The sequence below is a fragment of the Lethenteron reissneri genome, chromosome 60 (assembly GCF_015708825.2).
Source record: "Lethenteron reissneri isolate LAM-NWPU_2019-01 chromosome 60, ASM1570882v1, whole genome shotgun sequence".
NCBI lineage: Eukaryota > Metazoa > Chordata > Hyperoartia > Petromyzontiformes > Petromyzontidae > Lethenteron > Lethenteron reissneri.
The window spans coordinates 2,499,140-2,564,667 of record NC_083838.1 but is presented as its reverse complement, the minus strand read 5'-3'; the positions used below and the strand labels follow the sequence as shown (position 1 = coordinate 2,564,667).

Sequence of the window (65,528 nt, the reverse complement as noted above, 5' to 3'; positions counted from 1 at the left end):
CCTTAAATTGCAAATGCCTTTCTTTAAAATGCCTCCCTTTCACTCCTGCAGGTGTACATCCACGCTGCATTGATAGCTTGCAAGGCTTCTTTGACTGCCTCTCGCTGCCATAAAGGATGTCTGGCCAGGAAAAGGAGGAGCAGCTTGGAAACCGTGGATACCCCGGTCTACTTCTTCACCAGAGGACCCTTTGTCTACAGCGAGGATGCCGCCCTGTCCCGCTGTACGTTTGTCTTTTCATTTCGTGTGGTGCTGGTTTCCAAAGGAACATGATGATGATGATGATTTACACTTTAGTCCAGGTCTCGATTTTAAAACTCTAGGCCCTCTAACAGAAGTGTCAATCCAGCAAGCTAGAATTCTTCTTGCACTTCAATGATTTTGCAATTTTAAACGCATCCTGGTGTTCTAAATGCAAAATATATTTCTGACCTTGCCTTACATGCTGCCTCATCTATTGCCTCCTTTACAGCAGAGATCCTGAACTTCCCTGGTGTGGTGGCCATTGCAGTGGTTGCTTTCATCATCCTCGTGGGTTTGGGCTTTGCTTCGAAGAGGATGCTGGCTATGAAGTGATGCAGATGTTTAACATGTATGCACAGCATGGAATAAAGCAAGGATTCAAACGAATATTTTTTTGCTTGACTGGTGCTTGTCGCACAACGGCTCCACCTGGTCGCCTTGCATATATAATGCGAGGATATATCCGAGTTGCTGACGGATCACAACTCGTCACAATGATTGGCTCTGCCGGTCCTGGTCCATAGCCAATGGGGGGAAGCCTAGGGGCGTGGCCCTGGCGTAACGGGAAGGTGACATCTGTAAGTAGAAGATTGGTTCTGCTGGCTTTAGCCACAGCCAATGGGGAGACGAGTCTGCGTGGTCCCGGGAGCCTAGGATAGAGGCTAACCAGGATTGGTGGAAAGGTACCAAGTGACCCGGGTATTAAATAGGGGTGGAGACGAACAACACGTGGTCAGAACTGGAATGGAGGGAGAGGCCACGCGAGCGGGGGTCCAGGCAGCCACGTGGCTGCATGCGTCTCTATCCCTCTCACGCTGTCTGTCAGCAGTGTGAAGGAGTGTTGTGAAGAAAGACAAAGACCGAATTCCAGAAGTTGCTTCCACGACCTTTATTACACATCCTTGTCTCCTGGTAAATAAAACAAAAATAAACATTGCCTTGAAAGGTCCATTTTGGGTTGATCTTAATGCAAGCAGTTCCACTACCCATCGATATACTAATTTAATTTCCATCGTATTCCACGCCTTTGCCACAACCACATTTTACATTCCCATCCACTCTTCTCGTTTCGTGCGTACTCGTCTTATACCATATAGCACCTTAAGGTGATTCATAAGTGTTGGATAAGATATGATCAAAAGTGCACCACTACGATGAATCTTTCTAGAGCCAAACTCTCCATTATCTGCGCTAAGGACAGTTGATAACTGTTGTACGTCGGATCTTGAAAAATTATTAAAAATAATGTAAATTAAATGAAAATGGAAAAATGTGTAATTATGCACAATTCATGCTAATTAGGGAGGTGTCATTTTGTTAAGGTATGCAAATGTATGTGATTATGCTAATGCATGCAGTTATGATAATTAGGGTCGTATCAATCTGGATAATACAATGAAGTGTATCGAGTTATGGAAGTGTGATGTAAGTGTAACGGGCGTATGTGACGCAGGAGAAGTTGATGGAGGCAACACGTATTTATTACAATTAAATTCAGTACAGCAGAGTAACGACTCTAACACTCGAAGAGGTATTGGCCTCTTCACCCGGTCTATTAGAGGAAGTGTACCCCAGCTAACGCTCCCCGTTAACTCCTTACTTCCCTCTATCCCAGACCTTCCCCAAAAGTAGGCTCGCTAACCTGGCCCAGCTTTGGCGCAGGTTCCGACCCTCAGCCACACGAGTCTGGCCCTTACAAGGACATCGGACCTCACTGCTTTGAGGTCGCCACTGGCTTGCCCTGCTCGGCTCTTACAAGAACAGCGAGTCAGGGTAGTTCCAGGTTTAGCTAGCTGGCCTTCAGTCTTCACTGGCTCTTCATCTTCATATGTACCCAACAACTGCCTCCAGCTCTCTCACTCCCCGCCTTATATACCAACATGCCCTCGAGGGGCGGGGCTGTGTGGGATCCCAGCCTCTCCCCCACACAGCCCCCCAGGGTGGTAACCGTTTGCGGATGTGGATGTAGACACCCCAGTGTAACTGCCCGTTTCTCCCCGTTATGTAACACCTCTACATCACCCCCCCCCCCCCCAGCATAGCATGCAGTCGGCCCAGCTACAACAACATTTTCCAATAAAGAATACAACAAAAACCAGAACCGTGTGTGTGCCTCATAACAACAACAATAACACGACAACAAGAACCGAACGCCCCAATAAATAACCCAACCCACCAACATACTCAACATCATGAACATACAAGATTGATGAAATAGGAAAAAAAACTACATTACCCCCTCCACGTGACCCGTGCCTGCGACCTGACACGCCCGACGCGGGGAGAAGCGGGACATCCAGACAGTGAAGGGGGCCTCCCTGACACGGGCAACCTGGTGGATCCGGTCGTATGGGACAGGGCATGGCTGGTAGCCCTTGAAGGCCCGAACCGGGTCCCCCGGTTCCGCACGTGTCCTGGGGATCCGGCTGCTGACGTTCGGAGGCCGTCAATTCTGGGGCACCTGGAAGCGGAACAGTCAGTGGCATGTGAGGATCAGGCGGCGGCACCCCATTCCCCGAGTCGACGGACACATCATACGCTCGGCCATTTTGACATGTAGGGAAGGTATGTGGTGCAGTGAAAGGTTTCAGTCGGGAGGGGTGAACATATCAACAACGCTTCCCCCACTTAATCCGAACACATTGTGGGCGCGCAACCTGTATAACCTCGATCGGTCCTCGCCATGGCCTCAGCAGTTTTGGGGACGTTGCCAATGGCGCCTGCGGGTAGTGCAACCAAGGCCTTATTGCACGGCTTCCACTCGTGCGTGTGTATCTGATGTGCACGTAACCGCTCGTTCGCCTTCTGGCGAGCGTTCGAATTCTGAATTCTGTGCCGCCGCTTCCCGTGCCTCGGCCAATTTTGAAATGTTAAATTTGATGTGATCAGCCAATTTGGATTTAGCACGGGGTTCGGGAATCCCCAACTGGGCATCCACAGGCGGATCAACGTCCCGGCCAAACATAAGAAAGAAGGGGGAAAACCCCGTCGCCGCGTGGGGAGCCATTCTGTAGGCGGCGAGGACACCTGGAATTTGTAAGTCCCAATCCACCTGAGCCTCGCACACCTGATAGCACAACATGGACGTAATTGTCCTGTGGAGCCGCTCCACCATTCCATCAAGTCTGCTGGTAGTACGGGGAGGTATGCACCTTTTTAGTGCATAAGAGGTCGCACACCTCCCGTAGCAAGGTGCTCGAAAGAATTCTCCCCTGAATGGTCAGCAACCGCTCCCGTGTCCAGGACATAGCCCTGGAGAAAGGCCTCGGTAACGGCTGCTGCCGACTGGTTGGCAAGTGGCCAGGCCATCGGCCATCGAGTGAAATATTCCACGCCAACCAGCAGGTACTTGTTACCCCTAGGTGTCGACGGAAAGGGCCCCAGAATATCAAGCGCAACAAGTTCATTGATGTGCGAGACCTGAATGGATTGCAATGGCGGGTTAGCCGCATTGGAAGGCGGTTTCCGTTGGGCGCACTGCACACACCCCTTGAGAATGATAGACACATCCCTTGCCATGCCCGGCCAATAGTAATCACGCTGGAGAATGGCAAGGGTTTTGTGAAACCCCAAATGTAACAGCCGTTCATGAGCGGCAAGAACAACCCTACCCTGCACGGCAGACGGCACAACGAGTCTATGGCGAAGGGACCTACCGTCCCAAATCATAAGGAGCCCCTGTTTCAATATCCATGAATCGACGCTAACCACGCCTTCTGCGGAACCATTTGCCTTGCGACGCAGCGCGAGCAGGGACGCGTCTCCCATTTGGAGCTGGCCCCAGTCAACGAGGGTTAATTGAAGCAATGAATCTCCACTCGTGGGAGAGAAGGGAATCTCGGGTCGCGGTGCATAAGCCGCGGCGGCCAGAGCCGCAGGAGGGACGACAGTCTGGGGTTTGCAACGTCCCAATCCCAAAAAACATGCACATTCCGTGCCCGGTGACAACCGTGACAGGGCATCCGCGTTCGTATGGCGAACACCCTTACAGTAAGTGGTTGTGAATTGGTAGTCCTGAAGGACCTCCAACCATCGGGACAACTGCCCCGATGGCTGGTCAACACGAAGCGCGGATTGAAGCGCCGCGTGGTCCGTACGGACAGTGAAGTGTCGGCTGTAGAGATACGGTCGATACTGTTGGATAAAAAAAACAATAGCCAATTACGCGCAATGGGTTACGCAGTACCTCTCTTCCGCCGGCGACAAAACCCTGCTACCGTAAGCGACGACGCGTTCGACACCCCCGATCACCTGTGAGAGTACTCCGCCAATACCAGTGTTACTGGCATCTGTTTCAAGCAAAAACGGCTCGGTGAACTCAGGATAACACAAGGGCGGAGCACTCACCAAGGCGTCACGAAAGGAGCGAAAAGCGGCCTCCTCCTCCGGCCCCAGTGAAATTTCACCCCTTTTGCTGTCAGAGCGGATATGCGTCAGCCACAGAGATCTTATTAAGGTGACGAAAATCAACGCAAAACCTCAGGGACCCATCGTGCTTTTTCACGAGAGAGAGACTTAAAAACTCACCTCTACAATCATGCTTTCGGGCGACTCTGAGCTTGGCTCCGCGCCTCTGAGTTGCGGCCGTTACGTCCGCAAATATGCGCGCGTTATAAATTGCATTATTATTATTCCCTGTTATGTGTTTTGCCTCATTTTCACCTGATGACGAGCGTTTGTGTTGCTTTCGAAACGTCGTGATTTATTACGATTTAATTTTATTTGAGACTTTACCGAAATAACCAATGAGTATTGACAGGTGATTTATTTCGTATGGTATTGTGATTCATAATTGTTTCTTGGTTCAGATCGTGTAAATACAATGCACCTCATACAGCCCTCCTCCACTGAACGCATCCATATCAGTAAATCTGTCGCGTCTTGAATGCTGTGGATTGCTCTCCAACGCACCAGCGTGCTGAAGTTAGCATAGCTTTGATAATTGTATCGCATACGTGTCAACTCCTTATCAGTGTCTACCTATTAGAGACCAATTAAAACTTTATTGGTGACCCCGTGCCCTTATCAATCTCAACGTTCGTCCTACAAAGTCCCATCACAAGGGAGAAACACAACCAAAATATATATTTTTGTGCCCGCATTGAAACGGCTGTACGCCGTATGGACCTCAAAACTAAATCTCCATGTACAAGAATACGGGGTAAACCGTATGGGTTGACGTGTATGGTACTATCTTTATTTGAAGCTTTCGTGACTGCAAGGATCCATACTCTTTGGTTCTTTCAGTAAAGCCACGTCCGTCGCTTGTGTTGCGCCCGAAACGTCGTGATTTATTTTATACCTACGTGGCTTTTCCCCGAAAGGAACAAAGAGTATGTGTATGCTACTATACACTACTATACAATACACTATGCACTACACTATACACTACTAATCACTACACTATTACATACCTGTCCACCCCTTATCAGTGCCTACCTTATTATAGACCAATTCAGACCTTATTGGTCACCCCGTGCCCTTATGAATCTCAACGTTGGGCAAACAGGACGAATGATCAGCACGAGACTAAAAGTACATCAGAGAAATATTAAATACTCCCAAATACAACTATCAGCAGTAGCAGAACATGCGTGCCAACAATGACACTCAATTGATTTCGATCATGTTGGAAGTTCTGTACAAAACTAGCTACTACTGGCCAAGACTAATTAGAGAATCTACCGAAATTGAAAGAAAATAAATACTCTTTGGTTCTTTCGGTAAAGTCAGGTAGGTATGAAATAAAATAAAATAAATCACGACGTTTTGATCGCAACACAAGCGGTCGTCCTCAGGCGGAAAAAAATATAATCCAGCAGTGGAACTGCTGAACCAGCGAGAGAGCAGTTACAACAAGGTTATATATGTGACTTTACCGAAAGAACCAAAGAGTATGGATTCCTGCAGTCACGAAAGCTTCAAATCAAGATTAAATAAAAAAAAAAGTTTAACCGTTCGGATGGCTACCGACTCAGTGCTGCGTGGAAGTGAATCATCAAAAAATACATTGTTTAAATGCATGCTCATACAGGGCACCATTCTTCCAAAAGGGATTACCATTGGTACGGCTATTTTAATACACACAATGGACAGGAAGGACAAGTTCAGAGGGCTCACATAATGCACATGTATAATGTGCGGTGACTCAGTAACACCCCCCCCCGCCCCCCACTTTGCGCAAGAGCGCAGAAGCGTGGTCACCACATTTACGCCTCTATATAAGGAACAAAACAGGTGGACTTCTCGGCAAATCTTGCCGTCACCTGATGAAGCTAGTTGTAATTACTGGCGTAAAAGTCGTACTCAGATTGTAAATGTTGTGGCTTGGCTCTCCAACACACCGGTGTGCCGTACTAGTGACGAATTGGCCACGTTTTGTTTACGTGACAACCCTTACTAGATGGCTGTGTCGGGTGGTGGCGGGTTTAACAACGCATTTATATATTTAGGCGATCTAACCCCCCAAAAAACACCTCTATTACGGATGAAAAATTTGCGACCACAACATTGAATGCCGAAGATGAAAAAAAAGCAGTAAAGGGTGGTATGAAGTATGTGAAACCGCTTCTCTTCCTCAAACCGTCACGTGCTTAACACCTATACAGCACAATACAGGTGAACAGTGTACTCCAGAGCTCCGCCGACAGCACACCTCAGGTGCAAACGACTCCACAGGTAAAGCCCACACCTTGCTACACGTGAGTGACCAGAGCAGCGATGCTACCTCCCTGTGAGTGACTACTGCGGTAGTGCTGTCTCTCACAGGATGATTTACGAGTGGACGTCCTGCCTCTCACAGTGTGGCTAAATCGGCAGTGCTCTTTATGAGTAACTGTAGCGGCAGCGCTATCTCCGTAAATGACTAAGGTAGCATTGCTATCTGTACTAAAACTATATATTTTTTTCGATTTAAAGCTTTCGTGACTGCAGGGATTCATCTTCTTGGTTCTTTCGGTAAAGTCACGTAGAAGGGAAATAATAAAATAATAGAAATACACATAATAAAATATTATAATTATATATTAATATATTAATAATATATTACTTTATTATGTTTTAAGTCACGTAGAAGGGAAATAATAAAATAAAAAATTTCAGCATATAAAATAATATAATAATATATCAATAATACATTATTTTATTATGCTTTATTTTTTTTATTTTATAATTTCCCTTATACGTGACTTTACCGAAAGAACCAAGAAGATATATATGTTTTACTATTTTTATTTGACCAGGTAAGGCCTACTGAGCTCCATAGCTGTTTTTCAGATGCAACCTGGCCACGAACGATAGCTCAATGAAGCGGCTCATCATGTGGACATTTATAGCAGCCAAATATTCTAAACGCACGTTTATTAATGTGGAGGGAAAAACCGGAGCACCACGTGACCACGGGGAGAGAGAGAGAGAGGCATGCAATCTCCAAATATACAGGCGTCACGGTTGGAATTTAATCCACGACTCCTGCATACTAGGCGAGGGAGCTAACATCTCGCTCGCCACATGCCCCCTTACTAACGTTGTGCCCTACTCAGATCGACCCGATATCATGTGTCCAGTATACGCATAACAGTTTTAGATTGAGCAGTTTGTGTGTGTGTATTTTGTATTGACATGTGTTCGTGATTTAGGCCAAAGCGAGTGTGCGTGTGTGTAACCACACTTAGCTACCGCTCTGTTTATTAGTGTGCCTTTGTCGTGCTCGGCAACCTGTGTGCCAATGCAAAATGCCGAGGGCGATGCGATATTTTCGAATTGATCAACAGAAGCCATGGACAATGAAATACAATACCAGGAACACGTACATCAAAGTTATTTGTCTTTGAAACAATGTGCTAAATGAAACAATACAGACACACAGATGTGTATGTGCTGACAGGTGTGGCGAACATTCAAATCGTGAAATCTCCCGTAACGAGTGCCACGATGGGGATGGGACAAACCATCTCTTGGGTCTTCACTTTAACTACATGGCTGGCTGTAAGTGATTTTACGCGATACATTTCAACAGAAACATCCACGTTGCGGTTATATTAAGTATCGATTATTTCATCTTCGGTAACATGCTCAAATGAATCTTGCGAAGTAAAACATTGTATATTTATTGGTGACCCCGTGCCCTTATCAATCTCAACGTTCATCCTACAAAGTCCCAGCACAAGGGAGAAACACAACCAAAATATATATATTTTTGTGCCCGAATTGAAATGGCTGTACGCCGTATGGACCTCATAACTAAATTTCCAAGACCAAGAATACAGGGTAAACCGTATGGGTTGACGTGTATGGTACTATCTTGATTTGAAGCTTTCGTGACTGCAAGGATCCATACTCTTAGTTTTTTTCGGTAAAGCCACGTCCGTCGCTTGTGTTGCACCCGATACGTCGTGATTTATTTTATACCTACGTGGCTTTTCCCCGAAAGGAACAAAGAGTATGTGTATGCTTCTATACACTACTATACACTACACTTCTACATACCTGTCCACCCCTTATCAGTGCCTACCTTATTATAGACCAATTCAGACCTTATTGGTCACCCCGTGCCCTTATGAATCTCAACGTTGGGCAAACAGGACGAATGATCAGCACGAGACTAAAAGTACATCAGAGAAATATTAAACACTCCCAAATACAACTATCAGCAGTAGCAGAACATGCGTGCCAACAATGACACTCAATTGATTTCGATCATGTTCGAAGTTCTGTACAAAACTAGCTACTACTGGCCAAGACTAATTAGAGAATCTACCGAAATTGAAAGAAAATAAATACTCTTTGGTTCTTTCGGTAAAGTCAGGTAGGTATGAAATAAAATAAAATAAATCACGACGTTTTGATCGCAACACAAGCGGTCGTCCTCAGGCGGAAAAATATAATCCAGCAGTGGAACTGCTGAACCAGAGAGAGAGCAGTTACAACAAGGTTATATATGTCACTTTACCGAAAGAACCAAAGAGTATGGATTCCTGCAGTCACGTAAGCTTCAAATCAAGATTAAATAACAAGTAAACCCGTAAAAACAAAGTTTTTCACTCTAAATCCTTTATATGCGTGGCGGCTAGAGTTCTCTCGTCCTCTGGCTTGAGATGGCTGCAATCTATGGGTCAGATGATTGACTGCCAGTATTAAGCAATTGGTAATAAAATATTTAATTAGTTTTCCCTAAACAGTGTAAAATTTTGGAAAAAAAATTTCACGAAAATGTATTGTCACACACAACGAGTCTGTGTGGAAAATGTCAGCTCGATTGGATCACGGGAAGTGGGTTAAAAAACGAGCGAAAGATTTGCACGGTCCTAAGCAAGCAAGCGAACTTAATATAAAGGATTTAAAAATATATTCGCTTGTGGAGGACGCGGGGATCGATCCCGCGACCTTTGGCATGGGAAGCGAGGGCGCTACTAACTGCGCTACTCCACCACGGCCTGTGGATGGGTTACGCTCTGGGCTCTTGCACTGAGATGTTCAGCCAAAGCCATGAATGCGTTCTATTTGAATATATGTAAAATACATTTTTTTTGCCTAAAAAGTGTTAAATTTTGGGAATTTTTTTTCACGAACAATAATTGTCTGGCACAACGAGTCTGTGTGGAAAATGTCAGCTCGATTGGATCACGGGAAGTGGGTTAAAAAACGACCGAAAGATTTGCACGGTCCTAAGCAAGCAAGCAAGCAAGCACGCGAACTTAATATAAAGGATTTAAAAAAAAAAGTTTAACCGTTCGGATGGCTACCGACTCAGTGCTGCGTGGAAGTGAATCATCAAATAATACATTGTTTAAATGCGGGCTCATACAGGGCACCATTCTTCCAATAGGGATTACCATTGGTACGGCTATTTTAATACACACAATTTACAGGAAGGACAAGTTGAGAGGGCTCGCATAATGCCAATGTATAATGTACGGTGACTCAGTAACACCCCCCCCCCGCCCCCCACTTTGCGCAAGAGCGCAGAAGCGTGGTCACCACATTTACACTTCTATATAAGGAACAAAACAGGTGGACTTCTCTGCAAATCTGGCCGTCACCTGTTGAAGCTAGTTGTAAGTACTGGCGTAAAAGTCGTACTCAGATTGTAAATGTTGTGGCTTGGCTCTCCAACACAAAACCGGTGTGCCGTACTAGTGACGAATTGGCCACGTTATGTTTACGTGACAACCCTTACTAGTTGGCTGTGTCGAGTGGTGTCGGGTTTAACGACGCATTTATATATTTACGCGATCTATCCCCGAAAAAAACACCTTTATTACGGATGAAGAATTTGCGACCACAACATTGAATGCCGAAGATGAAAAAAAAGCAGTAAAGGGTGGTATGAAGGATGTGATACCGCTTCTCTTCCTCAAATCGTCACGTGCTAAAACCCTAAAGCACAAACAGGTGAACAGTGCCCTTCAGATCTCCGCCCGGCAGCACACCTCAGATGCAAGCGACTCCACAGGTAAAGCCCACACCTTGCTACACGTAAGTGACCAGAGCGGCGATGCTACCTCCCTGTGAGTGACTACTGCGGTAGTGCTGTCTCTCACAGGATGATTTACGAGTGGACGTCCTGCCTCTCACAGTGTGGCTAAATCGGCAGTGCTCTCTGTGAGTAACTATATAGCGGCAGCGCTATCTCCGTAAATGACTAAGGTAGCATTGCTATCTGTACTAAAACTATATATTTTTTTCGATTTAAAGCTTTCGTGACTGCAGGGATTCATCTTCTTGGTTCTTTCGGTGAAGTCACGTAGAAGGGAAATAATAAAATAATAGAAATAAACATAATAAAATATTATAATAATATAATAATATATTAATAATATATTACTTTATTATGTTTTAAGTCACGTAGAAGGGAAATAATAAAATAAAATAAATTTCAGCATATAAAATAATATAATAATATAATAATATATCAATAATACATTATTTTATTATGCTTTATTTTTATTATTTTATTATTTCCCTTATACGTGACTTTACCGAAAGAACCAAGACGATATATATTTTTTACTATTTTTATTTGACCAGGTAAGGCCTACTGAGCTCCATAGCTGTTTTTCAGATACAACCTGGCCACGAACGATAGCTCAATGAAACGGCTCATCATGTGGACATTTATAGCAGCCAAATATTCTAAACGCACGTTTATAAATGTGGAGGGGAAAACCGGAGCACCACGTGACCACGGGGGGAGAGAGAGAGAGGCATGCAATCTCCAAATATACAGGCGTCACGGTTGGAATTTAATCCACGACTCCTGCATACTAGGCGAAGGAGTTAACATCTCGCTCGCCACATGGCCCTTTAATAACGTTGTGCCCTACTCAGATTGAGCCGATATCATGTGTCAAGTATACGCATAAGAGTTATAGATTTAGCAGTTTGTGTGTGTGTATTTTGTATTTACATGTGTTCGTGATTTAGGCCAAAGCGAGTGTGCGTGTGTGTAACCCCACTTAGCTACAGCTCTGGTTATTCGTGTCCCTTTGTCGTGCTCGGCAACCTATGTGCCAATGCAAAATGCCGAGGTCGCTGCGATATTTTCGATTTGATCAACAGAAGCCATGGACAATGAAATACAATACCAAGAATACGTACATCAAAGTTATTTGTCTTTGAAACAATGTGCCAAATGAAACAATACAGACACACAGATGTGTATGTGCTCACAGGTGTGGCGAACATTCAAATCGTGAAATCTCCCGTAACGAGTGCCACGATGGGGATGGAACAAACCATCTCTTGGGTCTTCACTTTAACTACATGGCTGGCTGTAAGTGATTTTACGCGATACATTTCAACAGAAACATCCACGTTGCGGTTATATTAAGTATCGATTATTTCATCTTCGTGAACATGCTCATATGAATCTTGCGATGTAAAACATTGTATATTTACGGCAATTATTTCTGTACATTATTTATATGTATTACCACAGCCTCTGTGGATGGCGCTTTGGAACATCTGGATTGGACTCCTCATCACATTCCTCGTTCTTGCAGCCACATTCAACGGCCCAACCGCAGTGAAGAGAACAGTCATCTCCGGCGCGTACCGTGCACTGAAGCTCCTCCTCTTTATGTACACGCACTCCATTGTGGAAATTAAGCACTCACTTGTCAAAATGGTAGTGGCCTTGGGCAGCCTGATGATCTTCCTTGCTCTTGTCTGTCCCTATTGGAGCATGACTGCAGGGGCCTCGGTTATATTTGGAGTCACTGTCGTTTCTCTTGGAGCCTCGTGGTTCTGGGTGGGGACTTGGATATTGATGCTTCTGGCATGGCAGTTGAATGGTGGATACTGGTTCGAGACTTACTATGATTGGATATCTCCCAGTATTACAATAATTGCTCGTGCGTTTGTGCGTAATTTTGTTCGGGAACGTTTGGAAAACCAATACATCTCTCCAGGCTACATCGATGGCCTCCTGATAATGGCCGTGCATCTTCTCCTGACCCTCCCAGGACTCTTCCTAGTGATAGTGGGGTTTCCCGTAGTGTGGGAATCGTTCCACTTCATGAGGCTGCCTCCGCTGCTGGTTGGCATCACCTTTGTGGTGTTTGCGCTCGTTCCTGTCTTTCTGATCCTCAAGGCTGTTTGTTTGACCTTAAGATACATTGATGTGCTGCAGAGGAGACGCTAAACAATGGCCAACGCACACATACCGTTGTATACGTAACAACCCATTTCACTTCCTTACACCTCGCTGTTATCTAAGCCGCAGCTCAGGTCATCAGTCTCAAGCCTCCATCAAGGTCGGCTACGTACAGTGCAATTGTGCAAGGGAAACGTTACATCTCAAAACGGTTTCTCTGTAAACAGTTTGTCGTTATACTTTACGTGGATTGGAATTCATCACGATTAGCCGCCGAACGTGTCTTCCACAATTTGCATCGTGAGAGATGCATGCACGGCCAAATGTGGCAGAATGGGATTGGTGATTTTTTTGCAACCGTTATGTAAACGAGAGGTATTTTTTTTTAACAGAGCTAACGGGTTAATGTATGAAAACACCTCTCATGAATGGCACACAACTGGTCACGAGCGGCGGTAATTTCGACAGAGAAGCAACCACGTGGATGAGCAACATCAGGTCTTTTTCTCAAGGAAAAATAATTCTAATATCGGGCCTACGGACAGACATAACCAGTTTAATAATTATTTAAATGTATAAAGCGCCCTTAAACAATCGTTATCAGAGCGCAAGGTGGAAATCGTTAACATTAACTGAGGAGAACTGAGAAAGACGTTTGAAAATAATTAAAGAGAGAAAGCAATTTTAAACAGATAACGTTTCACTCTTTGGTTCTTTCGGTAAAGTCACGTATAAAGAGAAAATAATAAATTAATTACTAGCATACGACGTTTCGATTGCAACCATCATCAGGTATAAATGAAATAGAAACACAAATCTAGTATACTTAGAAATGTAATGTAATACAACAGAGAGTCGGATAATATAACAGTCAACACCCTACCTAGATAACGTTTCAGTCGAGATTTGAAGATTTGCAGTGTCTCCGAAGAGCTGACCTCGAAGGGAAACGCGTTCCCGAGTTTAGGTGCCGCAATTCCAAAGGCAACGGTCACCCTGAGTGTGAAGCCTAGACCGTGGTGACAGTGAGCAATGCACGACACATTTGTACTTACGCGATCTAACCCAGAAAACATTTATTATGAATAATATTAGTCGTGAAAGCCTACGTGTTAAACTGACCAACCTCTATGGGGAGGATACTTTTCTCAAAAACCAAAAAAATGGAGAAACTCCACATTAAGCGTGTAAAATGTACGTCTTCACTGGTGTTCCTCAAAAGGTGCATAGACTCAAAGGTAATACCAAATGCAGTTAAAATAACACATCCCATAAAGTATGTTAAAGTTAACCAAATACTACACAAAGCGAGCAAATTATTGTTACAACAGAGAATACAGCACAACAGGAGTGACTTGTCTCACATTTCTGAATCTCTAAAGCACTTGCATCTCAGCAATACTGTATCCATACATGATTGGAATATAATCGACACTATAACACAACAATCGGCTGATAATGTATTTAACGTAACCAAAACTAACCAAATTTATAAATTTTGTAGACTTCATAACAAACAATTCCCAACTAATGAAGAACAATTTAAAAATAAAACTGTAATTAACTTAACTAACACTAATTTAACCAGCGACATGGCATCAGTCCTCTCTAAAGGTCTTAACTATGCCGTTGCCCCACGCACAATTCCAGGAGATGAGATCATTGCTGAGTTGGAATCAGCGGTACAACACCTCCCACGTAATGGGGCAGAGATGAATAGGCAAAATAATTGAGAATAGCAAATTACCAAAATGAAATATTAGCTTTAGCAAAGCAAAGGCCTCAAGAGAACTTCGATCAAATAATCGATATCCAAATGCTGGCGGCTGATAAAGGCCTCACAACTGTGGTGATGCCACGAGTGGAGTATGATAATAAAATTGAATACTTACTGTAGAAAAGTACCTATATTAAGTTAAACGAGATCCAACTAGTACTTTAGAACGTAAGACTACTGCAATCATTGCAAATTAATTCATTCCCAAGGCTGAGCAATACCAAATTAAGCCAAGGGCCTCAAAATCACCTAGATTGTACAGGTTTCCAAAGATTCATAAAATCAGTATCCCATTACAACCCATAGTAAGTACAATAGGCTCTGATCTTCATTCATAAGAAATTCGGGAACATCTTGTGAATGTTATTAAATATATGAAACTTAACCCTAATGATATTCTGGTGAGCTTTGATGTAATTTCTCTATTTGCTAAGGTTCTGGTTAACGAATTAATTAAATTACTCGATACGCTAGTAAATAAGACAGGTTTACCAAAAGATATTCCAAAACTAGCTAACCATTGTCTAAATAACACTAATTTCTTGTAAAGTGGTGATTTATTTAAACACAAGGAAGGAGCAGCAATGGGCTCTCCTTTGTCTCCTGCTATTGCGAATCTGTACATGGGAAACATTTAAAGCAAGATCACTTGCTTCAAGTACACTAAAACCATGTTTTTGGTTTAGATATGTGAATCACACTTTAGTTGTCTGCCCACATGGTAAAGATACACTTAATGAATTTCTAAATCATCTCAATTCGTAAAACCCAACCATCCAGTTCACTATGGAAATGGAGATGAATAACACACTCCCATTCTTGGATAGTTTGCTCGGACGCTGCCTAAATCGTAAAATAACAGTGTTTACTGAAAGGAAACACACACTGATGCCTATCTGAATGCAGATTCGCATCATCACCCTGCACAGAAATCCTGTCTCATCAAGACGCCAATACATCGGGCTAAAACAGTGTCAGATGGTGAAAGTCTGAGGAGAGATTACATTTTCATCCTTACTGTGTGCTGTCTTGGTGTAGCCTGGGACTGTTTTTGCTGCCTTGCCCAAGCATGGGGATTGATGTACTTATGCAATTTGAACTTATATACGTTATATATTATAAGTATTTATTTTTACTTATCTGCTTATCTTTCCTACAGTTTGCACTCCAATAGTTGTTTATATTGTTTATTTTTGTAACGTTCTTACCTGCCCCTACTGGACATCTGTTAAAATATATTCATTGCTCATCGGATTTATCCAGGATAAATAAAGATGATTTTTCCGAAGGATTTTTGTCGTGGTAAATTATCAGTAAGTTACAGTGGTCTACTTTTTGTCACAGCCACCCAATGCGGAGCAGAAACCAATGAAAGGCTAAATAAGCTGTGGCTGAGGTGGTGACTGCTGAGAGCATCATCAGGGGTCATCAGTAATAAAGATGTTTTGGGTTAGATCGCGTAAGTATAAATGTGTCGTTAACCCGTCACCACCCGACACAGCCAATTAGTAAAACGAAGTAGGAATGAGTTGGCACGTTTTGTTTACGTGACAAACCTTACTAATTGGCTGTGTCGGATAGCGACATATTTACCCTATCTAATCCAAGAAAAACTTTATTACGAATAATATTGTTCGCGAAAGCCTATGTGTCAAACGGAGGAGTCATCGGGCTATGCGAGATGATTTCAAGACTGCTCCGATTAACAGCGAGAGGGCCATCGGACTTCCTGCTCATCTTTGGGACACCAAAAGACCCGCATCAACTCCTGCAAATACGGCTGTCATAGCAAATATGTCGAAGTTGCAGACACACCACTCCAATAATTGAAGCTTCAAGGAAGTTGTCACTTCACTTTTGTGCTGACTTACAGCAGAGCAGCGGAGTGTTTGAAAGCGGAGTGTTTTGATGTGCTCTCCAGTCCATAGAGACGTAATGTACAATTGTAGTCTCGTGCTGTTCTTGATTCCTGTTGGATCATGTGTGTCCATCCTCTTCGTCCATCAGACGGGGGATCTTTGTCTTTGGTGCAAATTATCCCACTCCGTGAAACCATACCACGAGTGTTACGGTTAGATTTGCTGCGACATAGTTGTTCATAATACGCAATGTTACAATGTGCATTTTCACGATATGATTTTAAAAGGTAAAAAACTATTCTCATGATAGTATTAATATTATACCAACACTGCCCACGCATTTGTGCAGGATCTAACTTAAGTGAATTGCAAACGATATGGATTGTATTCTGTTCGTTTCCTAACTCGCAAGCCTACTATCAACCAACTACAACAATAATAATCACTTTAAAAGCAATAATATTGTTCAAATCAACCACACTAACAATATATCAACATCTACAATATGACATATCAACAACAAAACTGACACCTTAATTACAAGGAATCATGTTTGCATTGACCACAATACCTGCGGTCGGAATGCAGGACGGCTGCTTGCGTTGTGGCCGAAACGTCGTGATAATTATTTCATTATGTTTTATTTTTATTATTTTATTATTTCCCTTCTACGTGACTTTACCGAAAGAACCAAGAAGATGGACAAACCAGTTGCAGGCGATGAAGTTGCGCGATTTCGAGGACAGTTTGGTTTTCACAACTCAGCTGTGAATCCGGCTTCAGTCGCAGCACCACCCATGCCCGTTCTCGAACATTACAGAGACGCAAACTCGGGATTATTTCTGTATCTATTTATTTGGCCCATAAAACATAAGCAAGACATTTTCAAATAAAGGAACAAACCAAACACCGTCACTTTAAATGTTACGTATGTCATAAATGCATACCTGTCAACACCTACGGTTTAACTGTATTCTTGTACAGGGGAATTGAGTTTTCAGGTCCATACGGCATTCAGCCGTTTCAATACGGGCAAAACAAACGTGTCTTTCTCCCTTGTGAGGTGACCTTGTATAGATGAACATTGATATTTATGACCGATAAGGTCTGAATTGGTCTGTAATAAAGTAGGGCACTGATAAGGGGGTTGACAGGTATGCAAACGTAAGACGTTGAGACTGGCGACAGCATGGCAGGCAAGGATAGATTGGCTGACCAGTGTTATCAGTTGGCTCCCCATGGTGAAAAAAAACCACAACGGAATAAACAAGGAATGGGAATTTACGCATATGGTTAAAGTTCTTTAAACGCTTTCTAACAATGCGATTGTCCTCTGAAGTGTTTGCTTTTAAATGACAACAGTCGCGCTCTTGTAAAGGCGCGCAGAAAGCAGTACGTCCATAGGCCATGACGAGTCCACGCTGCTCTCAAAGCGGCTCTGCCCAGCAAGGTGCAACCTCGGCCGGCAGGGCCGTGTTGCCGATGTTGGTCCTCATAGCACGTCTCGAGTCTCCGAGTTTAGGGTTACCATTTGATAAATTTGGTTTTATTTCGGATGGGTTCCGAATAGCAACGCAAGTTCATGGAAAAGGTTTGTTGGTATTGGATTATCTTCACGAGAGTAACGGTGCCCAACACATTTGCAGGCGGGAAGAGCTGACACATGCATGGCTTCACAACCTTAGTTGTTGTCAGTCGTGACTCTGAGCCAAGTCACTTGATGGCCTCCAAACTCAGGGGTGGCCCAAATTCTAATGGCAGCTGTCAGTCTACCCTCATAAACAACCACCACTAATCGGAACATACTTAACGTGCAGTGCATAGATGGGCGAAACAGCCTTGATATAAAATGCAAACATACCCAAGGATTAGACCCAGGTGTTTTAATAAGGTAGTACTAGTTGAGCGTATCTGACATTGACATTATGAACTACAGTACTTAACATATATTTAAAAAACAGAGAAATAGACATGAAAATACCCAGACATGGCCACTTGTTGCAGAGATTCGTGGTTTTAATCTGGCAGACGACGCTAGTTATAACTTCAGGTGTATTAAGCACAACGTACTAAGCGCCGCCTGCTTCACAGTTGATGTTACAGAACCCCTCATGCATTTCAAAAATTAGGAGGTCATTGTGTGCTGACGTAACGGTCAACATTTTCGAATTTTAAAAATGACCCCACAAACGACTGAATTTTTGCTTTCACATTGGCGGCAGCAGCAACATCCCCTTATAATGGAAGACTAAATCTGTCTGTGGCACATGGCGCCTTCGTCATATATACAGGGTATCCCATAAGTCTGGAATCATAGGGAAAACATAACTAATTCATATTGTTTTGTTTCTGCAGGCCCAAGATGTATCTGAGTAAGGAAGAATGAGTCAAGATAATGCAACTCATAGGAATCGCTGTTGCATTTAACAGACTGCATCCAGACCGCGAGCCAATAACACAGAGCTGTGTTGCAAAGTTTAGGGAAACGGGATCCATACAAGATAAACCACGCAGTAGTCCTTCGAGGAGTTTGTTGTGTATCAGGAACAATGGTGGACACATCGAGTATGTTCTGTGAATAAAAGCGTTATTATTGCTTTTTGTATTATTTCCCCTATAATTCTAGACTTTTGGGACACCCCGTGATAAGAATGGCGCAAATACCAAATAGACTGAATTGTTACTATGTTAACGGTCATTTTGAAACCCGTAGTATCCCGCACAGCTGGTTGGAATGCACGCATACCCAGACTCTGAACCCAGGCTGCGCGGGGCAGTCAGCTCGGCGCACTTAAGCTCTGCGCACGATGACGCGTGCCTCTCCGTGGACGTTACGCAGGCGATTGCTGTTGAACGTGATGATGAGGTTGTGCAGCCCAGGCTTGCTTGGGCAAAACGATGCACTGACGCACACTCTCTTCTCGGGTTCCACCACGTCGCTGTGGGTCGGGGTCATGGAGAGAGGAGACACGTGCTCACCATTAATCCACGGCATCTAGTTGAACACTTCCGAGGACATCTGTGAAAAAGGGCTTAGTAGCTCATCATAAACATTCTGATTCTGATGAATGCCTCTTTGGCAAGCGTTGTGGTGATCCATTCGTGAACATGATTGTTCTTCCTCGTTTCGCGATACACATCTGCATTTGTTTTTGGTTCGGCAAGTGGTTGGCGCAGTAGTCATAGTAAGTAGCATGGGTTTTCTGCCGCATGGACGTCATCGTATCGTTCGATGAGTTTAGAGTCACATAAAACTCAAAGTTAAACGTACACCATGTAACTGGGTATTGACCAAACATTCCAGTTGCGGTAAAATCACCTGCAAATTACTGAGTTGTAAATGACATAGCAACGAGCCCCCCTACTGTGCAAACCTGGAAAGGACCCAGACCCAGTGAGACTATCGTTGGGTAAACAAGCGCAACGTTTAAACGACAACAATAGCAATAACAATTGTAGTAAAATAAACGTGCGTGACGTGGGGGTTTTTTCTGTACCTGCAGGAGATTTGCTGGAGACTGGTGAGGCCTGGTCCCTCGAGGGAGAACACCCCGTCGTCCAGAGGCTGAGGCAGTGGATTCACCAAGGACATCTCGACCTTCAGCTCTCGGCCAACCACAGGCTCACCCAGCACCTGGCACGACCAATCCACAAACAAAGCAAAGCGCCTCCATGTTTAGCTTTCTACCAGGTTTAGCTTTGATTTAAAGCTTTCGTGACTACAGGGATTCATCTTCTTGGTTCTTTCGGTGAAGTCACGTAGAAGGGAAGTAATAAAATAATAAAAATAAAACATAAAATTATTCTCACGACGTTTCGGCCACAACGCAAGCAGCCGTCCTCAGGTGAAAAACCAGGTCCGTCGAGGCGACAGAGTCTGAATGAAACAGCACACGAGCTTGGAGCATATATATAAGCTGGGCGCCTTGACAAAGGAATTTGCATATCAAGAGGAATTTAGCATATTTATGGGAAATGCATATGTATATGTAGTACTAATCACATTCCTGCATTTCCCATAAATATGCTAAATTCCTCTTGATATGCAAATTTCTTTGTCAAGGCGCCCAGCTTATATATATGCTCCAAGCTCGTGTGCTGTTTCATTCATACTCTGTCGCCTCGACGGACCTGGTTTTTCACCTGAGGACGGCTGCTTGCGTTGTGGCCGAAACGTCGTGAGAATAATTTTATTTTGTTTTATTTTTATTATTTTATTACTTCCCTTCTACGTGACTTCACCGAAAGAACCAAGAAGAAGGTTTAGCTTTCTTTTTTCACACTTTTGTTATGCAGGCCAGGCGTAGTCACAAACAGAACCTCTCCATAATAAAGGCTCAGTCTTTTGTTATGCAGTCTATTCATAGTCTCAAACCGCACCTTACCATAATAATAAAGAGTGGGCATTCCCTGCCCCTTCCCCCCCCCCCCTCAACCATTATATAAACGGAGTGGTATCTCCTGTAATCTCTCATTTACTTGATACAGCTGTCGGGCTGTGACGGTTCCACCTGAAGACGGAAGCTTGTGTTGCTTCCGAAACGTCGTGATTTTTATTTTATTTTACTTTTATTAATTTTAATGTTTTACCTACGTGACTTTACCGAAAAAAACCTAAGAATATGATAGCGCCTCCAATTCCTCGTCGACGTCGGGGGGGTTGCTATTATTCCTCGATGTCGAACCCTTCTCGCTGCAACACCCTGCCGCCCTGTATCGAAGCAGCATTTGTTGACGCGAACAAAAACGACCTTTTCGGTCCCGTCGGCAGAGCCCTGGCTTGTTACACGATGGATGAGCAGATGCGAACTGGCAAGAGCACCCTCCCCCCGCCCCCCCCCCCCTCATGTAAACACAACACGTGGGGGGGCTCCATTTAACACATCGTGTGCTCGACAGACCTGGTTTTCACCTGAGGACGGCTGCTTGCGTTGTGGCCGAAACGTCGTGAGAATTGTTTTATTATGTTTTATTTTTATTATTTTATTACTTCCCTTCTACGTGACTTTACCGAAAGAACCAAGAAGATGAATCCCTGCAGTCACGAAAGCTTTAAATCGAAATTTAACATCGTGTGCTGTGATCGCAATTCGTTGTGCCAGCAACATTGAATAATTTTTCGTTTAAGCCAGTGGTTCTTAACCTGGAGGTGCCCTTTCTGGGGGGTACGAGACATGGCCATATTTTTTTTAGAAGGTAAATCATCGAAAACACAAATTATGCACGGGCACGTTAAATACAACTTAATTTGTTTCATCAAACCCTATGTTTTTAACATACACAAAATGTATGACTTAGAACCAATGGGGTGCAAGGCTGCAGTAAAGGTTGCCATTCTTCAGGATTATGCAAGGGTTTCGCTCTTACTCAACAGCTACTATTATGTAACTGCCTGTTTTTAATGAGAAAAACATTCAATTAAATTCTCACAGGAACTACGGTGTAAACAATTGCAGTCTCCAACTCTTCTCCTCCACTCTGTCCCACTTTTGTCCTCACTATTTACAGTACGTGCAACGAAGAAGGGCTATGGCCCGAAACGTCGTTTATAAGATTTTTTTAGGCCACACATTGTGTATGTTGCACGTACGTTGAACTTCTTTCACACAGTACGAAACCAACCACGATAATTAGAGGTGCAGGGGAAGGACATCAAACTTAGCACAAAAAGCACACTGGTCGTGTAAGTGGTGACAGATTCACTCTGAACAGATGCTATAGGCTGACCATCACGTGGATCTCTGGGGTCTCGAGGATGATGTTCCGCTCAGAAAAGGCCAGGATCGTCTCCTGGCCGGGCAGAGTGATAGCGCAGGTGACGCGGATGATGTTCTGATCTCTCAGCTGAGACTCGTAGTCCTTGTACTTGATACGCAGCGGCTCCGAGACAACTAGTGAGAGACGGACAGCATCGCCATTTGCATGATCGTCAGCATCAATAATACAGGGTGACCCAAAAAAAACGGGCCCCGTGCACACGGGGCCTATTAGAGTTGGGGCCCGTTTTTTTTGGGTCACCCTGTATATAATAATATATAACTGTGTCGTTAAACCCGACACCACCCGACACGGCTAATTAATAAGGGTTGTCACGTAAACAGAACATGCCAATTCGTTACTAGTACAGCAACACCGGTGCGTTGGCCACAACATTTATAATTTGAGTACGACATTTTGTCAGTAATTACAAATAGCATTATCATCTGCATCATCAACAGAAAGAGCAGTAGCACCATAATGGTCATTATGGGAAATTCGGGCGATATCAGTAAAAACAAACTGTAAGCTATGGGAGGCAACTGGACAACTCAGAGGAAACCCATGCAGAACAGAGGCAGAGAGACGATACAAATGAGCCAAGGTGGCAAGACGTTAACTACCCCGCCTGGTATACAGGAGGTCGTGGGTTCGATCCTGAACCTGACACCTGCTGTATATTTGGAGTTTGCGTGTTCTCCCCGTGGTCACGTGGATTTTTCTCTAGATCCTCCAGTCTTTCCCTCCACACTTATAATTTACATCACGCATTTGAGAGTATTTGGCTGCTAAGATTTTCCACAGAATAAGCCACTTCGTTGAGCTATAATTTGTGGCCATGTTGCTTCTCAAAAAGAGCTGTATAACTCAGTGGGCCTTACCTGATAAAATTGAATTTAAAAAAAGTTCAATAATAATTTAAACTCCATGCAGGAAGGGCGCTAATGTTGGGAGTCGAAACCAGGACATTGTTGCCACGAGTGTCATCACCACGCCATCCTGCCCCCGCTGGCGACAATAACGACGACAGAACAGGTGGGCAGCCCTCGTCCCCGTCGTATGTACGCACAGACTGCGACTTATGAATGCATTCCGTTCTGGTAGCCAGTTCGTAAGTCGAACGGTTCGGAAGTCGGAACACAATAATGTAACTGTAGTTAAACGAACATCCTGTCTGTGTCATGAAATGTGTTACGTTTCAACAAAAAAAAGGGAAGCACTGTTAAACTCGTAGATAATAAGAAGAAATATTGTAAATTTGCATGGTACACTAAACAGTTCCTCGGTTTGTTTCGCAAGTGCGAGTTCACGCTCGCAGGTCGGATGGCTAAATCATAAATATCTCATGGAAGCCCGATCGTAAGTACGGGTGCTTGTAAGTCAGCCGTTCGTAAGTCAGGGACTGCCTGTATGTATGTGGAAATTCGTTCTCATCGCACGTGGCTAGCCATACTCAACGGAGGTCAACTCACTCTCTCCGGGAGGCACCTTCACGGTGCACTCCCTCTGGGTGCAGATGCCCTTGACTATCCCCGTGTAGGTGACGGCCCTGGCGCAGAGCACAAGACGCACGACCGCCGCGTGCCGGCGCGACGGGTTCCGCAGCGACGTGTGCACGTCCATGTCGCTGCCCACAAACGCCGAGCGGCTCAGGCGGGTTCGCAGGACCAGGCCCTGGACCACCTCCTGCTGCTCGCCCTGCTCGCCGGCTCCGTTGGGGGCCGGCGGCACACGCGGTGGCCGAGAATAGTCGTCGTCGACTCCTGGCTGCGGTTTCTCCCCACGGACGATGCACGTTGCCCGGGCATAGGCCGCTCGCTCCTCCTTGGAGCCTTGGGGAGGGGGGAGAGGGTTAAGGAGTTTAACACGTGGTTGGAGGCTTTCGCGACCAATATCATCCATAATACAGTTTTTTTGGGCTAGATCGCGTAAATATATAGAAGTGCCATTAAACCCGACACCACCCGATACAGAAAATTAGTAAGGGTTGTCACGTGGCCAATTCGTCACTAGTACAGCACACCGGTGTGTTGGAGAGCCAAGCCACAACATTTACAATCTGAGTACGACGTTTTACGCCAGTAATTACAGCCAGCTTCATCAGGCGACAGCCAGATTTGTGGAGAAGTTCACCCGTTTCATTCTTTAAAGAGAGGCGTAGATGTGATACCACCCCTTGTGTGCACTTCTTACGCGATAGTGGCTGGGGGTTAATGAATGCATATGTATTTGGTAATCAACGTGGATTATGCATGCGCATTATGCGAGCCTATTGTTCTTGTACTTACTGTCCATTGTATGTACTAAAATAGCGGTACCAAAGGTAATCCCTATTGAAGTACGGTGGCCTGTATAGGCATGCTTATCAACAATGTATTTTTTATGTTTCACTTCCAAGCAGCACTACGTCTTTGGCTATGCGAACGGTTAAAATTATTTGTATTTCTCTCAATTTCGATTGATTCTCTAATTTGTCTTGGCCAGTAGTAGCTAGTTTTGCACAGAACTTCAACATCAATTGAGTGTCCTTGTTGGCACGCGTGTTCTGCTACTGCTGACAGTTGTATTTGGTAGTATTTAATATTTCTATGACGTTCTTTTAGTCTCGTGCTGATCACTCGTCCTGTTTGGAGTTGCATTCGTCATGTTTGCTGATCACAGTCAACGAACTTTCATTCGGCCGGTTGTGGGATAAAGTGTGAGTACAGCCACCTCATCTAAGACGTCTTACCAGTGTGGAAGAGTAGGCAAATTACCCTCTAGAGAGGACCTCAAGAGCGCCCTGTAGTGGAGGCCTTTCTGCAAGCAGTGGCATGAGCAGGAAATTTCAGGGCTGCACCTTTATATTTTATTAAATGCATTCTTTGTGTTGACCTTTCATTTCGCACGCAGAGTTAATCCACAACGTGCACAGGTGCACGCGCGTATGCACACACGCGCGCACAGTTTGCGGGCTATAAGAATAACTAAACTAAACTATTTTTGTTTTACCACTGAGCTATATAGCTCGTTTTATGAAGCGACCTGGCCATGAAGAAAAGCTCAACAAAGCGGTTTATCACGTGGCAATTTATAGCAGCCAAATACTCGAAACGCATGTTTCTAAATGTAGATGGGAAAAACTGGAGGACAGGGAGAAAACTCCACGTGACCACAGGGAGAACACGCAAACTCCAAACACACAAGCAGGCGTCAGGGTCGGGATCGAACGCACGACCTCCTGCATACCAGGCGAGGTAGTTAACATCTCCTAGCCACTGTGACGGTGATAAGATAGATAGACGCAGACTCCAAATAAACAGCAGGCATCAGGGTCGGGTTCGACCCCATGACCTCCTGTACACCAGGCGATGTAGTTTACATCTCCTTGCCACCGTGATTATGATGAGAGAGAGAGACACGCAAACTCACGTCAGGATTAGAATCGACCCCATGACCTCCTGCATACCAGGCGAGGTAGTTAACATCTCGCACCCCTCAACCTTTGCGTCAGAATACGGGGGAGGAAAGTGCGTCACATAATTTGGAGAATATGGCAATCGTAAATGCAATTTAGTTTTCTTACTATGACGCTGGATTACCCAGGAAGGCATCATTAAGTTCTAGGACTCATTTTCAAGAAGATCTTTGGCAGATTTTTGCAGTGGGGGCGGGGAGGGGAGGGAGGGTGATATTGCTGCTGTGTGTGATCCCAATTGAGTTACCTGCGGGTAATATTTTCAACATTGGGGATGTTTTTAGCCGATGCCAATATGACTGGGTGGTGGGTTTTTTTGGTAAACAAAGTTGTGGTTGTCATTTCTGTTTAATACTTCTGTCACTTATTTGCATACCTGTCAACCCCTTATCAGTGCCTACCTTATCAGCGACCAATCCAGACCTTATTGGTCACCCCGTGCCCTTAAAAATCTCAAAGTTCATCCTACAAGAGAGAAACACAAACAAATTAACCAAAAACAAATTTGCCCGTGTTGAAACGGCTGTACGCCATTATGACCTGAAAACTCAATTTCCCTGTAAAAGAATATGGGTAAACCATATGGGTTGACAGGTATGTAATTGTAATTGTGCCGTGATAGCTCTAAGCCACATAATCTACGCCGCTGGGAATTTTACCATTCGGCATCGACCCACGTCTTTCGCAATCATTTCAATGTCTCACGCGATGCGATTTGTCTTTCGGCCCGACTTCTCTTTGCTCTTCGTTTTTGGTGCCATTTTTTATTTGCTTATTCAACTATTTTTACATTGCTTGGTGGTAGTTGAAGGGGTTTTCACTTGCGTGCGTGTGTGTGTTTGTTGGGGCTTCTTTCCCACCGTACATTTGAGTGTAGCACCCCCCCCCCCCATGCTCACCACCCATCCCAGGCTGCTCCTGTCCTACTCCCTCAAGTCACCCCGGGTTCTCGCCCGGTTCAACGGGACCAACTCTGGACTCGCCATCCGCGTGTCTCGCCCCGCGTACCTTCAGGGTACTTGTACTGCAGCGTGATGTCCTCCCGCTCGTCGCGGCCCGCGCGCTTGGTGCTGATGCAGCGTCCCACGTGGTCCGTGATGCACGACATGCGCGTTCGCCTCCCGTCGGCCGCCACGGACCACATCACCACGTCGGCGTTCACCTCGGCGAACACGAACGGCGTCTCGTAGCCCAGCGCTACCTGGCCCTTGCGCACCGCATTCACCGGCGCCGGCCCGCAGCAGAACACGCCTGGGAGATACGGGCGCAGGGCCCCAATTGTGTCAATAAAAAATAAGGATGCCTACGCGTGGCCCCGCGGGCATGCCTCCTGCGTCTCCTCGATCAATCGATGAGATCTGCGAATGACGAGAGAACGCCGTCGTTACGGAAAGATAGTGCCAGGCCGGATGACTTTGAGTTTCAGACAATGCACACAATAAGCACTCGGCCATTCTGCATTTTGCAACAACAAAAAACATCGGCGGGTCCCGAAGAATTGCATTATGCAGTTCATCTTGCCTCAGGTCATTTGACAGTGACTTAAGATAAGAGGGACCACATTGCAGTTCTTTGGGAACTACTGATGATTCGTAACTGGTATGTGAAGAAATATAACTGCAAGGGGTGGATCCATTCTTGGGGAACTGCTGATGGCTTTTGCATCGTGTGCACACAGACCGAGCGCTTGGTTGTACACATTTCTGTGTGCTTTGCGTGAAATCTGTGGTCCTCCGGGGCCTGCGCTGCGCTTCTGTCATGATGAGGTTGTCTCGTGAGTTACAGATTTGATTATGTGGGAGTGTGTCGACGTCGATGATGATGATGATGAGGATGTTGCCGCCCTGGTGAGCCTACAGATTCCGGCTTATGGAGGCGTCGATGCCATCACACGCGTCACTCACCCTCGCTCCTCTCCTGGGGGGTTGGATCAACCACCTGCCACCCATCGTATCCCTCCTCGATGTCCTTCCGCGACATCCAACTCTCCACCCACACGTGGAAGTTCCTGCCAGCCGACACAACGGGAACGACCGAACGCTGTTTTAAGGGGCACCTGTTTATTCGTGCTCACGTTGAAACAGAATTTTAGGGGAAAGTGCTGATGATGAGAATGTATCATTATTATAATTGAACCCAAAGAAAACTAAACACAAAATAAATTTTCAAATTAAGCTGCACTTTTTATTTCACCAGGCGAGGCCTACTGAGCTACGTAGCTCTTATTCAGAAGCGACCCGGCCATAAACAATACCTCAACGAGGTGGCTCGTCGCATGGAAATTCATAGCAGCCAAATACTCGAAATGCTTGTTGATTATGAATGTGGAGGGGAAAACCGCGGGACCCGGATAAAAATCTACATGACCACGGAAAGAGAGAGACATGAATTTCCAAGTATACAAGTGTCAGGGTCGGAATCAAACCCACGACCCCCTGCATACCAGGCGAGGAAGTAAACATCTCAGTCTAGCCGCAACCTCCGAGTAATGCTCCCCCAAATGGGGGCCAATTAAAGTCACCCGGGTTCACTACTCTGCAACGTTAGGGATAGCACTCGGGAGCAGTGGGTTAACCGGGGAAGGGGGAGAAAGGGGGAGAATTGAAGTGGAGGGGGGGGAGATAAAGATAATTTGTTAAGGTAGTGAGATGCACTGCCGAGGCGAGTGTCATTCGAGAGGACCCGTTGAGGCTAACAGTCGGGCTAGACCGTCAGAATGAAGGATTTCATGTTGCGACAACGCTACTTCGCCAAGCCGAATTGCCCTTTGAAGAAATTCGCCCGCGATGCGCCCGATATTGATCGGACGTCGGAAGGACACCGAGGAGAGCCGAGCGATGCTCGGGGCCTAGGATGGGCGACCACGTGTTCCTGCTAGCCAGGTGGTGGGCACAGAGGTGGCAAACGGGTTTTGATTCCTTACCCGTACCCGTACCCGGCCGCACCAGGGTCGCAAACGGGTACCCGTACCCGGCTGGGTACCGGTAGGGTACGGGTATCGGGTACCTGATTGCGACCTCTGGGATGAAGCCATGTTGCAGGCGCGGGTGGGTTGATTCTAGGAACTTAAATTGTGAGAAGAGACCAGACGTTGGGAAATGAGTGACAAACAGTTACTCACCAGTGACTCACGGTCTATCCGTACCCGGCCGCACCAGGGTCACAAACGGGTACCCGTTTGCAAACCTGGTGCGGCCGGATACGGGTACGGGTAGGGTACGGGTATCGGGTACCCGGTTGCGACCTCTGCAGTGGGTACAGAGGGGTGGCGGTGGTAGGGGGGGGGCAACATCGTTCTCATAGCCCAGGAAGGCGCTGATGTGTTACACAGAGGGGGGTCTGCAATCGTTTGTGTCCCCGTGTCTCCACGTCCTTGTCTCTTCCATGCCCCCCCCCCCCTATGTCCACTATCACTCCTCGTGTCCCTGTGTGTCCTGTCACCCATGCCGCATCTCGCGTCCTTTGTGTTGCCGTGTCTCACCACACAGAGTCGTGGGACTCCTGCTTGTTGCTGCTCTCGTAGTAGAAGCGGTCGCACGAGAGGTTCCCGTCCTTGTCGTGCGCCGACGTGAAGTTGGTGACGCAGCGTGTCGGCAGGCCAAAGAAGCGCATCACTGTGGGGTAAGGTCAAGGGGTTGCCCCAGAGGTCAGCGGCTAAAAGGTCATGAATAGCAAAATGACCCCTCAAAGGCCACAGAAACGTATTTTCCGCTGGCACAAAACGTGCTGCGCAGGGGCCGTGTACAGCCAGCCCGGCACAGCTCAGGAGGTGCCAAGTTTTTCGACTGCACAAGCAGAGCCATGCCGCTGACGTCACATGTAATGGACGAGTTGAGACACGTGTAGATGGCGTGGCGACGGCGCGTCTCTTGAGTGTACTGACTGACGTCACACGGAGTGAATACTCCACGAGCCAAACCCCTGGGCCTGCTCGGCCCGGAGTCAGATTGCCTTGTGAGGCCAGTGTAGCACGGTTTGGTTCTGGCTTGACACAGCGGATAGCTCGCAGAGTACCAGCCATCAGCAAGTCCAATTATCGTAAAATCCTCTCCTGTGCCATAGCAGGCCATCTCTGCTCTAGCCCATGCCACGCCCATGACATTTTCAAATCAACAATCTAAAATTTTGAAAATTGACAACACATCCTTCGTATATATATGTGTATGTAAATGTGTATGTATGTATGACTGTAAAACCTCAGCTAGCCGGACTACTACTACTGTTTTTTATTTTACCAGGTAAGACCCACTAAGCTATACAACTCTTTTTCAAAAGCCACCTGACCACAAATGATAGCTCAACGAAGTGGCTTAACACGTGGAAATAAAATGCAGCCAAATACTCCAAACGCATGTTTCTAAATGTGGAGGGAAAAACCGGAGGATCCGGAGAAAAGTCTACGCAACCATGGCGAGAACATGCAAACTCCAAATATACAGGTGTCAGGGTCGGGATCAAACTCACGACCTCCTGCATACCAGGCGAGGTAGTTAACATCTCGCCACCATGGCGACTAATTGGGGGGGTTAGCCCTAGTCCAATTATGTACATGTGTGATGAAACTGGAGCATCCAAAAAAACACCCGTGCGAGGGGGCAACGCTCTATCCCGTAACAGACGGAACAGGTGGAGTCCACATTTTTGCTGTACCGCCTTCTTCGATCCATCAACCCTCGCCGCTGGCTACACAATGCTGAGATTACAGGCTACGTGTGCATGGCCACCGCCACCACCACCCAGCTAATATAGACACAAACCCTGCGAAATGTGTACTTCATATATATGTGGGTGTAGTGTGCACTCTGTGTTTATAACTCTATAAACCAATAACATGGTCGCACCAGCTGTGTGTATGCCGTGCTGTGTGCTCCATTGCAGTATTGTCCATGAGGTCGGCTATTGAGCCAATTATGGTTTTGTAAATATATTCTATTAAACATGGAACCCAGTCACGGAGAAATGATAAACCTGGCTGGAAGGTGGGGTTTACCTGTTTTGAGATACGTATATGTACGTGTGTGTACGTGTGTGGTAGTGTAGCGACGAACCCGGCGACCCGAGTTCGATTCCCGCTCACGGCCAACACCAGTGACGATTATCTCAAACGGTCCTGAGCCTCCCCTAGGTCTACTCAGCCTCAAATGAGTGCCTAGCGAGGTGTGTAAACATCGTCACTGGGGAGACAAAGGCGGCCGGGCGTGGTACTGGCCACCCACTCCTTCGTGTGCCGTGCCGGCCTTAATAGGTGCTCTTGCCCCAACAGTCTGTTGCAGGCTATACGGGGGGGGGGGGGGGGCTTTGTCTTTGTGTGTATGTACGTGCACGCAAACAACGTGTGCAATCAAATGGCACTCACCGGTACAAGCCACCCCGGCAAACACCCAGCACTGACCATACTTGACCGCCTGGCACTGCGTCTTATACCAGCAACGCAGGATGTCGGCGCTGCCTGTCCAGCTGGTGGGCCACGTCCCGTCTGGGTACTTGCCCGACCAATTTCCCTGCAGCACCCCCTTGTCGTCGTTGGAGTTGATCTGCGGTGGTGGAGATAACACGGGGGGACATAGACATGGAGTAGGGAGAGAGGGGGTAGAGAGAGAGTGGGGGGGGGGGTAGAGAGAGATGGAAGGGGTAAGAAGGAGGAGAGCAGAGCGTGAAGTCTTTTGTGAAATCTTTCATTTTAAAAAAAGGGGCGGGGGGGGGGCACATAAAGTAAAGCATTGGAGAAAAAACGAAATGATGAACGAAGCAAAGTGCCGACTACACCGAGCATCTTCTTGTTTCCTCTGATCGTAAAAAAAGAGAGAGAAGCGAGGAATGAGGAACAGGTTTATTTCGGAGAAAAAGCCAAGCGACCACGGGGAGAGAAACGCAAACTCCAAATATACATGTGTCAGGGTCGGGATCGAACCCATGACCTCTTGTACACTCGGTGAAGGTGGTTAACATCTAACCACCGTGGCACCCTGTAGTACTTCACGTGGTCCTCAAAGAGCACACGTGGGCACGTGTCCGTGCGTGCATCTCTGTGTGTCCGTGCCCGCGTGTCCGTGCGCAGCGTCTCACCATGGCGGAGAGCACTCGGCTGACATGGATGGGGTCTCCGCGCTTCTTCGTGTCTGCTGCCAGATCCTTGAGCGCCACGTTGCTTTTGTCCAGGATCTGGAAGCAGATGTCACCCAGGCCCCGGGCGAACTGCGCACGGATGACAGCAACGCGTCAGCCGCGGCCAACGCCATCCGGCATTGCCAGCGGCACCATCATGCGGCCGGTGGCACGGTCACTTTCAATGTCACTGTCGTAGTTGTAGTCGACGTCGTTGCCGTGTCCAGTGCGATGAGCGCGTGTGCTGCATGTGATTTGGTGAGTGCGTGTTATGTATGTGTGGCCGTGTTCGCGTGCGTGCGGTGCATCTGCCGATCATCTCAGTCAGTCAGTCAACCCATGGCACCGGGGTCTGTCCCGTGACCTCCTCGCGTGGCCTCGAAGTGCACCTAGCCTGGCACAAGTGCCGTGGTGACGTCACCGCTACTTAGTGGATAATGGGGGTTGTTGTTGCTATGAATGTGGTCATTGTGCTTGTAAACCTAGGAGAAGTCCCAAGAGATGGAGGAGATGGAGTGAGTGTGTGTAGAGTCGATGTGCTGTGTGTGTATGTATACTGTGTCTGTGGGTGCACGATATGTGTGCGTTGTGGGGAACGGTAGAATCCTCTGCATGCATACCTGTCAACCGCTTATCAGTGCCCGACCTTATTAGAGACCAACTCAGACCTTATTGGTCACCCCGTGCCCCTTATAAATCTCAACGTTCATCCCACAAAGTCCCATCACAAGGGAGAAACACAAACAAATAGACACAAAAAAATGTTGTTGCCCGTATTGAAACGGGTGTACGCCGTATGGACCTGAAAACTCTATTTCCCTGTACAAGAATACGGGCTAAGCCGTATGGGTTGACAGGTGTGTGAATACGCCATGAGACTCGGTGAGGCTTTCATTGGTAAACAAGCACAATATGAATTATTATCCGTGAGCAGTGCAGCCCCTAGCGCAAAACACCACATGCACTCAATTATTGTTGTAATTGTTGCAATTGTTGTTGCATGAGACCTGGGAGAAGTTCCATGGGACGGAGGAGATGTAGTCTTGGGAGCCCACGTAGATCTTTCCCGTCTCGTTGAGAACGTACTCCGGAGCGGAGGAGGTCGTCCTCCATATACACGGCGTCGTCTGCAACATCACCGCACAGACACGACACAAAGGTCGCCCGTGCACAAAATCATCATCATTATTACACTGGTCAACACACGTTTTCTGGCATAAGGTATTCCAACGGGTTTAAGGTAATTTTGGTGTGCTGATTCCAAATCTGGCATCACATCAGGTTTTTGAGATATCAAATATTGCATTTTCAATAAAAACTGCAGAAGAAAAATATTAAATAAATGTGGATATCTACATAAAATTATATTATAAACACACTATCCTAAAAATACAGCACCATATTTTAACACCAAAGCAGTCACTGACTCGCAACATCTTGCAATCATAAGTGACAGAGTTAATTTCGGGTAAAATCAATGAAAATGGTGTATGCCGCGAGCAAATGAGATGTGATAGAGCAAATCTGAGATCAGATTTGGAATCAGCACCCTGAAATTAGTCTAAAACAGCTGCAAAAGCCCAGGTCAGAAAAAAATGTTTTTTTTGTTGACCGGTGTAATTTTTGAGTACGCTTGCATTCGTGCCCTCTTTCTTATGGCACGCACGTGGCAACCGTCGCCCAGGAACGCGCCACCGTTTTTTTTAAATTTCATCGTCCATAGACGCGGCCTGCAGCGGTGTCACGGCTGCTCACGATCCCAACCACGTGGCCTGCGGTGCGATTTTCTCACACCTTTTTTAAAACTTGGGCCAAAAAACGGCGGGCACGCAACGGGGCCTCTTCGTATCGTACGACGTCATGGGTTCTCTCTGCCGCCCGCTCTTGAGCGAAGCGGGCGGGCGGGCGGGCGGGCGGGTGGGCGCGTTGTACTCTGCGGTTAGTTCACACGACCGCGGTAATTGACCAGGGGCGGCCAGCCAGAATCTGAACCACGAACAACCGCAGCAGGCACCCGAACGTTCCACCGGCGGGTTGCGTTGTCGTCCCCCAGTCGGCGAGCCCCAATCAAAGCCACCGGCTGGTGGCTGTCGTGGGGGCCCATCAACTGCTCGTTGTGATGCAGCGAATTCGGGGCCGGCGGGGGGGAAAGGTGGTCGCCTCCGGACAGGCCCACTCACCTTTGCACCAGGCGTTGAAGAGAAGGACGATTTCTCCCAGGGGGAAGCAGCGCACCGTGCGGTCGCCGCCCTTCGCGTGCCTCGTCTCCAGGAAGGCCGTGTAGCGGCCGATGGGGGCGCTGGCCTGGGTGGACGCCTCGAGCAAGCTCCAGGTGTCGCCGCTGCCGTGTGCGGTCACGGAGAGCTCCCCCGCGTTGTCCGAGGATGCGCGCAGGAGGGTGCCGTCCTTCTGCGAAGGGCTGGGGCCTACGGTCGTTTGGGTTAGGGGGTGGGGTGATGTTGCCGAGTGGAAGCGCGTTTGACCCTCCTGGTTGCGGAGGTCAGAACAGTACGTAGCTCGCAGAATCAGATTTTTTTTTTCAATTATCCTGGAGAAATGCGATGAGCTACGAAGTTTTTTTTTGACAGATGTCCAGTTAGGGGATGGGTTAGAAAAGTTACCACGACAAATATTAAGCGACAGACGAGCGGATTTGACGACGCGCACAGCGGCGTGTGCAGCATCAGCGTTATGTTATCCACACCACCAGCTCAAAGGGGACTGAACGTAACTTTGCTCGTCAGTCACAGGTTTGACCTGCAGTGGCATGTGGGTACGGGGATAGCTGATGGGGATGGTACGCGTACACAGGGGTACACAGACAGTGGATAGTGCCGGTTCAGGATACTTAGACAGGGGCAGGGCGACATCACGAGGCCTCCTTTGCCAGTACCAAAATATACTAATAGGGTTTTTTCCCTTTTTTTCTGGAAACAAAACTGCAAGGAATCATGTTTACATTAACCACAATACTTGCAGTCAAATGCAAACAAAAAACAATACTCTGATAAATAATTAATAACATGCTTCAAATCGCTTTAAGCTATTGTCATTGTAGTGCGTATTTAATGTGGCGCTGCACTCTGATGTTGTAGGAGAAAACATTTTTGAAAAGTATATTTAATTAAGTAGAACGTGTTGTCTATATTTATATTAAGTTGCGCATTTTGATGTGACATTTCTCAAACACCCCCCCCCCCTCGTCACACATCGTCACAAATGTCTGACCGCCCCCACTAGGTGCGTGACGTCATTTATGGACGGACCCTTATCGTTCTTACTATTCCGCTTGTTTTGCCCAGGAAAGCGTCACCGAGTCTCACTCGCGTTCAGGGTGGCGCTGCCAAGTGTCTGCAGTAAGTGGCGCTGTTGCTACGGCTGTGAGTTCCCAACCGAGCAATTTGCAGGTGATTGATGGTTCAGGATTGAGACGTTTTGGCCAATCGCGGTTACATTGTGTGGTGGGGTCGGGGGGAGGAAAGTTAGCTACGGGGGAGGGGGGGAAACCGGAAAACCCGGAGGAATCCCAATGTAGACGAGAGAAAGAGAACACAGAAACTCCACACGCAGTGAGCGTTCCGTTAAAAAAAAACAATCTAATGTTAGTCATTCGAATTAGTTGTAAAAAGAAGCGGCTGATAGTGAATTGGGGGCCTGTGGCATCACCTTCCGGGGCCTTTATCCACTGCTGGATGAAGGCCTATCTACGACAGTGCACAGGCTCTCTGGCACTGTGTGAGCCTGTGGGTATAGTCGGGGGGGCACAGCTGATGCATCTGCCAGTCATCTCAGTCAGTCGACCCATGGACACCTGCTGGGTCTGTCCCGTGACCTCCTGCCGGCGGCCGTTCGACACTTCACGTGGCCTCAATGTGCACCCAGCCTGGCACAAGCGCCGTGGTGACGTCGCCGCCACTTATTGGCAAGTTGCGGTTGTTGACTGTTGTGTAGTAGTTAGCGCTGCGAACCCGGCTACCCGAGTTATATTCCCGCTCACGGCCAATGCCTGTGACGATTATCTGAACCGGTCCTGGGCCTCCCCTAGGTCGACTCAGACACAAATGAGTACCTGGTGATGTGTGTAACCATCGCCACTAGGGAGACAAAGGCGGCCGCGCGTGGTTCTGGCCACCCACCCCCTCGTGTGCCGTGCTGGCCTTCATAGCTGCTCACTAACAGCACTTGCCCCAACAGTCTGTTAAGGCTACACGGGGGGTCTTTGCCTTTTCACGAGGGAGACAAAGGCGGCCGGGCGGGGTTCTGACCACCCACCCCCTCGTGTGCCGTGCCGGCCTTCATAGGTGCTCGCTAAAAGCACTTGCCCCAACAGTACGTTCTTGTGTACGAACGAGTGTTTCTGAGAGTGAGTGTGTCTATGTGACCTCTCTCTAGCGCCGTGTCTCTCTCTCTAACGTCGTGTCTCTCTAAGGCCGTGTCTCTCTAACACAGTGTCTCTCTAGCGCCGTGTCACTGCGACACCGTGTCTCTCTCTGACGCCGTGTCTCTGCCACACCGTGTCTCTCTCTGCGACACCGTGTCTCTGTAACGCCGTGTCTCTCTAACACCGTGTTTCTCTAGCGCCGTGTCTCTGCGACACCGTGTCTCTCTCTAGCGCCGTGTCACTGCGACACCGTGTCTCTCTCTAGCGCCGTGTGTCTCTCTAAGGCCGTGCGCGCTGTGTGTGTGCGTGCGAGAGATAGAAAGAGAGAGCGTGCGAGCCGACCGCTGGGTTCTCACCCGTATGCAGTGCCAATACGATGGCATCCTTCCCGGGGCTAAACAGCCGCCCTCGGAATTTGACGAGAAGCTGGAACGGCTGCCCCCTCCGCAAGAACAGACGGTCTTTCTCCACGGCGAGAGCCTCCAGGTGATGCGCCTTCTGGTTCGCCACTTCCAGCCTCTCGAACGACTCCAGTTCCAGAGGATCTGACGGGACAAAACAAAGACAAAGAGCCCCCCACACACCCATGTAGCCTTTGATGGACTGCTGGGGCAAGTGCTGTTCGAGAGGTCTCGTGTGACGCAGTTGTTTTTGCGCCGATTTATATTCGCTGAATGGGACCTTTTTGTTGGCCGTATCAAATTATGAAATAATAATAATGTGAAATTTCGATTTAAAGCTTTAGTGAGTGCAGGGATTCATCTTATTGGTTCTTTCGGTAAAATCACGTAGAAGGGAAATAAAAAAGTAAATAAATAAATAAGCATTTTTTAATTACATTCTCACGACGTTTCGGCCACAACGCAAGCAGCCGTCCTCAGGTGAAGAACAGGGTTTGTCGGAAAGACAGCGTCCGAATGAACACCAGCGCTGGTGTTATACACACCGCACCAGCTGCTCGTTTAAGGCTGAGCCCACCTAGGTGAGACCCGCGACCGGCTCAGATATGTTTCACCGATGTTGACAATGAGCCGGAAGCACGCTTGTAGCGTAGTGCGCCAACCACTGCAGCACCACTTCCCACTTAGACCCATCATCAAATACATGCTTACAGACACAGACACCTGTAGACTCACAGAGACTCATAGACTCCTACAGAGACCCATAGACTCACAGAAACCCGTAGACTCTCACACAGATCCATCGACTCTCACAGAGACCCATAGACTCTCACAGAGACCCATAGACTCACAGAGACCCATAGACTCACAGAGACCTGTAGATTCACAGAGACATGTAGACTCACAGAAACCCATAGACTCACGGAAAACCACAGACTCTCACAGAGACCCATAGTCTCACAGAGACCCATAGACTCTCACAGAGGCCCATAGACTCCCACAGAAATCCATAGAATTACACAGAGACCCATAGACTCTCACAGAGACCCATATACTCACAGAGACCCATAGACTCACAGAGACCTGTCGATTCACAGAGACCCATAGACTCCCACAGATACCCATAGACTCACAGAGAGCCATAGATTCATTCAAAAACCCATAGATCTGCCCCAACAGTCTACCACCGTGTGTTCAAAGGTTGACGGTTCTCCTAGGTCGCCAGACTCGAGGAGACCACTCCAATGCCTGTCTCAGCAATTGGCCCACCTCCATCCTGCAGACGTATCCCACCCAGACTTGTCCCACCCAAATGTATCCCATCCAGCTCAATCTTGTTTGCCAAATCTTGCCGTATGTGCATGTATGTGTGTAATGTGTCCACGTATTTTTGCATGAGTGTAGTAGGTATATTGGCAATGGTGTCTCTAATTCATTTATAAACAGCTCGTCCGTACTTCCACCCCGATCACTTTCACTTCCTCTCTTGTTCACGGGGACACCGGTTAGCATGGCTGACTACGTAGAGTACGAAAGAAGTTAGTTTAACACGTAGGCTTTCGCGACCAATGTTATTCATAATCAACGTTTTTGGGTTTAGATCGCGTTATTTATAAATGTGTCAGTAACCCTCCACCACCCGACACGGCCAATCAGTAAAAATGTGTCACGTTGACAAAGACAAATAGTTCACAGCTTTAGCCCACCGGTGTGTTGAAGCCACAACATTTAGCCCACCGGTGTGTTGTGGCTTCAACACACCGGTGGGCTAAAGCTGTGAACTATTTGTCTTTGTCAACGTGACACATTTTTTACTGATTGGCCGTGTCGGGTGGTGGAGGGTTACGACACATTTATAAATAACGCGATCTAAACCCAAAAACGTTGATTATGTACGAAAGAAGTTAAACATCCAGACGGACACACTCTGGTGGAATATCCCAGAAGCTCAGACGGTGTTTTGCCTGGTCAACGCTCTGGCGAGATGTTAACTACCTCGCCTGGTATACAGGAGGTTGTGGGTTCGATGCCGACCCTGACGCCCGTATGTTGTGAGTTTGCATGTTTCTCTCTCCGTGGTCGCGTGGATTTTTCTCCGGGTCCTTCGGTTTTTTTTGTTCCCCCTCCAGCATTTCGAATCAACGTCACGCGTCTTAGAGCATTTGGCTGCTGCTATAAATTTCAACGTGGTGAGACACTTTGTTGAGCTATCATTTGTGATGGGCAGGTCGCTTCTCAAAAAGAGCTACCTAGTTGAGTGAGCCTTCCCTGGTAAGATATCAGGGTGCCCCCCCACCCCTCCCCCTTATGATTGATAAAGGTTCCGGTAAATTAGCCACTATCGAGTAATGGACTTAGCCAAAAAAATAATCGCCCCCCCCCCCCCCAGCACTGGTTCCTGTATATCTGCACACACGCATTATGTCTGCCGTGTCATTTCCCCTTGACCAGGCATTGTATTAACTGGAGGAAGGGGCAGTTTGACCAGTGGCGATAGATAACCACAGAGGGGGAAAAAAACAAAACACTGGGAAGTCCCCAAACTTTTTTTGGAGGAGGGAAAAACTGAATTTCCCCGAAATTGCGTTTGTAAGCCTGGAGTCGGACCCGTCTCGCGAAGTAGGAGGTTGTAATAATAATAATAATGCATATTAAAAACAACAAAATCTGTCGCAATCGAAGGGAGAATCCAGGACAGGATTTCATGGAACGAGTAGCACACTGCCACAGGGATGGTGTCACTGAGTTGCAATTCAGAGGCCGCGAGATGGTGGACGACCTCGCCTGGTCTACAGGAGGTCATAAGTTCGATCCCGACCCTGACGCCTGCTGTATATTTGGTGTTTGCGGTGTCTCTCTCCCCGTGGTTGCGTTGACTTTTCTCCGGGTCCTCCGGTTTTCCCCTCCACATTTAAAAGCATGTATTTAGAGTATATATTGCCGCTATACATTTCCACACGATGAGCCACTTCGTTGGACTATGATTTGTGGCCAGGTCGCTTCTGAAAGGGAGCTGCGTATCTCAGTGGGCCCTTACTTGGTACAATATAAATGGGAGTAGAATACGGGGACACAATTTTTTAAACATTTCCCCGCCCGCAATTCCGCCTCTATCCGCCCCGCCAGTCAACCGTTATATTGATGGGTGCAGAGGCGCTGTCAATTTTACGGGCTGGTCTTGTGTCGTGGGATAAATCGTGGGTGACTCCCACGCGTCTTCCAAAACCGTCCTGAAACGGCACCACGGAAGAGTAGCCTCCCTAGAGCCAGCTACGGTGGATGCCTCTGCCGCGACGAAATCGCGAGAGCGAGCACTTGCAGGTGCCGCGCCTTCACCGCCGACCTTACCAGAGATTCCCGTTCGCAATTCCATCTCACGCTGATGTGAGCCGAGGGCCGGGAACTGGACTTCACGGCGCAATGCGCTAACCACTGCCCCGCCGCTCTCAAGCCCCCCCCCCCCCCCCCCCCCCGTTGCTCTACTGCCATCTCCTGGCCACACCTCCTCCGTATCGCCGTGCCTACAACACCTGGCAAGCACCGAGGGACCTTCCCATCCAAGTGGGGTGTGAATCAGTCTGGAAGCCTCATGCTTAGCTTCCGATGTGATGGTGGCCGGGGATGACACGGGCAGAGTTAAATTTAGCTCCCATGATTGCAATAACAGGAAGCTGCGGCGAAAACTTTAACCATTTTAAATTAATTATAGTGTACTGTATAACCCTTCTCACTTCTTTATGACTGTACAATTAATGCGTATGCAACTATCAGTCTTGTTTGCCCCATATTGGGCGCCGTGGTGCAGAGATGTTAACTACCTCGCCTGGTATACATGAGGTTGTGAGTTCGATCCTGACCCTGACGCCTGCTGCTGTATATTTGGAGTTTGCGTGTCTCTCTCTCTCATCATCATCACGGTGGCTAGGAGATGTTAACTACCTCGCTTGGTATACAGGAGGTTGTGAGTTCGATACCGACACTGACGCCTGCTGCTGTATATTTGGAGTTTGCGTGTCTCTCTCTCTCTCTCTCTGTGGTCGTGTGGATTTATCTCCGCGTCCTCTGGTTTTCCCTCCACATTTAGAATCAAAATCACAAGTTTAGAGTATTTAGCTGCTACACATTTCCACGTGATAAGCCACTTCGTTGAGATATCATTTGTGGCAAAGTCACTTCTGAAAAAAAATACATAGCTCAGTGGGCCTTACCTTGCAAAATAAACAAAAAATGTTTATTCTTTGGTTCTTTCGGTAAAGTCACGTATAAAGGGGAAAAAAAGCTCCAAAGTTAAGATTTAAAAAATGTTTAGCTTACGTTAAAGTCAATCGGCCCATCGGCTTTCCAGAACAGGAATGCCTGACAGCAAACTCCGAACGGGATTCGATCTGCTGAGGTCTCATCGGCAGATCCAGTCTTCGTTAAACAAACCCCCGCTGGATTACCAGACGTTATTGTTGTAGAGAGCACTCCATCCGAACCACGGGGCCCTGTTTAGTGCAACATATAATTTAGGTTTTTTCGGTAAAGTCACGTAGGTAAAACATTAAAATTAATAAAAGTAAAATAAAATTACATATAAAATAACATATAATTCCGCGCGCACCGATGTCAACGCGATATCAGGTTTCACGACACGTTATTAATAGTTTATTTTTACGATACGATAACTATCGCGATTTCGGCTCCCCATAGATGTGTAAATTCTGTTTCGCACTCCTATTGCCCTAAGTCTGCGTGTCGCTGCAATCTGTAAAAGCTCAACTCATCGTTGTTATCGCGCTCGTTTTCCAAGTCTAAAACCTGAGCAGTCAAAAGACACATTGTTCAAGAGGGTCCTGCCGAGTTTTCGTCGCAAGCGAGAGGGCGATGTCGTTGCCGCTGCTGCGTGTGATTTCCAATTGCGTAATACGCATGTTGAACTTTCTTTCGCACCGTACGTAGCCAACCGTGCTAATCGGAGGCGTGGAGGAAAGGGCAACAAACTAAACACAAACAACAACAACAACAACACAATAACACTCAACACAACAAACTGAAAACAAACAACAAGCAATTCTAAAAAAATTAGACATTTGAAGTGTGATCTTTCAGCATTGAGTTATTTGGACCGACACCACAATGCCGCTTTGTTATCTCTAAAACTATAATTCTTATCTTTCGATTTAAAGCTTTCGTGATTGCAGGGATTCATCTTCTTGGTTCTTTCGGTAACGTCACGTAGAAGGGAAACGTCGTGAGAATTATTTTATTGTGTTTATTTATATTATTTTTTTATTTCCCTTCTACGTGACTTTACCGGAAGATATTAATCTTATCATCCACCGAGCTTGTTCACTTCTCCGAATAATGGCAATGATGATGTTGTTAGCTTGGAACGCTGCGCCGCCGCTCGCTCTCGTAGCGAGAGAGAGAGAAAGGGCCACTTGGAGGCGCAAGAAGGAGCCACAGACGAGAAGCCGACGAAACCAACGATTGCCCCCCCCCCCCCCCCAAGCTCTGTGGTCCTCTATGTACTGAGGTGTTCTCGGCTCAATTAAATGTGAAAGGAAATGGGAGCACCCGGAGGAAAAACAAAAAGCCATACGTGCGAGGGGGAAACGCTCTATCCCCATGGAGACGGATCACATTTCTGCGATACCACCTCTTTCTGGCAGAGCCGAGGTACGGCCCAATAGGGAGTTTCGCGACGTCTTCGTGTGATACACCAACTCTCGCTGCTGCCGAGACCGGTGCTGGATTAGAGGCCACATGCGTAGCCACCACAACCGCCCGGCTGAATCCGGATTTAACGGCGACAAGGCTGCTAATGCAACTTTAATTATGACATTGGAGCTACGTTTTGTACGAGGAATTTAACAATTAAAATACGAACAATGAAGCGAGCCAACCCAAACGAGCCACATTAACGGACACGTGATCGCACGAACAAAGACAAAGATCCCCCGTGCAGCCTGAACAGACTGTTGGGGCAAGTGCTCCTGGCGAGTAGCTGCACCCATGATGTCTGGCACGGCACACGATAGGGTGGGTGGATGGCCAGCCCCACGCCCGGCCGCCTTTGTCTCCCCAGTGCTGATGTGTTAATCGCACCAGCAAACTCATTTAAGGCCGAGATGACATTAGGGGCGGCCCGGGACCGGTTCAAATATTCGCCACCGTCATTGGACGTGAGCGGGAATCGAACTCGCGTAGCCGGTTTTGTCGCGCAGTGCGCTCACCAATGCGCCACCGCTCTTTGTCAACACGCGTACATACATACATGCATTCACATACAGCCTTAAATATTTACAAATAAGGTTCAGGGTTGAGATAATGGTTGTTGTTATTATTAGGCTTGGTGTTAGTTATTATTAAGATTTGCATATGGGGTATGAACAGGGTTAGAGGTTTTTTTTTTGTCAGAGGATTAGTATTATAATTAGGGTTAGTATATATACGATTATACGGGGTCGGATCTCTTGGAATTTCTCATTTACTTGATACAGCAATCGTGCTGTGACGGTTCCACCTGAAGACGGAGGCTTGTGTTGCCTCCGAAACGTCGTGATTTTTATTTTATTTTACTTTTATTAATTGTAATTTTATTTTTTTACCTACGTGACTTTACCGAAAAAACCCAAGAATATGAATCATTGCAGTCACGAAAGCTTCAAATCTAGAATTAGGATAAGAAATGGGGTTTCCCAAACTCCACCACGCGCCGTCTCTACCAATTTACTCTTCCCCAATCCAAACACAAATTAACTCGTTTCCACGCTGCACGCGCCCGATGCTTGCTAAACGCGTGCCAAACTTACCGCTCGATCACGCCGAGCATGTGCACACGCTCACTGAGACCTCAGTTGTCAATGGAATCAGTTATCTGTTCATGCGCACGTTGCTAATTACGTCACGTGGGACGTGTCTGACAATCATTGGACGCGCGCGGCGTGGAAACGAGTTAATTCGAATGGGGGTGGAGTGACATTGGTAAACATGGTGGTGGTGAGGTACGCAAGCTTGAAAATTAGGAGAACGGGAGAGAGACACATTAAAATTAAATAACCTAGCAAAATATCGAAACGTAATGTAATGCAACACGGAGAGTCGGTCAGCACACAATTAACGCATAGCCTGGTTGATTACGTATTTCAAAGATTGCTAAGTTAGAATTTAAGTGTGAAAATTCCAAAGAGAGGACACGGGCAGAGAGAGAAAACAAAAAAAGCCAGAGAGAGAGAAAAAAGATAAGCTTAAAACTTCCCCGTAGAAGTGGTTCAATCTTAATTTGGAGCTTTCGTGACTGCAGGGATTACTCTTTGGTTCTTTCGGAAACGTCGTAGTATGCTATTATCTAATTTATAATTTTGTCTTTATACGTGACTTTACCGAAAGAACCAAAGAGTATGGTGGTGGTGGTGGTGGAAACCCTGGGGCACATGAAAATTGTCACTCCTCTGACCGATCTCGCCGACACGCTCCATCGTTTACTACTTACAAAATCTTGCCCAAGGCAACGTTGGATCTCGACCGCAGTCGGCAGCCCTTCGGGATGCGGTGGGCACTTTTCACGAGAGTCGTGGGGTTACCCCGGAGGTTTTATTTTTACAAACGACGGGTAGCGTAACGCACGCGGAGGCGTTGGCTACCCGGCAAGACACGCCGACGTCGCGTGCCACATGGTTGGAACCGCTGGACAAACGTTGGTGTGGGTAACACTGGGTATAACGCAAGGCACATCCGTCGTCACGGTCACAACCTGGAAGTCTGGCTTACCCATGCTGACGGCTCTAGGAGAAAGAAGATGATTCTTGGTGAGGACGAGGAGCGCGTCGTGCCGAGTCAACACGAAGTGACTGTGGCGTGGAGACGTTGAATATCCACCCCCTCTTATACCCGAGGGTTGCAAGGGAAGGGGGGGGGGGTCAGAGGCAGAGGGTAAAAGGCTACCGAGAATCAGTGGGTGGCGGTCAATTCGTGTGGTGGAGGTTGGGGGGGTGGGTGGGCGGTATTGCCATATTTGGTAAATGGAATGCTTGTGAGTGTGTGCATGTCTGTGTCTGTTGTGCGCGTGCGTGTCTTGAGGAGCCGCGCGTGCGCGTGTGGCCTGCACAAAGAACGGTGGCTCTCTGCCACGAACCCCTGGCCACCGGAGTTCGAATGTATGAATGTATAAGAAATCGCTCATGGGCATCTCTTCTGGGTCGACTCAGACTTAGACGAATACCTGGTGCACCGGGAAGACAAAGACGGCCGGGCGTCGTGTTCATCACTCGCACCCCTCGTGAGCCGTGTCCTGTCTCAATGGGTCCCCTCTAAACAGCACTTACCCCAACATCCTCTGAAGGCTATACGGGAGATTTTGGTTGTTTCATTGTTGGTGTTGTGGGTTAGTATGTTTCAGCATCGGTGTGTGAAATCATGGTGCCCTTTGACGATTGATGGCGATTGTGGTAACAGTGATACCTAATGCACCGAGAGCATTCGTTAGAGCTGGGATTTTTTGTGTGCTTAAAGTGGCTTTCGTGGCATTTCCTCCGCAACCTCCAGTTCGCACGGTTGTCTACGTACGGTACGAAATAGGTTCAGTATCTTAGTACATTGTCAACATTACCAATCGTCAGTAAAAAGTTTGATTCCGTGACTGCGTTGGCAGTGAAGCACAAAGCAACAACCCCCAATCAGAACAAGTTCCGTGTCAAAAGCGTCAACACGGTTCTTGGTAAGAACGACGCGGTGGCACTACGAACCCGGCGATCAGAAGTTCGATTCCCATTCACGGCCAACACCAGCGACTATCTGAACTCAGTCTTGGGCCTCCCCTACATCGACTCAGCCTCAAATGAGTAACTAGTGCAATGAGCAAACGTAACAGCACTTGCTCCCAACAGAATGCTAAGGCTATACGGGGATCTTTGTGTGTGTGGGGAGCGGTGGTGTAGCGGTTAGCGCGCTGCGCTATGAACTCGGCGACCCGGGCTCGATCCCCGCTCACGGCCAACACGAGTGACGATTATCTGAACCGGTCCCGGGCCTCCCCTAGTGTCGACTCAGCCTCAAATGAGTACCCAGTACGGTGTGTAGTAAACATCGCCACTGGGGAGACGAAGGCGGTCGGGCGTGGTGCTGGCCACCCACCCCCTCGTGTACCGTTCCGGCCTTAATAGGCGCTCGCTAACAGCACTTGCCCCTACAGCCTGTTAAGGCTATAGGGGGAATCTGTGTATTTGTTTCAGAGATATAGAGGAAGTGTGAGGGTATTGGTAAGCCAGTGAGTGATAGTGTGTATTTTTGAATGTCAGTGAGCGTGGGCCACTTCCACATTGTGCATTTCAACCACGGTTCTATTTTCGATACGCTTCCGCATGCTATGTGCGGATTTTCGCAACAGACTGTTGGGGCAATTGCTGTGGGTGGCCAGCACCAGAGGCGTAGCTAGGATATTTTGCGCCCGGGGACGAACTATAAAGTTGGCGCCCCCCCAACCCCCCCCCCACCCCCCGTTTAATCACGCTATCCTATTACATCGAATAAGGAATATCAATTTTAATTTTAATGAAACATTGTATTTAAAAAGCTAGTTTATAGAAATTATATTACATGGCTCACTCAGTCACTGTCGTGGACTGGTTGACAGTATACAAAAGATTAATTTTTCTTGATTTCACTGTCGCAAACTGGTCAATCACGTAATCAAAATCTGTTTCTCTTTCAACGCTAAGAAGAGCAAGATCGCTGAGACGATCTTGTCCCATTGAAGCACGCAAATACGACAAAATAAGTTTAAATTTGCTGAACGACCGCTCACAACTTGCAATTGAAACTGCTATTGTTAATACAATTTGCAGTGAAATTCGAAAATTCGGCAATATGTCGTCTCCATAAAACACAATAAAACCAAGAAGATCCAAAGGAGTTTCTGGTCAAACTTCATTCCGGTTACTGAGCAGCATTTTGCAATCTCCAATTTCTGTGAAAAGTTCGTGGCCATTGATGTCGGTGTCATAGAATTTCCAAAATCTGTGCAATTTCGACGAATTGCATCGACATCCTGTGTCGGATAGAAGAGTTTTGACGTCCAGTAGGAATCCAAATTTTGTGTTCAGGTCTTTTAGTCGTAAAAACCGTGTTGACATCTGTTGAAGTCGATAAAATACACTTTTCATCACGCGCACAATTTCTTCTTCGGCTGAAATCCTGCATCTCTTGCCAGTTCTCCTGGCATCTTCCGACGTCGCCTAATTATTCTGTCCACATCGATCCCCCAGGCTGTGCATCTTGTTTTGGCGTTTTCTACAGCAACTTGGCTCAAATCATCACGAAGCTTGACAAATTCATGCTTCAAAGATTCAAGATCAGTTGCTGCTTCCTTGAAATTCATAGTAGGATCCTGTAAGCGCTTCTGAACACGATACATTTTTCCAAGAATGACATTCCAGAAATGTAATAAAACTATGAAGCAAAAATGTAATACGCATGCCTGTAACTGTTCTGCATCACTTCTGGTTTCAGGCGTCATAGTTACGTCCTCCGATAATTTGTCTAGCAGCCCTACTAGTTCATCCAGTGCTTCATAGATAGCTTTAACAGCTTGTGATCGTGCACTCCAGCGTGTTTTAGGCCGTCGTAGTTTCCGCCACCAAAAAACAGGCCAGTGACTAAGGCTGAAAGACTGCGCCTGTCTGTTGTTTGGGACGTTCTTCCATGTAAGTTCTTAATAGGCGCGCGTACCAAAATGTAATTACATGACATGTAGGCTGTGTGTGGCGGGATATATAAACTTGTAGGTTGAGGTGTAGATTTGTGCAGTAGTTTCAGGCTGCCGCGCCCGCCGCAATCAGTTCTAATGTAACGTTGTAAGCCTCATTTTGGCGCCCCTTTACCTTGGCGCCCGGGGACACATGTACCCCCCTGCCCCCCCCCCCCCCCTAGCTACGCCTCTGGCCAGCACCGCGCTCATCTTTACACAGCCCGCACGAGAAACGTCTCATTTGAGGCTGAGTCGACCTAGGTGAGGCCCTTACGTTCGTCGTCGATTTTGGCCGTGAACGGGAAATGAGACCCGGGTCGTCGCATTTAGCGGTGAGCGCGCGGAGCTCTGATGCCCCGCGGTTGCCTCGACAGAATGTTGGGGAAAGTTCCGTTGGCGATCTGCACCTACAAAGGTCGGCACGACACACGAGTGGGTTGGTTGGGTGGGTGGCCAGCACCACGCCCGGCCGCTAGTGCGCTAACAACTGCCCCACCGCTCGCCCTAAAGACATAAATATTCTCTGTAGGTGCTCGCTAACAAGTTCTGTTAGCGAGCACCTATTAGGTCCGGCACGGCACAACGAGGGGGTGGGTGGAAAACGCCACGCCCGGCCGCCTTTGTCTCCGAAGTGGCGATGTTCACACATCGCACCAGGTACTCATTTTAGGCTGAGTCGACCCAGGGGAGGCCCAGGACCGCTTCAGATAATCGTCACCCGTGTGAGTGGTCGTGAGCTGGAATCGAACTCAGGTTGTCGGGTTCGTTGCGCAGCGCGGTAACCGCTGCACGACCGCTCCACTACAGACAACAACAACAACCGCCGTTCACCACTAAGTGGCGTTGACGTCACCGCAGCGCTTGTGCCAGGCTAGGTGCACTTTGAGGCCACGTGAAGTGTCGACGGCCCGCTGGCAGGTGACGGGACAGATCCAGGTGCCATGGGTTGTCTGACTGAGATGACTGGCCGATGCACCACCTGTGCCCCCTACTATACCCACAGCGTTACACAAGTTCCAGAGACACTGTGCGCACCAAACTCTACTCCCCATTGTGCCACCGTTCTGTGTTTTAACTGCCCTGCGCTCCGCTCGTTGTTGTGAGCGGTCACTCCTCCGCCCTCTGTTGTTGCTGGATGGCGACTGCCTCCAACTCACCAGCAGCAGCAGCAGCGTCCTTCACGAACCTCCCCCACAGAGGTCGATGGAGTGATTTATGCTGCCAGCTATGGCTGCAAAGTTTGGTCGTACATGTTACGTATATCGTTTATTGTTAAGTTTGAATTACAGTTCCAATGATCACTGTTACATGGTTTTTATAGCTATATTTTGGTGATTTCGAAAATGTTTTGGTTTAGCCATATTTGTTTGTTGTAGTACAGAGTTCGACGTAACTTTAATCAAAATTGTCTTATGGTTGTTATTGTTTGACTTGCATCCCACTTTTTGCACACAGCAATGGTATACCGTGCTTTTTGTGGAAGACTTTGCTGTCTTTTCATGGATTTTTCTGTTTGCGTGTAGTCACTTTAAGATGTTTCTTGTTCATGTTTTTGTTTGTTGCGGTTGCACCCGATTCAAGAGCCGAATGGCTCACAGGACTATACCTAATAATTTAACTTAACTCAACTAATCTTGACACCGCTGGTACCAGTCACTCAGCTCCACATCTTTCCGTACCACATCAGTACACAAATTAGCCGTGCCCGTTTAGCCCCGTCTATCCGGCAAAACATAATTCGTGTGGGAAATGCGGTGGCTGGGGTGTGCGGGACTAAAGTGACTCAGCCAACGCCGACGGAGATCACCAATGGGGAGGACTGTGTCCAGATCTTGTTCAAGTTTTTTTTTGTTTCGGTTGCACCCGAGTCAAGAGCCGCATGGCTCACAGGGTTATACCTAATAAATGAAACTGAAAAACTGAGATCTGGCAAGGATCCTATGAGCCCCTGACGCAATCTCGCCCGGTTAAACACAGAGACACGCCCGCGCAAGGACGCTGATCCAGTGAACCGCGTCCCGTGGACGTCAACAAGTTGACGGAAAGATTATCGGCGGAACTGACGCGTTTGGGATGCTGTTCGGTGCTTTCCTCGAAATGTTACGCAGTGCAAGGAGTGTGGAATGATCGTGACGGATGATGATGATGATGCAAATCAGTGAGAGACGTTCTTTGGGACACGCTCCCTTCTGCGTCGCTTACAAATACAGCTTCACAAGCAATCGCCATCAGGAATGCGATGGGTGTATCCTCCTAGAATTCGCTAACACAGATGAACGATTGTAGGATACAGACTATATTACATTAGTATAAATCTAACACGTATTTATTATATATTTTTAGCGTGCTCTGAGTAGGGGTCATTTTCTTATTATGTGTACATATATATTTATTTGTTTGATTTTAAGGCACTGTTATTGCCTCTCCTGTGAAGGTTTCTTTGCTTGGTGAGGGAAGTTGCGATCGTTTTCAATTGCCTCGTGTGCGTTGTGTGTGTGTCTGTGTGTGTGCGGCAAAACAACCCCCTACCAGGGTTGCGATTTCCGCATGGAAAATGCGGAAGGAGGGTTCAAATTTTCCCGCATTTTTGCTAAAGTCAACCGCAAACGGTGGAAAGACTACTCCTATGACCGCGCGCTTTTAACAACACGTTAATGCGTTCTATTGGAAAGGATACATCATGTACATGTGCTCGTAATCACGGCTCCGCATTTGAATAAAGTATGTGGTTCTTGTGCGGAAATGCGGAAATCATATATTCATTCCAATCAGTAACTCAAAGCCCTACGTGATGCTGGGCCTTGCATGTATCCTTTCCAATAGAACGCATTAACGTGTTGTTAAAAGCGCGCGGTCATAGGAGTAGTCTTTCCACTGTTTGCGGTTGACTTTAGCAAAAATGCGGGAAAATTTGAACCCTCCTTCCGCATTTTCCATGCGGAAATCGCAACCCTGCCCCCTACCTCCTCGCGGTGCCGGATGGACAACACTGTCGTGGACAGTGCTATGGGGGAGGGCCAATGCCCATTGGCCCCCTCTCCCCTCATGGCGTCTGTGACCACCACAGTGACTAAACGGGGGCTCTGGATGGGTGCGAGGGGCTGGTAACCCCTCCACCTTCAATTCATTACCACGAAACTACGAATTAAACATAAATATGTAACAAATAAGCTTGTGCCGGAGGCTCCGGGGGGACAGGCGTCTATGACGTCTCCTGGCCAAACCCCAATTGGCTGAGTCAGGAGATTAAATCTTCACCCTCGGGGCTCCTCCAGAAACAACGAAAAGCCACTATGGATGGCCACGTGGAATGTTCGAACGCTCACTGTGGAGGAGAGGCTGCCACTCCTTTGTCGGGAGCTGGACCAGTACCGCCTGGATCTCTGTGGCATTCAGGAGGTCTGGTGGACCGGTTCTGGCTCCTGCCACCATGAGGGCTGGACAGTCCTCTACTCGGGGCAGGAGACTGCCAAACAACAGGGTGTGGCTCTTCTTCTGAACAAAAGAATGAAGGGGGCGTGGAAGCGTGGCGTGAGGTGTGGGAAGCTGTAAGCCCCATGATACTTTGGGCTCACCTTCCCATCAACCGGAGGCGAGGAGTGGTGGTCGTGGTTACTTATGCCCCCACCGAAGACGAACATCCGTGGAGGGATGCAGGCAAAGCCGAAGAGTCAGATGCCTTCTATGACCTCCTGTCACAGGTGCTGGCTAAAGTGGCCACTCGGGACAGAGTCATCTTGTTGAGTGACTTCAATGCCCGAGTTGGTCATGATGCTGGCACCTGGTCTGGAGTGATTGGAAGGCATGGGCCAGATCAGCTCAATAACAACGGTAGGAGGCTGCTAGATTTTTGTACAGCCCATGGGCTTGTAATTACCAACACACTCTTCCGGCATCGGTGCATCCACACAACATCATGGATGCATGCCGGGTCCAAGCAAGAACATCTGCTGGACTACATAGTGACGGTCCAGCGGATGCGAGCCCATGTCCTTGACACCAGGACCTACCGTGGAGCTGATCTGCCCTCTGACCATCGACTAGTCTTCTGTAAGATGCGCCTGCCATTCTTCCACTCCGGTGGTGGGTGTACACCCAGGACCCCATTCCAACCTAAAGTGGCCTGATCTCAGTTAGCTGATGAAAGTTGCAAGCGAGAATTTCATCATCGCTTGCAGCTGGGGTTGGCATCGTCCCCACTCCTCCTGATGTCGAGGGTAAATGGGCGAGGTTTAAGACTGTGACTCATGCAGCTGCAATGGCTGCTTTGGATACGCGGTCCAGACCTCCCCAAAAACCCTGGCTGACAGAGGAGGTGTTCAGGATAGTTGAGAAAAAGCGACAGGCCTATTCTCATCAGCTACAGCATCCCACGTCAGAGAATGAGGAGGCTTATTGCAGCCTTCGCTCGGAGGATCGGAGAGCCGTAAGGTGCTACAAGGATGGGTGGTGGTCACGGGTTGCTGAGGAGATGGAGTCTGCCTCAGTGGCCCGCGATCACAAATCACTATTTAACTCCATCAAAAAAGTAACCTGCAGCACCATACCTATAACCATCATTAGGGGAAAAAACGGTGATCCAATCTCCGACCCCCAGGAACAGGTTTGCAGATTTTCTGAGCATTTCTGTGAGGTCCTGGGGGAGGGGAAATCCCTCAGCCAGAAAAACATCATGGCACAAAGTGAGGATAACCCTGCTGAGGCTGCGGTGCCTCAAATATTGGAAGAAGTCACCCCCTGTGAGTGGCTGGCTGAGGTGCCATCTGTTGAGGAAGTACTGAAGGCGATCCGGAGTCTGAGACCAGGAAAGGCACCGGGCAGAGATGATCTCCCAAGCGAAATGTTGAGGGAGGGTGGCGTTTGTGCACAGACTGCCCTATATGACATCATAACAACAGTCTGGACCACTGGACGGGTTCTGCAGGATTGGAAGGATGCCCTGGTGGCCCCCCTCTTTAAGAAGGGGGACCGCACATACTGTAAGAACTACAGGGACATCTCACTCCTCAGTGTGCCGGGAAAGGTCATAGCAAGGATTATTCAACATCGCCTTGCTAGGCACGCTGAGGAGAGGCTTGCGAAGCCCCAATGTGGTTTCCGGAAAAGGCGGTCCTGTACAGATGCCATATTTTCTGTCCGTCTGCTACAGCAGAGGTGTAGGGAATTCCAACAAGACCTACATCTCTGCTTTATTGACCTGTTCAAGGCCTATGATACCACCAGTAGGCCTGGGCTCTGGGTTGTTCTTCGTGCTTTCGGAGTCCCTGACCCTCTGCTCACGATTATTAAGGACCTTCATGATGGTGAACGGGCCCGGGTATAACTACGTGGCCGGGAGTCAGAGCCTTTCCTTGTACACCTTGGGGTGCATCGCTGCAGACGTAGCCTCCCCTAGGGTAATTGTAACGGAGGACCCCAGAGCGTAGCCAGAGTAGTGTATCTAGGCTGTGTACCTAGGCTGTGTACCAAGGCTGTAACAGAGTATCAGGACTGTTGGAGTGTTGTATTGTAATAAAGAAGTTACCTGTACAAGTGTCTCCGGAACCCATTACACATACATTATCAGAGGGTTTTTTTTGCATTCCGACTGCAGATATTGTGGTCAATGCAAACATGACTCCTTGTAAAAAAGGTGTCAGTTTTGTTGCCAGATAAAAGGGTAAAAAACCAATTAGTATATTAAGGAAAGCAATTAAAAACAACTTAAGGCGTGTAGGCTTAACACAGCAACACATTCCCGAAGTACAGAACATGTCTAACGGAATTCAAATTATTCACGTATATTTGAAAAAACATACAATGCAACATTAGGAAGGGAAAGTGACTCGATTAAGTTTCAAGTAAAGTTTGTTTAATTTAAGCAGGTAACAACTAAAGAGTGAGTGAATGAGTGAATGTGAGTGAGTGAGTGAGTGAATAAGTGAGTGGGTGAATAAAATTAGGGAGATGGTGGGTGAGTGGGTAATTGATTGAGTTAACGTAACTTTAAAAATAATTGGCATCTTCTGTTCATGTAACATCCCTTGGGTGTCGGGTGGAGGAGGTTTTTAACGACACATTTAAATATTTACGCGATCTAACCCAAAAAAACTCTATTATGCATGGTATTGGTCGCGAAAGTCTACGTGTTAAATTGGCACCTTCTGATTTAAAGCTTTCGTGAATGCAGGGATTCATCTTCTTGGTTCTTTCGGTAAAGTCACGTAGAAGGGAAATAATAAAATAATAAAAATAAAACTTAATAAAATTTTCACGACGTTTCGGCCACAACGCAAGCAGCCGTCCTCAGGTGAAGAAAAGGTCTGTCGGAAAGACAGCGTCTGAATGAACACCACCAAGCTTGGCAGCGTATATTTAAGCTGGGTTAGGGGAGGAAGGGAATGATATAGTTTTATATAATTCTACACTGTAGCGTAAATGGCTGTTTGTTGCGTTATTAGTGACCCTTGCCACATGCACTCTCACGGGTCGGCGCTGACTCAGCCTCTAACCCGGCTCAGGCTGAGCCCTCTAAAGTTCAAGTCTCGGCTCGGGGCTTGAGCCGCTCAGCTGCTTCCAAAAACGCACGGGTGAGCGAGCGAGCGAGAGTGAGCCCCTTCACGCTTGGCTCGACTCAGGCTGAGGCTCACGGAAAATCTTGAGCGCGACTGGGACCCACGACCCACGCTCGGAGCTGGTACGAGTTGAGCGCGTGGCTATGAGTTTCAGACCGAACAAACGGCCACGCACCCCCAGAACCCACCACGGTCACACAGCCGGTCCATCCGTGTCGACACAGAGTTTGATCCAGGTCACCACACGCTTGGCCAATGCACATTTATCAATGCCCGGTGAAATTGCTTATCGTGAAAGACTGTCCTTTCACCAGACCTCATGTAACGTAATGTTGTTTTGTAAAGAACAGGTTTTACCCTTTCTGGGAATAAGATGTCTAAACATTGTCTTTGAAATGCATATATTAGCAGAGCATATTATTGATTGCATGTATGTGTGGTTAATGCAGACATAAATCGTTGCAAAAGGTTCTGTTGGTCTAGCACTGGTTGAGACTATATTCTTGGTTCTTTCGGGAAAGTCACGTAGAAGGAAAATAATAAAATAATTAAAATAAAACATTATAAAAATTCATATTCTTGGTTCTTTCGGTAAAGTCACGTAGAAGGCAAATAATAAAATGATCTAAATATAAAACAATAAAAATTCTCACGTTTCGACTGCAACACAAGAAATCGTCATCAGATTTGAAATCAACAGCAAGACAATTTCTCAGAGCTGGTACGATTTCACACCTGATGATGATTTCTTGTGTTGCAGTCGAAACGTCGTGAGAATTTTTATTGTTTAATATTTATATTATTTTATTATTTCCCTTCTACATGACTTTACCGAAAGAACCAAGAATATGAATCCCTGCAGTCACGAAAGCTTTAAATCAAAATAATAATAATTCTCACGACGTTTCGGCCACAATGCAAGCAGCCGTCCTCAGGTGAAGAACAGAGCTGTCGGAAAGACAGCGTCCTAATGGTTGAGACTAGGCCCTAAAGAAAGTTGTCTCTGGTATAAGACCAATCAGTTTTAAAGACAGTGCATATATTAACAGAGCATGTTCTTATTTGTATGTTCACCACAAGTCTGTGCGGTTTAATGCAGACATTATTCCTTGCAAAATGTTTCTATTTGGTGTTTGAACATCTTAACACAACTGGTTTTATTACCAGAAGGAATAAAACCTATTCTTATATTTTTATATTGACAAGAAAGATCCCAATGTTGCAATTTTTTTATTTTTTTGCCAGTCTGGTTATGTTGTGGTCATTGCCCCCCCCCCCCCCTCCAATCATCTTCCATTCCCTCCTCTCCCCAGCTGCTCCTGTCCTGCTACTGCCCTCTCATTTGCTGTCGTCCTCTGCCTCTCTTCCCTTCTCTCCACTCTGGCGTTAACCTCATCCTTCATCTCTTGTGCTGCCCATGCCCACTCGATTTCGCTTTGATTAATTAACAGCAGCAGCAGCGTTGGTGACCCCTGTTCTTTCCCCTCCTATCTCTTCACTCCCGAGTCTGTCTTGTCGACCTATTCATAACCTACAGATATTTGGCAAACGCGTGGCCTTTATACTCGCTTCTGGGTTAACGACCATGTTTGTGATCCGTAAACTAAAACTGTGCTATCATGTGTGGCCAGGTCGCTTCTGAAAAAAGAGCTATATAGCTCGGTGAGCCTTACCTGGTCAAATAAAAAAATAGTTAGTTAGTTATGGGCTCGCTGGGACAAACACAGGTGGTTGTTGTTGTTGTTGTTGTCATCAGCATGTAACTTCCCACTGCTGGGAAAATGCCTCCCCCATAGCCTCCCATTCCCCCTGTCCCCAGCTGCTGCTGTCTTGGAGTGACCTCTGAACTCTGCAAAGGCGTCTCGCTGCTGCTGTTGCTGCTGCTGATACCATCTCCTCCGATGCCTTTCCCTCTGCTTCTCATCCTTTCTCTACTTGGGTCTCCACTCCATAGGGAATTTTGCCTCTTGTCCCTCGTCGGCTGTTCTCATGATGCGTGCTGCCCAGCACCACGAGGGCGCTGCAGTGGCTAGGAGATGTTAACTACCTCGCCCGGTATACAGGAGGTCATAGGTTCGATCCCGAACCCTGACGCCTGCTGCATATTTGGAGTTTGCGTGTCTCTCTCCCCGTGATCGCGTGGATTTTTCTCCGCGTCCTCCGGTTTTCCCTCCACATTTAGAATCAATATCACGCGTTTGGAGTATTTGGCTGCAATACATTTCCACGTGATGATGACAAGACACTTCGTTGAGCTATTGTTTGTGATAGCCAGGTCGCTTCTGAAAAAGATACAATTTATAGTAGTTTAGTTTACACCATTCATGCAGCCTCAGGCTTTATATAAATATATATTATGCATTTGCCCGTGTTATCTCCGAAATTCCACAGTCATCTGTTTTTTGGCAATACTCTCATCTGTGGATCTGTGCAAGTGTGTGGGAGTGCACGACTGTGTTTACTCAGTGCAAGCCTGTGTGTGTGTGTGCGCGCGTGTGTGTGTGTTTGTGGGCAGATATCCTTTGAATGTTGGTATGTGTGTAGGTGTTGGCGAGTGTGGGGAGCGGTAGTGTAGCGGTTAGCGCTATGCTGCGCTATGAACCTGGCGACGCGGGTTCAATTCCCGCTCACGGCCAACACCAGTGACGATTATCTGAACCGGTCCTGGGCCTCCATAGGTCGACTCAGCCTCAAATGAGTACCTGGTGCGGTGTGTAAACATTGCCACTAGGGAGACAAAGGCGGTCGGGCGTGGTGCTGGCCACCCACCCTCTCGTGTACCGTTCCGGCCTTCATAGGTGCTCGCTAACAGCACTTGCCCCTACAGTCTGTTAAGGCTATATGGGGGATCTTTAGGTTTGCGAGTGAGGAGTGGTGGCACAGTGGTTAGTGTGCTCCACGATGAACCCGACTATCCTAAAGTTCGGTGTCCGCTCACGGCCAATAACAGTGGTGAATATTTGAACCGGCACTGGGCATCTTCCAGGTCGACTGAGCCTCACATTAGTACAGGAATCACCTGCTATACGTAAGCGATGCGTTTAAGATACATTTCTACTTAACTCGAAATTGCTTAAAGCGAACTATAATTTTACAAAGATACTAGCTGTACTACCCGGCTTCGCCCGGGACTTGTATCTACCACGGCCGGCCGCCTTTGTCTCCCCAGTGGCGATGTTAATACGCTACAGCAGTTACTCGTTTGAGGCAGAGTCGACCTAGGGGAGGTTCAAATAATCGTCACCGGTGGTGGCCGTGAGCGGGAATCGAACTGGGATCGCCGGGTTGGTAGCGCAGCGTAGCGTTAAGCACTACACCCACCGCTCCTCACACACCACACACGCACAGACACACACACAGACACACACACAGACACACGCAGACACACACAGACAGACACACACACACACATAGACACACAGACAGCACGCTAAGCACTACACTACCGCTCCCCACACACCACACACGCACACACACAGACACACACACAGACACACACACAGACACAGACAGCACGCTAAGCACTACACTACCGTTCCCCCTACACAACACACGCGCGCGCGTCCATAGGTACACATACACGCGCTTGCTGCAGACACACACGACTTTCAGGGTGCGTAAGGCAGTAAACGACTGAAATAATAAAGCGGCAATGCTGTGCGAGGAACGCCTTAGACCAGCAACACATTTGTGTAATGCGAGCGTAAACACACAAACACATACAAACACATACACACACATACATACACATACACACAAACACATACACACAGACATACACATACACACAAACACACACATACATGCACACAAACACATACACAATACACACACACATACATGCAGACACAGACAGACACATAACACACATACATACACACACATACACACACATACATAGACACACACATACATACACACACACATACATACACACAAACACATGCACACACGTACATACACACATACATAGAGACACGCAGACATACACATAAAGACATAAAAAAACCCACATACATACACACACATACACACAAACACATACATACACATACATACACACATACATAGAGACACACAGACATACACATAAACACAAACACACATACACATGACCCGGCTTCGCCCGGGACTTGGATCCACGATGCCCCGCCGCCTTTGTCTCCCCAGTGACGATGTTCACACACGACAGCAGTTACGCTTTTGAGGCTGAGTGGACCTAGGGGAGGGCCACGTCCGTTTCAAATAATCGTCAGCGGTGGTGGGCGTGAGTTGGAATCGAACTGGGGTCGCTCAAGCAGCTTAATGACTGTTTGTACAAAGAACATATAAAGAATCGATTATAATAACCAGGCAAGAGTCCACATTATAGACTGCCAGTACACGCACTCAGCTTCATAAGCAGGCTAGAGTGTACATGATAGAGTGGCAGTACGCTCACCGAGCTTAATAAGCAGGCTACAGTGTACATGATAGACTGGCAGTACGCTCACCCAGCTTAATGAGTATTTGTACAGTGAACATTAAAGTAATCGATTGTTGGCGCGTTGGGTTTAAAAGTAATATTAATAGCACACATTGTGGTGGGGGTGTAGTGAAGAGTAGGAAAAACTTTGATGAATTTACCTCAGAGTGGCGTGGTGGGTGTCGAGGCCTAGTAGCGTGCAAAGCCTGCGGCCTCGCCTAAAATTGTCGGCTTGGAAGAGGCAGGGTACGGGTGGCGTTCCTTCCCCCCCCCCCCCCTAGCGCTCCAACAATACTGTGTAATGGCTATTATTTAATTAAATACGGAGCTTATGAAAGTGGCGAAGGCGTGGCTAGCCGTTGGCAGGGGCAACCGCCGTCCAATGAAAGTGCGTATGGGCCAAAGTCCACACACACACACACAGACAGACATGAACGATTTTATATATATAGATTATGGTTAAAATCAGGAGTTGCATTCCTAGCCGACATTTCTGGAAAAAAACGCGCAACTAAATGTTATGAAGTGTACACAAATGTACATGATTATAACTTAACATAACTTTAAACTCAAAATAAAGGCGAATAATTAAATACAACTCATCGGATATGGTTTCAGGCCCACTGACCTCTGTCGGCGAGGAATGCAACTCCTGATTTTCGTTTGCCGAAGCAACCTGGCGATAAGTGATAGCTCAACAAAGCGAGAGCGACTCATAGCGTGTACATTTTTAAATCCTTTATATTAAGTTCTCTTGCTTGCTTGCTTGCGTGCTTGCTTGCTTGCTTGCGTGCTTGCTTGCTTGCTTACGACCGTGCAAATCTTTCGGTCGTTTTTTAACCCACTTCCCGTGATCCAATCGAGCTGACATTTTGCACACAGACTCGTTGTGCGAGACAATTAATGTTCGTGAAAAAAAATTCCAAAATTTTACACTGTTTAGGGAAAACAAATTAAATATTTAATTACCAATTGCTTAATACTGGCAGACAATCATTTGACCCGTAGGTGGCAGCCATCTCAAGCCAGAGGACGTGATGACTCTAGCCGCCACGCATATAAAGGATTTATAGTGAAAAACTTTGTTTTTACGGGTTATACTTGTTTGCAGCCAAAATACTCCTGGGGTGAGCAGTGATTGAGTTATGCAGACGAAGGGGGCGTTAAATCCTGTCTCTTCATCTGACGATGAGGCTGAAGCCACAGGAACGCTCACCAAAATGAATCTGGCTTTCTCCAGCGCTCTTTTCTGTGGGTTGATTTCCGAACTTAAAAAAACCAACATCTGTCCAAAGTCAGCTGGACAGCAATTTTCTAGTTCTGCTGCTGCTGACACAGCTTATTGTAGTAGTAGCAAATGCCATGGGGTGTAAATGTCCTGTTAACTCTACGGCTGCGTTCTCCGTTTGGATCATCAAATTCTCTGAAGATGTCCATTGGTACTTCCCAATGAATAAGAGCCTCTGGCAATCTTTTGAAAGTTCATATTCGTGATGGTTGGTGGTAATGGTGGTGGTGGAGGTGGTGGTATCGTTTCATTGTTGTTGTTGTTCTAGCTGTATCATTTGACGTGGCCGTGCGGTGAGACTGTGATCTGGAGCTGGAAATTATTTTGTCCGTGGTTAGCGCTCGTTTCCGTCCGCCCAGCTCGCTGGCGTTCGTTCCGCGGGGGTCGGACCCGGAGGTTCCTATGATCACTGTTTCATTGCTTTTATGGCTTTATTTTGGTGATTTTCGATAAGTTTTTTGGTTTGGCCATGTTTGTTTGTTGTAGTACAGAGTTAGACTGATGGCCTTAATCTAAGTTGTCTTGTGGTTGTTGTTGTTGTTGTTTGACTTGCATCCCACTGGGAATTTTGCACATTTTTGTGTACGGTGCTTTTTCTGCAATATTTTACTGTTTTTTCTTGGATTTTCTGTTTGCACTCAGTCACATATTCACTTTAAGATGTTTTTTGTTCATGTTTTTGTTTGTTGCGGTTGCACCCGATTCAAAAGCCGAATGGCTCACAGGGCTACACCTAATAAATGAACTTGAAACTTGAAACTTGAGAGCCTTCGCTCGGGACCAGGACGATTTTGCGGGATTTTAGGCGAGGCTCTCGATGGCTTTGGCAAATCCTCCTCCTCCTCCTCTTGTATCGGAAGCTCGGGCTTTATCATTGCCTACGCATACTCAGACACGCGGCGGTCAGTGCGATGCGAGCCATGTCTGGATGTCATTGGCTAGGCGTTGATTGAACGGCTCTGGCTAGCGTGCCAGATGGGTGCCCACGAGACTGGTGTGTGTGGACAGTGGGCCCCGGCTGGCAAGCAGCACAGCTGAGTACGTGAGGGCCGAGTGTCGCCGGGTAGGGGTGTACGTGGAACTTCTTTCGCACCACCGTAGCACAACCGTGATAATCGGAGGTGCGGGGTGAAGGACAACAACGCTAAACAACAAAAAGCAGTTCTGAAGAAATTAATTTTGAATCTAGATTTAAAAGTGGCATAGCTCCAGTGACGTCCTAATATTGGAAGAAAAAGCGTTCCAGACGGCCGTAGAAGCGCATTTGAAAGCGCGCGATGCGGTAACAATGTTTGTTCGATGGCTGAGCAGCCAAAAGCCGCTGTGGTGATGATCGGAGTTCGCGTGATGGTTTATGCTCCTTGACGAGATCAGCGAGGTGTTGTGGTTCATTTGTGACAAGCACGTTGCGTGGAGTGAGTGCGACCTCGTGATGTATTCATTCGGCAACCAGAAGCCAATGCAACCTCAGCCGGCACTGGCCGGCCATGGTCGGATCTTGCAGTACCCGTCACAACACGTGCCAGAGAATTTTGCGCACGCTGCAGCTAGGTAATAGTTTCAGCCAGATGTCGCGTAGACAAGTGAGTTCCAATAATACAGCCTTGTCGATACGATACTATGCTATGCTACACGCCATCCGTGTTGGCTTTGTCAACGACTCAACAGTGGTCGAATGTGTCGTGGGAGCCCTTGTAGGAAAGCCGCGAGAGTATTGTTCTCCCCAGCTCGTGCCGGATTGGGCCGGCCCTGCCTGGCCTTCTATCATTTCGCTCTCCTGCTTCGGGTGGTGGTTGAAGACCGGTCAGACTTACAGTCAAGCGGCATTCTGAGATACTCCTGGCCAGAGGGATGACAGTCAGCGGGCATTTGGCGCTTTCTTGAGCTGCGAGTAGCCGAGCGAAGCTTCTCACCGATGTTTGGTCGGACCTAAGCCTCCCGAGCACTGAAAATGCCCAAGGTTGGGGGGACGATGTCGTGTGTACGACCTCTTTCGGTGACGGGCGGTTGGTGGCCCTGGGCAGACGTGGGAGCGTTTCCGTCGGAGCAGATTGGATTTTCGCGGCTGCGTGCGTGCGTGCGATGTGTCGCTGCGTACACACCACAGTCAGTAGGAAGGGCGACGTCGACGGCGCAGGTTTCTGGTTCTTTGCTCGCCCAGGTGGACTCCGAAGGGAGCAGCTGTCGAGCATCGCTGTTGACTTACCGGCCCTGTGGTCTCGGGGACGATCGTGGCTAGCGAAGCGACACAGAAGGGGGGCCTCGGGTTACATGCGTGTGTGTGTGTGTGTGAATCTGCATTCACACGCACACACAGGACGCTACTGGGAAGGTGGAGGTAGTCGTCCTCCAGCAACAACGGAGGGCAGAGGAGCGACGCTCACAACAACGAGCGGGGCGCCGGGTGGCTAAAACACAGAAAGTTGGCATAGTAGGGGGCATAGGTGGTGCATCGGCCAGTCATCTCTGGCAGTCAACCCATGGCAATAGGGTCTGTCCCCTGACCTCCTGCCAGCGGGCATTCTACACTTCACGTGGCCTCAAGGTGCACATAGCCTGGCACAGGCGCCGTGGTGACGTCACCGCCACTTAGTGGTGAATGGCGGCTGTTGTTATGTGTGTTTTAGGTCGTCGATGTCATAAATCACTCTCCCCCACCTTGATCAACCTCGCCATGAGTAATAATGAGAATTCTGCGGAGAGAGTACAGGTGTTTTCGTATCCGGGCAATGTGCTCATGGCCCAACTGTGGTTTGGCAGTGGAGGTCTCACTTTTACTTTAAGTTAGCCAAGCATCTTTATACTTTCAGTCGCTGCCTAATGCGTTAATCATGTTGTTCACAGTGGCGATTGATATGTTAATCGTGAATAAATTTCGATTTAAAGCTTTCGTGACTGCAGGGATTAATCTTCTTGGTTCTTTCGGTAAAGTCACATAGAAGGGAAATAATGAAACATAATAAAAAAAATTAATAAAACATAATAAAATTACTTTGATACCCCCCCCACCACCTACACATTCCACAAGTAGTGACTAATCCCATATCTGCATTTGCCATAAATATGCTAAATTCCTCTGTTGATATGTAAATTCCTTTGTCAAGGCGCTCTCCTCCTCTAACCCAGCTTAAATATACGCTGCCAAGCTTGGTGGTGTGTCATTCGGACGCTGTCTTTCCGACAGCCCTGTTCTTCGCCTGAGGACGGCTGCTTGCGTTGTGGCCGAAACGTCGTGAGAATTGTATTTTATTATGTTTTATTTTTATTATTTTATTATTTCCCTTCTACGTGACTTAACCGAAAGAACCAAGAAGAATCGTGAATAACTTGCGGTATGTGAACATAAGCACGGGGGAGACACAGGCAGCGACGACAAAAGGATCAGACATACACCTGCAACTCGCGCGAATGGCTATGTATGGTGCAAAAGAAGTTCAACAACAAAACAGTTCAACAAAATGTCCACGTGTGCCAATCGAAATGGTATTCTATTGGATATGAAAGGTTTGAATTGCCGGAGTGGGGGGATGTATTGTGTTGAAACTATGCAGCATAAGGCTTTAAAACTTTTTTACTTACAACTTTTGTGACTGCAGGAATTCATAGTCTTTGGTTCTTTCGGTGAAGTCACGTTGATAGAAAATAAAATAAAAATAGAAATTAAAAAAATAAAACTCACGACGTTTCGATCGCAACACAAGCGGTCGTCATTATGTTCTATCTTCGCGACTTTACCGAAAGAACCAAAGAATAGAAGGCCTTTAAATTGTCTTATCAGATGTTGGCTAAAAAGGACTATTTTAAACACATCCACTCCTCGGCAAATGCTGGTCGGCCAAACATGTTCACTGACCGTAACAGTTGCTCACTCATAAAAAAAATACTATCCATATTTGTTTTTTGGTTGTGGCAACATCATGCCTTTATGCCAGTGTCGCTTCTTGTCACGAACACATCAGCACGTCAAAATAATATCTGACACTCATGCCAGGTGGTTGAGGGTGGTTATTATGATGCATTTTGCGTAAACCCAACGACTGCGTGACTTAAGCCAAAAACAAACATGGATCGTCACTTTTGCAATAGAGACAAAGATCCCACGGATAGACTTAACAGACTCTTGGGGCAAGTGCTGTTCGCGAACACCTATGAATGCCGAACACGGCGCACGATGGGATGGGTGGCCAGCACCACGCCCGGCCGCTTTTCCTCACAGTGGCGATGTTTACACACCGCACCAGGTATTCGTTTGAGGCTGAGCCGACCTAGGGGGGACCAGGAGCGGTTCAGATAATCGTCACACGCGCACAGACCCACGTTTTATTTGCATCAATCATTGGGGAGGAGGAGGGGAGTCTCTCATAGACGCCATTACACTTGTACCTGTGTAGTGTCAGCGATTCGGAGGCGAGATTCCAGAAGGCACCTTCTTAATTAACACCTTCACAAGTTCGCCCTCGCACTCTCCCTAGTCGTCTAGCCTAGCCTAGACACAACCCTGACTGTGGACCACTGATGGCGCTGACCGAGACAGCCAACAGCTGTCCAGCCGCGCAATATCTAGCGAAGACGGCAGCGACGACGAGACGAGTTCACTCCCAGAACCAGCAGCCCCGAGCTCCCGCTCTCAGCTGCTTTTATGCTCCCCGGTGCAGCCTGGCTCCGCCCTGGCCGCGCCTCCCTTCTCGAACCCACCGGCATGTTCCAGGGGCTTCCAGATGGGGTCTTCTATGGCCCTTGCTCCAGTTAATCCGCCCTGCCGACACACACACCGTGTATATCCAATATCAAACGGTATTGAGTACATTTGATATTCACGTCATTCTTATAGCACAAAGGAAGGCGCTGCCGCAGTGCCGCAGTTTGACAGACACAGCTTGCCGCAGTTTCACAGACACAGCCTGCCGCAGTTTCACAGACACAGCCTGCCGCAGTTTCACAGACACAGCCTGCCACAGTTTCACAGACACAGCCTGCCGCAGTTTCACAGACACAGCCTGCCGCAGTTTCACAGACACAGCCTGCCACAGTTTCACAGACACAGCCTGCCGCAGTTTCACAGACACAGACTGCCACAGTTTCACAGACACAGCCTACCGCAGTTTCACAGACACAGACTGCCACAGTTTCACAGACACAGCCTGCCGCAGTTTCACAGACACAGCCTGCCACAGTTTCACAGACACAGCTTTCCACAGTTTCACAGACACAGCCTGCCGTCGCTTCACACGAGGAGGTGATGGTCGCTGCCGTGTTTCATTCCAATCGAGTGATTCGGATTTTTTTTTTACTTGACAAAGTTGAACACAGGACGCCGGCACGCAACGCCCCGCTCCTGACCAATGACATCACGGGATCTGTAATATCCGCCGTGGAGCCGACGGTGCGTATTAGTGTTTTTTACGGTGGATGTACACCGCAGTATTAACCAGTGCGGCCTAGCGAGTTCGAACCGCGAACCTCTTGCACGCTACAGATGACCCGCGACACAGCCCTACCTCCTCGCGGTGGCGATGTTATCTCCCTCGCCTGCTATGCAGGAAGTAATGGCATCAATTCGACCATGACGTTAATTGCTTGCGTGATCTCTCCCCATGGTGGTCCGAGTGGAATTTTTTTCTTTAAGTTCCTCCGGTTTTTGCCCCCCCCTCTCTCTCCCTCCACATATAGAAACACGCGTTGAAATATTCGGCTGCTGATATAAATTCCTATGTCACGGTGTGAGCCACTCCGGTGAGCCGTCGTGTGTGGACAGGTCGCCTCTATAAAAACAAAAGTCAATAGCTCAGTGGGCTTTCCCTGTTGAAGTTACATGTCACCAATCTTTATTGTCGCTCACGAAAAGCACTTTCCCTACACAAAGACAAACAAAGATAAGGACCCCCCCTATAGCCTGAACGGGCTGTTGGGGCAATTC

At 47.5% G+C, this 65,528-nt stretch overlaps 2 protein-coding genes across 2 annotated transcripts; one reads left to right on the top strand and one right to left on the bottom strand.

The window, feature by feature from the left end:
* The first annotated feature begins 10,368 nt into the window (after positions 1 to 10,368).
* On the top strand, positions 10,369 to 16,030 carry LOC133357976 (uncharacterized). The gene is made up of 3 exons (XM_061576211.1): positions 10,369 to 10,696; positions 11,916 to 12,016; positions 12,182 to 16,030. Exons 1-3 carry the CDS (start codon positions 10,570 to 10,572, stop codon positions 12,884 to 12,886), a joined length of 933 nt encoding a protein of 310 aa, XP_061432195.1. The 5' UTR covers positions 10,369 to 10,569; the 3' UTR covers positions 12,887 to 16,030.
* A 1,279-nt stretch (positions 16,031 to 17,309) lies between these two features.
* Positions 17,310 to 44,451, bottom strand: LOC133357901 (protein-glutamine gamma-glutamyltransferase 2-like). Its single transcript, XM_061576073.1, is given in 14 exon segments — positions 17,310 to 19,413; positions 19,972 to 20,108; positions 22,202 to 22,365; positions 23,704 to 24,063; positions 26,697 to 26,939; positions 27,593 to 27,696; positions 29,170 to 29,302; positions 31,045 to 31,222; positions 31,755 to 31,883; positions 32,801 to 32,881; positions 32,883 to 32,920; positions 33,974 to 34,219; positions 36,531 to 36,719; positions 44,331 to 44,451. Coding segments are annotated over 14 exon segments (2,154 nt in total). The 5' UTR covers positions 44,335 to 44,451; the 3' UTR covers positions 17,310 to 19,265.
* Positions 44,452 to 65,528: the final 21,077 nt, after the last annotated feature.

What these genes read in the sequence shown, in the direction of transcription:
- LOC133357976 (XM_061576211.1), top strand. Translation starts at nt 10,570, where the DNA reads ATGAAGGATGTGATACCGCTTCTCTTCCTCAAATCGTCACGTGCTAAA. An exon ending in AGATGCAAGCGACTCCACAG is followed by an intron (nt 10,697 to 11,915) that starts GTAAAGCCCACA and finishes ATGTGCTCACAG; the next exon opens with GTGTGGCGAACATTCAAATC. An exon ending in CTTTAACTACATGGCTGGCT is followed by an intron (nt 12,017 to 12,181) that starts GTAAGTGATTTT and finishes GTATTACCACAG; the next exon opens with CCTCTGTGGATGGCGCTTTG.